The following is a 71,482-nucleotide window of genomic DNA, read 5'->3' on the forward strand; positions in this document are numbered from 1 at the left end:
GGACGCCGAGTTCCTCGCAAGCACCCTCCCTCCAGGAAGGTGTGCCCGGTCCCAAGCCCGCGCTGGACCCACTTTGGCCGGGCTGCTTCCGGAGCGGTCCGTCCGCGCCTCCCCGCCCCCGCAAGCGCATCCAGACAGACTTGGCAAACTCCAAGCGCCCCTCTTCGTGCCAAGTTCAATGACTGTTGCCTAGTATTTAACACCACTCCTCATACTTCCATTCACTTATTTTATTGAGTTAACTGACATATACCAGGGAGCAAGATCTCAAACACTTCCCACTTTGGATTTTATGGGTCTTCTGAGACAAGAAGAGGAAGGAGATGGACACTCTCTATTGTAGAGAGAGGAAGGTAGGGGCAGATAGCATCTCTAAAATCTCTTAGCATCCAGCCCATCACTTGCAACACCTGACCACACTAGGATAACTCACTGAGGATGAAGAAGCACATCTCCAAAAATTCTTTTTGTGCGGTTGTTTCTGGTTACAAATGTTTGGGTCAATGTCTGAGAACATTCACCTGCAACAGTGAAGTTCTAGGATTCCCCCCCACCCCGTCTTGTTCAAGCTTTTGTCTTGTGTATAGTTAGATGCACTAGAGGAAGTTTGCTTGTAGCTTTGGGTTTTACAAAAGCAGACACCCCCACCCCCCATTTCCTCTCTCCTTGACATAAATGAAGCCTGAACTCTGTACTTTCTTAAGGTGCACTTAAGGAACTACTAGGGCTCCTGTATTCTCGATCAATAAACCTTTTCTTACTCCAAACTCTGGTGTTTTGAGTTTTGGCCTTATGAAGCATCAGATACATGGGGGATTTTGGACTGTTAACACACCTGCACACATTCCTTCCCAGGGTTGGACTGTATGCTTTAGGTAATCTGGACACTGGAGTCATGCAGCTGACCCACAGGTCCCTCTGCAATGCCTGCCTGCCACTGTGCATGCACAGAGCACTCAGGACATGAAGCCACATGTCCTTAAGGAGGTGTCCGCTGTCTTTGAATAAAATCCTAAGAACAAAGGCCACTTTGTTCTCCTAGTCTTTTTTTTTCTAAAGTGAGAAGTGGGGAGGCAGAGAGACAGACTCCCGCATGCACCTGACTGGGATCCACCCTGCAAACCCACTAGGGGGTGATGCCTGGCTCATCTGGGGTGTTGTTCTGTTGCAACCGGAGCCATTCTAGCACCTGAGTTGGAGGCTGTGGAGCCATCCTCAGCGCCCAGGGCCAACTTTGCTCCAATGAAGCCTTGGTTGCGTGCACAAGGGGAAGAAAGGAGTGGGGGAAGGGTGGAGAAGCAAATGGGCGCTTCTCCTGGGTGCCCTGGCCAGGAATCAAACCCGGGATTTCCATAGGCACGGTTGACACTCTACCACTGAGCTAACCAGCCAGGGCTCTCCTAGTCTTTGTTCAATTTCCTTAGCTCCTCCAAATTGCAGCTTGTCAAAAGTACTAAGAGCAGGTATTCCTGACCCTGGCTGGGTGGTTCAGTGGATAGAATGCCAACCCAGTATGACAGTGTAGTGAATCGATGTGTGACAAGCAACAGACCCCAAGGGGTGACTGCAGTCAGGGCAGCTCAGGCCTTCAGCCCGCTTGGGAAGCACTGGACAGGGCTCTCTTGGACCCAGAAACATCAGCCAGTCCAAACTGGTAACACGCCTCCCTACCTGTTAGAACAGCAGACAGAAGAAATGCTGTGGGCCGCTCTCTCATTTCTACCTGGGATTTGAGCTACATCATTCAGGGGAGCCATTTTCTGAGCCCTGAGTGATGTGACCTCCCAATTAGATAGGTAGGCACGTTGGTGTGCTGCATCAGCAAGGGTCCCCAAAGTTTTGGGCGGGGACCCCAGAAGCAGTTGTATCCTTGTTTTTCTTATTTCAGATCTGGCGTTACAGGTTGACAGGACAGCAAGTAGATCAGTGTTCCATTAGGCAAATGTGTGAAGTGGACAGAGAACCACCTGCCCACTGACAAGCCCTTGGGCAAGAGTGCAGGAGGGTGGGGCAAATGTAACCCAGCTTTGTTTGGGAATGCCCTCCCTTCTCCTGGCAGATTAATAAACAGGCAAACTACTTAGAAACAAAGAGCCCTGGTATTTATTTCTTGTTCTGTGTATGACCTTACGGTTTTATTGCATTAACTGCTCCTCATTGTGCAGTGGAGTCTACACAGGCACAGTAATCCGGATAAAACCTTGTGGCTCTTCCACTGGGTTTGTGGCAGTGGCATCTCAATGTGACAATGACATTACAAATAATTCATACTGCCCACCTGGTGGCTTTGATTCAGCCACCACTGCCCCACAGCCTCTGTGCTCTCTCATCATGGAGCCTGGGGAACAGTCAGTCTTCCATGGCACCAAGACCATGGTTTTTCACTGCTCAGGGCTTCACTCCGTCGAGAATTCCAGGCTACAAACCTTCACAGCTATGCTGCTTCCACTGGATTGGACAGCGAGTGAATTTGAGTTTCTATCAATTCATCAATTCATCTGTTAATCAGGGATGACCAGTCACAAGACTACATGGGGCTGTTGACTGAATTGTCTCCCCACCACCCAAAATCCATACTTACGTCCTAACCCCAGCACATCAGAATGTGACCTTTCTTGGAATTAATCATTGTAGATGTTACTAAAGTAGTTAAGGCAGGAATATACCAGAGTAGGCAGGGGGGTACCCTGATCCAATGTGACTAGTGTCCTTTTAAAAAGGGGAAATGTGGAGACACATATAGGTAAGAACACCACGTGGAGATGATGGCAGAGATGGGGTGATGCTTCAACAAGGTTTATCCACTGCCAGGCACCACCAGAAGCTGAGGGACAGGCATGGGACAGACCTTCCCTTTACCGCATGCTACCCTACCAACCCAACTGTGGACTCCCAGCCTCCAGAACTGAGGCAAGATATTTGTGTTTTAAGCCACCTGCGTCTGGTACTGTTAGGGCAGCCCTGGCAAATGACTCCAACAGCAGGCTAAACTAATGTGTGCAGAGCTCCACCTCACAGGAAGCCGTCCCCACTGCCCCTCCGAGACAACAGAATCCCACTGGGGCTGAGCTCTGCATTCCTGGAGGCGATGGAATGGGCAGGGGAACGTAAGTGCCTTTTAAATGACAACTGCTTCCACCCCACAACCATTTACCAGGACCTCAAGAGTACAAAGAAATGACATTTGGGCAGGGTGTGCAACATACAATTAAAAATATGAATATTGCCCTTGGTGAGGGAAACTTGTAGGACAGTTTCCCTTTGCAGAAGCACCCTTAAGGCTGCCTACCCTGAAAGAGTTGCCTGGCAACAGTGGGTGCACCCAGGGCAAGCTGGCTATGTGGAGGCTGCATGCCTGGCCCTGCTGCCCATATGCACTCAGGCCTCACTGACTGCCTCTAGCCCTTGCCCCACCCCAGGCTTTGGTGCTCTCAGATGGGACATACAGGTGCCCTGGGACCTCAGGTGTGGGGGTTTAGACCCGAGAGTATGGCAATGTAGTGAATCTGTGGATGGTAAATGATAGACCCCAAGGGGTAACCGTGATCAGGGTAGCCAAGGCTCTCGGCCTGGTTGGGAAGCACTGGACAGGGCTCTCTTGGACACAGAAACACCGGTGAGTCCAAGCTGGTTATGCATCTCCCTCCCTGCTTTTTCGCAAAGCAGAGACAGAAGACATGCTCAGTGGGCCACTATCTCATTTCTACCTGAGCAGAGGGTGAGAGGATGAGGTCTTTTCTGGGGCAGGTGCGTCCTGGAAAGGGTGTACGCCCCTCAGTAAGAGTTAAGCGCCTGCTTGGAGCGGCGCTTCATGTGCAGGCGCTGGTGTCGCAGGAGGTCCGAGTTGTGCAGGAAGCTTTTGACGCAGTACCGGCACCTGAAGGGCCGCGCTGGGTCCTTACCATGCACGCTGCTGCGGTGCCTCGCCAGGTGATCGGGACGCTGGAACAGCTTTCCGCAGTCACAGCACTGGACGCTCACCCGGGCCCGGCCCTCGGCTAGCAGTGTGTCGGGACCCCCACCCGTGGCCCCTGCCGCCTCCTGATCACTTCCCATCACCGCCTGGCGCCCAGAGGGGGACAGATGGACACGCCTATGGCAGAGCAGGTGCGAGTTGAGGCGGAAGCTCTTCCCACAGGCACCACACCGAAAAGGTTTCTGGGCCTCGTGGGCCTCCTGGTGCCCATCCAGGTCCTCGCTGTCGCTGAACAGCTCCCCACACACCGAGCACTCATGCAGCTTCTCCTGCTCCCTGCGGCTGCGCAGGTGCCGAATGAAGTTGACCCTCCAGCGGAAGACCTTCCCGCAGTTGGGGCACACATAAGACTTCCCAGAGGAGGTATGCACCTCGCCCCTGGCTGGGGAGCCATTCTGCTGCGGGGTCGGGGCACGGTGCAGCTTCCCTGTGGGGCTGCGTGGCTCCTCCCTGCAGTAGGGGCCCAGCTGGGAGTCCTCGTCCCCAGAGCTGGACAGGATGATCTCGATAGTCACCTCCTCGTCCAGGCTGTTCTTAGAGGGCGGTGAGACGCCTCCAGCTGCAGGAAAGCAACATGGAGGTCACTGTGAGTTGATGCTGGAACAGGTTATGACATTGGGGGTCATGGTGAGAAAGTGTTATGTATTTTATGTAAGAAGGACATGAATTTGGGTGGAGTGTTAAGGGCAGAACTGCAGCCCCTAAACATTCTTATTATGCTTAAGCCATAATCCCCAATACCTCAGAATGTGACTGTATTTGGAGTGAAGCTATTTCAAGAGGTAATTAAAATGAGATCATTAGGGTAGGCCGTAATCCAACTGGCATCCTACAAGAAGAGATTCAGACAAAGACATGCAGAGATACAACCATATGGAGGCACAGAGGTAAGACACCATCTACAGGCCAAGAAGAGAGGCTTCAGGGAAAACCCCCACTTCTGAAACCTGGATCTCAGACCTCCAGCCTCTAGAATACTGAGAAAATCCATTTCTACTGTGTGAGCCTCCCAGTCTGTGGTACTTTGCTAGGATAGCCCTTGGGAGACTAATATGTCATATATGGAATGACACCCCCCCAAATCAACTAAAGTGACCAAAAGTAAATGCAGAGTTTCTAAAAAGGGTACATAAACAATGATTGTGTTCCGGTGGGCTGTTCACAGAATGATGTGAGGAACTCCTATTAAGGTGAGGTATGATTTAGAGATGTTCCCAAAACACCAGAGAGCTCTCAGCTCACCAGTGTGTGGGGCTATAGGGAGGAGAGTCCCCTGAATGGGTTGTTTGAATAACAGGGAAATGGGGAGAAGTGTGGTCTGAGTGCATGGTATTAGATCAAGTAATCCTCAACGATAACCCCTCAAGGCAGCTCTGATTCCTATCTCTTGTTTTACGGGGAAAAATCTAAAGGAGACAGAGAAAGTTTCCTACGATATCAGGGGGATGGAGCTCAATCAGGGGACTGAGCACACTAATGGCCATGTTGTACATGAACCAGGTGAGGCCTCATGCCAAGCTGTCAGCTAACTGCTCAGAGAGAGCGCCCTGTGGGCTGGGAATGGATGATGGATGGTTATCTGTGAGCTGGAGGGACTGTGGAGAGAAGCAGTGAAAACAGAAAGCTAGATGTGTGTGTATGGGGGAGACAAAAGCATTATTAAAAAAAATATGCTTATTATGTTAGGATAGAGAGGCTTTCTTGCAAGACATAAAGCCAAAAAAAGAATGAAAAATAGGAAGAATTATGTGCCAATAAGAGGCAATGGATTCAGATCCATAATTCTGATTTCATACAGAAGCCAAGCTGTGGCTCAGCGAAGTGTTCAGCCCAGGCCTCGGCCCCGACGGTCTGCATTTAGATCTCAGACACTGACACTCCTGTCTGGGAGTGTGGACCCTGGGCAGCGACTTCAGCTCGGGTGCCCCAGCTGCAGAATGGAGACATCAGAGTATCTGTTACAGGTTGAATGTGCCACCCCCAAAACATGTCTGTTGCAGTCCTATCCCCCACTGAGGCAGTTATTAGGAAGTGGGGCTTTTGGGAGGTGATTAGGGACTGCATGTTGGTAAGAATGCCCCAATAAGAAAAACAAGTGTGAGGTGTGAGAACACAAGCTCCCTTACCTCCCTCATGATACCCCCCCCCAAAACATCACGCACTAGGACAAGGCCCTGTGAGCACATGGTGAGAAGGCAGCATCTACAAGCCAGGAAGAGAGCCTTCACCATTCACAGACTGCTGGGGCTTTATCTTGGACTTGTGAGAAATAAACTTGGTGTTTCAGCCACCCCACTGATGGCTTTTGCTGTGTTAACTGTGCTCACTGAGAAAGTGTCTATCTCAGAAGGAGTGGTATAGATCAGTGGTCCCCAACCTTTTTTGGGCCACAGACCGGTTTAATGTCAGAAAATATTTTCACGGACCGGCCTTTAGGGTGGGACGGATAAATGTATCACGTGACCGAGAAAAGCGTCAAGAGTGAGTCTTAGACGGATATAACAGAGGGAATCTGGTCATTTTTAAAAAATAAAACATCGGCTCAGTGGTAGAACGTCGGCCTGGCGTGCAGAAGTCCTGGGTTTGATTCCCGGCCAGGGCACACAGGAGAAGCGCCCATCTGTGTGCGCTTCTCCTTCCTCTCTGTCTCTCTCTTCCCCTCCCGCAGCTGAGGCTCCATTGGAGCAAAGATGGCCCGGGCACTGGGGATGGCTCCTTGGCTTCTGCCCCAGGCGCTAAAGTGGCTCTGGTCGAAACAGAGCGATGCCCCGGAGGGGCAGAGCATCGCCCCTGGTGGGCGTGCCGGGTGGATCCCGGTCGGGCGCAAGCGGGAGTCTGTCTGACTGTCGGTCCCCGTTTCCAGCTTCAGAAAAATACAAAAATAAAATAAAATAAAATAAAAAAATAAAAATAAAACATTGTTCAGACTTAAATATAAATAAAACAAAAATAATGTAAGTTATTTATTCTTTCTCTGCGGACTGGCACCAAATGGCTCATGGACCGGTACCGGTCCACGGCCTGGGGGTTGGGGACCACTGGTATAGATAACAGTGCATGAAATCACTTGAAGACCTTACCCTGATGCTTAGGTTGGAAACAAGACTTACCCAGTGTGAAGGGGGAAAAGGCAAAAAATAAATAAAAAATAAAAATAAACAAGAAACAAGGACTAAACAGTAACTACCTGATTCACAGAGAAAACAAAACAAACAGGACTAGTCGACTCAGTATGGCACCGAGTGCAGCTGGGCCCCAGTGCAATAAGCACCCACCACATACAGCATGAGGCTGCTGTGAGCAGGCAGAGGCCAGAGGAGGCAGGGACTGCACATGCTGCAGCAACCCCACTGAGACAGCTACTTGCAGCTTGTGGAAGGGTTTCCTCAGCGTACATGGCTGCCCTTAGCAGGCACCTCAGAAAACTAGGGGTGAGGGAGCTCAAAGTTTGTGGGGTGGGGCCATCCTCCTGGATCTGCTTTAAATGTAAAATTACTTTTGTCTACACATGAAGTGGTGAACAGAAATGACAGTAAGCCCTGCACAGACACATCTTGCTCCAAAAGGCATCTTGGGTAAAACAAACTGCATGAGTTCAGTCCCCACAGCTGTGCAAAGTCCCCATGACACAGTACATTCCTGAACCAGAGACCTAATATAATAGTATCTGTCAACTGGAATTTTAAAAAGGAAGATAAGATGAAAAAAAAAAAAAGAAGAACCAGAGACTCAGGTTTGGTGTTTGGAAGAACACCTGAACCCCAAGGACATTAAAGATGGCCACATTTTTGTCTGCCTCTGGCAGGTAATGACCTTTACCAACATGTCTCGGAGTACACGTGTGGGTGGAACACATGCTGTCCAGACTCCCTTATCCTCTGGCATTCCACAATCCTGCTCTTTAGGTCTAAGACCTTGCCCAAGACTCTGGCCTTCTGTGCTCCAGGAAGAAACACTTTCCTATATGGCCAGCAGTGCCATGGCACACCTGCTTCAACCTGCACGGGGAGGCTGGGGGAGGGGGGAGGATCTTGGCTGGGGCTCAGCTGGGAGAGACCCTAGAAAAATCAACTGACAATTCACAGGAACAATGCATTTGGCTGGGACCTCAGAGATTCAATCCCAGCAAATGTGCATGCACATAACACACTTTCACATACAACACCCCGCCATACACAATACATCTACGCACAAACTACATATCCCCTGACACACAGTACACACACACCACATAACTGCACTCATGTGCAGGTGCACATGTACACACACCACACACACACGTGCTCAAATATAGACCACACACAGGCGCTCACCCCACACCCTACCAGGCCCTCTCTACCTGGGCGGGTGCTCTGAGCAAGCGCTGTCTGCTGGCAGGCCTGGAACTCTGGCACCTGCAGCTCATCTCGTTTTCCTCTTTCTTTGACCTGGAACGGCTGGAGACTTGGAAAGTCTTTCCAGGGAAGAAAATGGAAAGGTGGGTTTGTCACGTAGCTGCAGCACTACCTGGGGAGGCACCTTAACAGATGCTAGGCTGTGATCCAAGGGGAGCCTGGGCTCCCTTTTCGGGCAGCCATGCCATCAATGTCTGTACAGCGAATGAATTTGTAGGCAAAACAGCCAACACCACAAACAGGGGTTCTGAAGCTAGATGGAGTCAGCATGGGTCTTGGTTCTGCTCTATCTGACTGTGAATGAGTGACTGCCAATCCTATGGTCATTTCCACTCTGCACTGCAGTTCCCACAGGCCCAGGGTCCTGAGCAGACACTGCATAAACACAGCCTGCTCAGAGCCTGCCAGACAGAGGACAGGAGCTGGCCGCCCAAGAGGCCCTGCATGCTCATTCTAGGTGAGGATGTGGAGCCACACCTGACTGCACTGTACCAGCTCCAGGCCCTGAAGGGGAAGGGGTGTGGGGCAGAGTTTTTTTTGCCCTAAAAGGAGCAGTGTCTTGACACATTACAGCACAGTGGTTAAAAAGTCAAGTTCTGCCTGACCTGTGGTGGCGCAGTGGATAAAGCGTCGACCTGGAATGCTGAGGTCGCTGGTTCGAAACCCTGGGCTTGCCTGGTCAAGGCACATATGGGAGTTGATGCTTCCTGCTCCTCCCCCCTTCTCTGCCCCTTCTCTCTCTCTCTCTCTTTCTCCCCCCTTCTCTAAAATGAATAAATAAAATCTTTAAAAAAAAAAAAAGTCAAGTTCTGGTGACAAAGCCCAGGGTAGGGGGACTAGAAAATGCTGCTCCTCAGCTGCGCTGTTGTCACTCAAGTCCCAGGACTCATACCGCAGTTTCCTCATACCCGCAGCATGTGGTAGAAGGCCTACCTGGAGGTCCTGTGCCTAGCACTCCTCTCTACCTGACCTGTGGAGAGTGTGACTCACTTGCGGAAGGGCCACTGGCTTGTCAGCACAGATCGGGTGCTTCTTGCAGCAGAGGAAAAGATATTCCCACTGTGTCCTAGTCCCTGGTGAGGAAGGAGTGTGATCCCCACACCCAGAAAAATAAAAACCTACGTTCTTTCTGTAAGGAGTTGCGTGGAGGAGGAGGCAAGACATATTCTACGAAGACAGAAGCAGGGCTTCCAGAGGGCTGCCGTGAGATGGCCCGCCTACCACCCCACTCTGCCCACCCAGTGGTAGAATCATGACTCACCCAAGTAGGAGGCCTGGGTAGCATCCTTCCCCTGGAGGTCCTGCAGCTCTGGAACACGTGGCTCATTCTCTTCTCCCTGGGAGAGGTCCAGCTGGGCTGCTGGGTCATCTGTTCATAGAAAAGGAGAGGACACACATTCCTCAGTGACCTGGAGGGAGGCAGGACAGGCCTGGCAGTGACAGGGTTATGCAAGTCAGCACAGAAGCAGAAAGCTGGAGCAGGCAGGAAGGGCAGGTGAGGGTAAACTGGTGGGGGAGCTGTGGGCTTGGGGCAGCACTGTCAGGCTTGTGGGTTAGAGAGCCACAGTTTGAGGCCATAGGATCAGCATGAGAGAAGAAAAGTGGATATTCAGAAATTTGTTATATTTTGTATGCAAAAGAGACAGTAAGCTTGGTTTACATGTAATAGTGTCAAGAGAGGGTCCCTCTGTGCAGGTGACCTACTGTCAAGGTTGAGGGGTGGTAAGATCATATGTGATCCCCCCCCCCCCAAGTCCCTGGTCTCAGGAGAGGGTGGAAGTCAGTCTTACTTTGAGGCAGCGAGACTCCACAGTCCTCTCCAATGATGAACTCTCCATAGAAGCCAGTCTGGGCAGGGTCTAGAAGGGACCAGTCCTCTTCTGAGAAGCAGAAGATCATGTCTTCAAATGGAGAAAACCGTTTCTGAAACCACAGGACAACAGGGATGCCTCAGTCCAGGGACAAGCTAGGGGAGGGATGCTGCAAACAAGGGAGCAGCTGGACACAACTCCATAATGTGTATGCAGAAGGGGCAGGGCTGAGGGCCGCTCCCCAGCTCTCACCTGGCATCCACCTCGATCCTATTTGGTTTGGCCGAATCCAAATTGCAACTTACCAGTGGCCAAGGGGGTGCAGAAACAGGCCACCTGCTGAGTATGGCAGGGTGTACGCATAGCCCCAGGTAAGCAACGGGAACCATGGACATTGCCAGGGCGCTCAGCCGGCCGTGCAATGCTCCATTTCTAGAGCTTATTTTGCACATGTGCTGTGTTAAGTCTGTTCAAGCCCCTTCATGGCAGCATTGATGATCATAGATAATATCCTATTATCTATACATCCTGAGCACAGGTAATAAAGACAGAAGACAAACTCTGCTTACCAGCAGAGCACTGATGAATCCCAGGACATCCTCCCAGGCACGAGTATGGTACAATTACAAGGAGCAGGGCTCTATGCACAGCGTGGAAGCCTCCATGGTGGCCACATGGAGAGCACCTGTGCTGAGACGAGCTAGACTGCTAAGGTGCAGTGCATCCACAGTCTGGGTCGTCAGCAACTCTGCAGTGAGGCTGGGGCTTACGCTTTCACAGACCACGGGAACGTATCAAATTAACTCTAATTGTAAAAATGGTGGCATATCCACATAATGCCAAGTGATCACAAAAATAAGTCCTTTACAAAATGAAAATATAGCTCTTTGCCCACTGAAGCATGAAATTATTATTAGGTTCTAAAACTTCCTATATATATATTTATGTTTTTTGCTGTTGTTGTTATTTTGTTTTAGGTAAGAGGAGGGGAGACAGTGAGGCAGACAAACCAACTGAGCTGTCCTCAGTTTCCCAGTGGATGCTGGAACAAATCAAGTCACTGGCTGTGAGAGGGGAAGAGAGAGAGAAGAGGGAGAGGGAGGAGGAGAGAAGCAGATGGTTGCTTCTCCTGTGTGCCCTGACCAGGGATCGAACCAGGGCATCCATATGCAGGGCCAATGCTCTATCCACTGAGCCACTGGCCAGGGCTACAAACTTCCTATAAACACTAATGTGATAACAAATTCATGGTAACAAGAAATGTCATTGAAAAATAATTTACTCTGTTTTTAATAATGTGGAACCTTGATTATTTGAAAGAATATTTGGAAAAAGAAAGGCATGAATGATGGAGAACTTCTGGTCTAGCTAACATGCTGTTCATACTCTAATCACCAGGATCAGCGTCAGGCAGTACGTACCTGCCTGTGTGTCACTATCACATATAGTTGGAGGAACTATCTACATGTACAGTCACTTGGATATTGGCTTAACAAGGCACAGATTTTCTGCAATCACAAAGCATGTAAAATAAAATTCCATTTTGGGTTATAAGAAATAATTCTTTTATAGTCAATTGGAAAGGACTTCAAAATAAAATTTAGGGTGGGGGAGGGAGTATAATCCATATATTAAATAATAAATGTTTTAAAAATTTAGAAGTTCATAATATAATATACACATGTCCTTGTATCTACCCATACTAAACCACAGATTTTCAAATGGTGTGCTACAAGAACTTTTAAAACATGCAATACCTGACTAGTCAGGGGCACTGACCTCTTTTCCCTTAGACTATCAAATAAAAAAAATCATAACAGCCTGACCTGTGGTGGTACAGTGGGATAAAGCGTCGACCTGGAACATTGAGGTTGCTGGTTCGAAGCCCTGGACTTGCCTGGTCAGGGCACATATGGGAGTTGATGCTTCCTGCTCCTCCCCTTTCTCTCTCTCTCTCTCTCTCTCTCCCCCCCCTCTCTAAAAATCAATAAATAGAATATTAAAAAAAAAAAACTCTCAAATTCCCCTCACCCAACCTCCCACTAGGGCAGGGGTCGGGAACCTATGGCTCAAGAGCCAGATGTGGCTCTTTAAAAAAAAAAAAAAATCATAACAGCCAACATAACAACAGCCATCAGGTATTAATGAATCAAAAGTATACCTATTTTTTCTGGTCAGTCCGTAAAAAACTGTATTTTTTTATGTAATTACTAATTAATTTATGTGTGCCTTGAGGTGAATCACTCGGATGGTTGCTCTGGGGCCAGGCTCAGGTGTGGGGGGGACAGGGCTGGGAAAGGACAGTTTTCAGTGAATACCCTGTGATGCCTTGGACTCCTCCTCACCCCATCTATCTGTATTGCATACTAACCCAGGGAGACCAGAGGTGGAGCAGATTCATCAAGTCAACATCTGCCTTAATCTGTCACATTTGCCCCGTCTCTCATATGTGACAGGTGGGCATGTTTACTCATTCTCTGGGTCACTGGGGACTTGCAGACATTATGATATGTAACCCTGTTACCCCAAGTGTCCACATGAATCTTCTAGGCAAAAAATCACACATCAGCATGATTTCCTATAGCATTGTGGTTCTCAACCAAGGGGTGCAGGTTCTGCACCCAGGATATGTGGCAATGCCAGGAGACATTTGTTACCACTAGGGTGGGCACTACTGACATCAATAGACTGGAGGCCAGGGACACCACTCAACAACCCACAGTGCCCAGGACAGCCCATGTGACACAGAACAGACAGCCAAAATGTAAAGTCATGGTCTAGTTACTGCTTTACATTAGAAAAATTGGACATGGGTTCAATATCATTTAGTGTCTTCTGAACTATGAAATAGTAATTACCTTTCCAAGAAAAGAAATTATTTATTTATTTTTATTTATTTATTTTTTGTATTTTTCTGAAGCTGGAAATGGGGAGAGACAGTCAGACAGACTCCCGCATGCGCCCGACCGGGATCCACCCGGCACGTCCACCAGGGGGCGATGCTCTGCCCCTCTGGGGCGTCGCTCTGCCGCGACCAGAGTCACTCTAGCGCCTGGGGCAGAGGCCAAGGAGCCATCCCCAGCGCCTGGGCCATCTTTGCTCCCATGGAGCCTTGGCTGCGGGAGGGGAAGAGAGAGACAGAGAGGAAGGAGAGGGGGAGGGGTGGAGAGGCAGATGGGCGCCTCTCCTGTGTGCCCTGGCCAGGAGTCGAACCTGGGATCTCTGCACGCCAGGCAAGAAAAGAAATTATGAAGACTTCCACAGGTGAGTGTGACAAGACTTGAAATTGCCAGGTCAAAGCTTTCTAATGGGCCCTAGGTATCTTGCTAAACATAAATTGTGTCTTTAAATGTTAATCATCAGGTACACAAGTGAAATTCAACATCCTTACATGTATATGACCAACAGTTAAACCGTCACAAATACTTTTTTTTTGTTTGTTTAAGCCCATCTGGAAAATATGAGATCAAATGTAATGCTGCCCTGGGGCCTGGGGGAAAACTTCTGGACAATTTTGGGAAAAAAGAAGTACACCCTGTGACTCAGAAATTCCACTTCCGGGACATTGTTCTGAGGAAATCACCAGGGACATGTGCACAGGTGTGTGCAGAAGACAGTTTGGGAGAAGCACATCGGGCTCCTTCTTCACACCTTTTTCTGCTGTCTGAAGACTGATCCTAAGCACGGATCATTTAGGTTTCATTAACCCTTTGAGTAGTACAAATGTTCATGTATGTCCTCACTCAAAGAGTTACAAACAACTCACTCAAAGGGTTAAAAACTGAGACAAAATTGAGAGGTCCTCGCCTTTAAGTTACAAAAAACTATAAACAGGGTTCCAGTCCTTGCTTCAGGTTTTCTTTGAAAGGCTGTGAGGAGTGGGTCACAGTCTGCCAGTGGTTGGTCTCTGAGCATCTCCAGTCCCAAGTCCCCCTTTCAGACCTTCCCGGAGGGAGGCTGCCATATTTTATATGGCTTTTATATTCAGTGCATGTCTTTTAAACTCAAATTTCATTTGAATATAGTGAAATGATGACACAGAAGTGTTTTGGGTGTTTTAAATGTTGAACTTGCCTTACACTCCCATTCTGTTTAAGATTTATTCATATGCCTATACATAGGTCTAGTTCATTGGCTTAAACTGATGTACAGAATTTTAGTGTAGTGACTTCACTCCTTCTTTTGTCAAATAATATTTAGCTCTGTCCCAGTATAGATGCTCCTCGACCCAGACGGGGTTACATCCTGATAAACCCATCATAAATTGAAAGATCCTAAGTTGAAAATGCATGGCCCTGGCTGGTGGCTCAGTGGCTATATCATCAGTATGGACATTCAGGTTTGATTCCTGGTCAGGGCACTCAGGAGAAGTGACCATCTCCTTCTCCCCACACCCTCCCCCTTCTCTCTTTTTCTTCCCCTCCTGCAGCCAGTGGCTCAGTTGGTTGGAGATTTGGCCCTGGGTGCTGAGGACAGCTAGGTTGGTCCAAGAGCATCAGCCTCAGGCATTAGAAATAGCTTGGTACTCGAGCGTTGGCCCAAGATGGGGTTGTCAGTGGATACCTGTTGGGGTACATGTGGGATTCTATCTTCCCTCCACTCACTTAGGAAAAAAGAAAAAAGAAAAGGAGCCTGACCAGGTGGTGGTACAGTGGGATAGAGTGTCAGACTGGGACACAGAGGACCCACGTTCAAAACCCTAAGGTCACCGGCTTGGGCACGGGCTTATCCGGCTTGAGTACAAGGTTGCTGGCTTAAGTGTAGGATCTTACATATGACCCCATGGTTGCTAGCTTGACCCCAAAGGTCGCTGGCTTGAAAACCAAGGTCGTGGGCTTGAACAAGGGGTTACTTGCTCTTCTGTAGCCCCCCCATCAGGGCACATATGAGAAAACAATTAATGAATACTGAAGGTGCTGCAATGAAGAATTGATGCTTCTCATCTCTCTCCCTTCCTGTCTGTCCCTCTCTCTGTCTCTGTCAAAAAAATAAAAAGAAAAAAAGAAAGAAAAGGAAATGCACACAGCACCACACTGTAAAGCATGGGTCGCTGACTCTTGTAATTGTGTAGTTGACAAGCTGTGCTTACTGCCCTTCCCAGAACGACAAGAGAATTCTTCTGCATATAGCCAGTCCAGGAAAACATCCAAATTTAAATTCCAAAGTAGTTTCTTCTTTTATTTTATTTTTTTATTGATTTTGAGAGAGAGAGAGAGACAGGAAGGGAAAGATGAAAAGCATCAATTTGTAGTTGTGTCACTTTAGTTGTTCATTGATTGCTTTCTCATACGTACCTTGACTGGGGTGCCCAATCTGAGCCAGTGACCCCCTGCTTAAGCCAGTGACCTTGGGATCATGTTGATAATTCCGTGCTGGTGACTTCAGGGTTTCTGACCAGGGACATCAGCATTCCAGGTCAATGCTCTATGGTTACACCACCACCTGGTTAGGCTCTCCTCCAGCTTTTAAAAAATAGAGTGGTACCTTGAGATACGAACAGACCAATATATGAATTTTTTTTTCTTTTTTTAAAGATACGAGCTGCAACTCGGTCCATATTTTTGTTCGAGATCCGAGCAAAATTCCGAGATCAAGTTGTGATTCGGGAAGCTGCTGCTAGTTGGCGCATTGGGCGCACGGGTCCAGTATCAGCAGTTTGATATATGAGTTGACTGACTTACAAGCTCGGTTACAGAACGAATTAAATTCGTATCTTAAGGTACCACTGTACATAATTTTTAGACTGACCAGGCAGTGGTGCAGTACATAGAGCATTGGCCTGGGATGCTGAGGACTCAGGTTCAAAACTGAGGTCACCAGCTTGAGTGCAGGGTCATAGACATCACCCCATGGCTTGAGCCCAAAGGTCACTGGCTTGAAGTCCAAGGTTTCTGGCTTGAGTCCAAGGTCTCTGGCTTGAGCAAGGGGTCACTGGCTCAGCTGGAGTGCCCTGGTTAAGATGCATATGAGAAACCAATCAATGAGCAATTAAGGTGCCACAACTACAAGTTGATGCTTCCCCTCGATCTCCCTTCCTGTCTATCTGTCCCTGTCTGTCCTTTTCTCTCATAGGAAAAAAAAAAGACGTTCAATCTTCAAAACATTATTATTATTATTATTTTATCAAGTGAGAGGCAGGAAGGCGGAGAGACAGACTCCTGCATGAGCCCCAACAGGCATCCATCTGACAACCCCCATATGGGGCTGATGTTCTGCCCATGTGGGGCCGCTGCTCCGCTTCTCAGCAACTGAGTTATTTTAGTGCCTAAGGCAAGGCCATCCTTAGCACCCAGGGCCAACTTGCTCATTTGAGCCATGGCTGTGGGAGGAGAAAAAAAGGTGGGGGGTGAAGAAGCAGATGGGTACTTTTCCCGTGTGCCCTGCCGGGGAATCAAACCCAAGACTTCCACACGCCTGGCTGATGCTCTACTGCTGGGCAAACTGGCCAGGGCCCAAAACACATTATTAAAACAGTGAAAAGGCAAGCCATAGAATGAAAGAAAATATTCCCAATACACACATCTGACAAAGAACTTCTATCCAGAATACATATATTTTTAAAAGCTCTTAAAACACAGTAAGACAAGTGAGCCAATAAATAGGGAAATATTTGAACATTTCATAAATGATGCATAAAAGATCCACAACAGATGAAAAGATAGTCAACTTCACTAGTCAATAGGGGATATAAATTAAACCACAATCAGATATCTCTTTTATGGTTAAAATAAGTGGGGTTTTTTAAACCAAAGGATGGTGAAGACACGAGACAACTGGACCCCCATTACTGTGGCAGAAGTGTAAGTGGTAGTGCACTACAGGAAACAGCCATTTCTCGTATCATTAATCACTGACCCTGTGAAAATCTCAACCCCAGGCAATTATCTCAAATGAAAACATTCATCCACAAAAAGACTTGCATATGAATGTTCATAGAAGCTTCACTCATAAGAGACAAAAATGAAAGTTACCGAAATATTTTATCAATAGTTGGTTGGTCAATGGATAAACTAGCTGTGACACAGTTGTACAATGGAATACCATTCAGCAATGAAAAGCAACAAACGACTGAAACACACATGTGAATGGTGCTTAAATCACTGGGCAGAGGAACATGACATACTGCAGGACTCCACTGATAGGAACTCCCAGAACAAGGACAGTGAATCTACTGATCAATTACAAACACACTAAAAACAAGCAAAAAAGCCTCCATAGAGAAAGAAACAGTCTCAGGAAAGCCCTGGCTGGATAGCTTCGTTGGTGCATTGTCCCAAAATGTGGAGGTTGCCAGTTCGATCCCCAGTCAGGGCACATTCTGGAACAGATGGATATTCCTGTCTGTCTAAATCAATAAAATCAACATTAAAAAGAAAAGAAATAGTCTCAGCCAAGAAGACAGGAGAGAAAAGAACAGAATGAAACCCCAGGGGCACAGACCCTGCACTGTGCACCTCTATGCTACATTTTGGAAACTCATAATATTTTAAACATTTTCATGATTATGTTTGTTATGGTGATCTGTGACCAGTGATCTTTGATGTTGCTACTGTTAACTGTTCGGGGTACCACCTGATGTTGCTACTGTTACTGTTTGGGGAACCAGCCGATGTTGCTACTGTAACTGTTTGGGGTGCCATGCCCATGCCTGTATCAGAAGGCGAATGTAACCAATAAGGGTTGTGAGCTCTGACTGCCCCATCTCTCTCCCTCTCCTCAGGCCTCCCTGTTCCCTGAGACACAACAATAGTGAGATGAATCCTACTGGTAACTGTACAGCAGAGTCTCACATCTCTCACTTTAAATCTAAATCTAGAAATAATTTAGGGTTATGGGGAAGAAAGTGAAGGTAATACATCCCACAACCATATCAAAACTACAATGAAACTACAGAACCATAGTAAGTCAGAACCGCATGAAATCTAGCTGAATGGAAGTCCTACAACCAAGGATTTAAAGAAGCCACATGAGACTGGTAGGAGGGTGGTGAAATGAGATGGCTGGTTGCAAGCCCACCTGTGACATGTAAAAATCAGAAGGGATATCTTGGCTGCAAAGGTTCCCTCTGAGAAACAAGGGGTCACAGCCCCACACCAGGCACCTAACTCAGGGTTCCAAAGCCAGGAAGAGAAGTCCCCATAACTTCTGGCAGGGGACAACCAACAGAGGCTGAGGAAAAACAGAGGGCTGCTAGAGTCCCAGGCATTCCTCTTAAAGGGCTCTTGCATGGACTTACTCAGAACCACTCCCTGAGCTCTAGTGCTGAGGCAGCAGCTTGAAAGGCACCAAAGACATATAGGGAAGAATTGAATTATCTTGTATAAGGACAAGCTGGAGGGGCAGCTTTCTCCCAGACAGAAATGCTGACAGAGACCATTGTTTCTTTTCTTTTTTTTTTTTTTTTTTTTTTTTTGTATTTTTCTGAAGCTGGAAACGGGGAGAGGCAGTCAGACAGACTCCCGCATGCGCCCTACCGGGATCCACCTGGCACGCCCACCAGGGGGCGATGCTCTGCCCCTCCGGGGCGTGGCTCTGCCGCGACCAGAGCCACTCTAGCGCCTGGGGCAGAGGCCAAGGAACCATCCCCAGCACCCGGGCCATCTTTGCTCCCATGGAGCCTTGGCTGCGGGAGGGGAAGAGAGAGACAGAGAGGAAGGAGGGGGGGGGTGGAGAAGCAAATGGGCGCTTCTCCTACGTACCCTGGCTGGGAATCGAACCCGGGTCCCCCGCACGCCAGGCCAACGCTCTACCACTGAGCCAACCGGCAAGGGCCACCATTGTTTCTTTTATGAGCCCTCCCCCAACAGAGGACACTGCAGGTGAGCAACATATCTGAGTCTCTATTAATCTGGTTAACACTGTCAGCTCTGCCCTGGTGATTCCCTGAGACCCTGCTCCACCTAAACTGATTCCAGTGGCTTTTCCATTTGAATGGCCTGTTTGGCTCATATTTCAAATTTCCCTAAAATTTCTCAAACCAGCAGCATCTGGCCTTGGCATGCACTGCACCTCTAAGCAGCTCCAGGCTTAGAACTAGCAGCAGCCAGCCTTGGTTCACAGCTAGGCTTTTCCTAGGTACCTCCAAGCCCAGCACAGGTAGCAGCATTCTGCAGATTGCTTTGTAGCTCATGCCAGGTGGCCCCAGGGCAGAACACAGGTGGTAGCTGACCTTGACCTGCACCTCCTGGAAGACCCCCCGAGCCAGCACACCCAGTGAACAGCTTCAGACCACTTCAAAACACCACCAACCAAACACCTCCACAAGTGGCACACTCAAGGGGTAGGATCAGTGGGCACCAGAGCCCTGCTGAAGTAAGTCTTGCTCTGTAGGTCAGCCCAAGCACAGCTGATTCTCCATGTGATGGTCGGAGGCTGGTGGTCATAGCCAGTCTTTGCAGCCAATTAGCCTGGGGGTAAATCTCTCCAACTGATGTGCCAACCACAATCAAGGCTCAACTACCAAAAGAGGGTGCACACAGCCCCTATAGGGGTGAGATACACCTCATGTGCCCTGCTCAGGTCAATAGGGAGGTTGTGCTACTCGACCCTACAGAATACCTAGGCCACTTTACCAAGCCAAGAAGATGCAGGAGCTCTACCTAATGCATAGACACAAACACAGGGAGGCTGCCAAAATGAGAAAAGAAACATGTTCCAAATGCAAGAACAGAACAAAACTCCAGAAAAAGAACTGAACAAAATGGAGACAAGCAATCTACTAGATAGAGAGTTCAAAACACTGGATATGATGATGCTCAACGAACTCATTAAGAACTTCAACAGCATGAAAAAGAACAAGTCAGAAGGGAAGGACACACTAACTGAAATGAAGACTCCATTACAGGGAATCAACAGTAGAGTAGATGAAGTTGAGAATCAAATCAGTGATTTGAAAGATAAGTAAAAAACAAGACAAAACAAAAAAGACAGCCCTGGCCGGTTGGTTCAGTGGTAGAGTGTCGGCCTGGCGTGCAGAAGTCCCGGGTTCGATTCCCGGCCAGGGCACACAGGAGAGGCGCCCATCTGCTTCTCCACCCCTCCCCCTCTCCTTCCTCTCTGTCTCTCTCTTCCCCTCCCGCAGCCAAGGCTCCACTGGAGCAAAGATGACCCAGGCACTGGGGATGGCTCCATGGCCTCTGCCCCAGGTGCTAGAGTGGCTCTGGTTGCAACAGAGCGACGCCCCAGATGGGCAGAGCATCGCCCCCTGGTGAGCGTGTCAGGTGGATCCCGGTCGGGCGCATGTGGGAGTCTGTCTGACTGTCTCTCCCCGTTTCCAAAACAAAAAATACAAAAAAACAAAACAAAAAAGACACCCAATCAGAACAGCAAAAAGAAAAAAAGAATCCAAAAAAAATTAGAATAGTTTAAGGAGGCTCTGGGGCAACTTCAAGTGTATCATCATGAAGGTGCTGGAAGGAGAAAAGAGTGAAAACAGAATTAAAAACCTATCTTGACCCGACTAGGCGGTGGTGCAGTTGATAGAGCGTCGGACTGAGATGCAGAAGGACCCAGGTTCGAGATCCCGAGGTCGCCAGCTTGAGCGCAGGCTCATCTGGCTTGAGCAAAAAAAAAAAAAAAAAAAAAAAAAAAAAGCTCACCAGCTTGGACCCAAGGTCGCTGCCTCGAGCAAGGGGTTACTCTATCTGCTGAAGGCCCGCGGTCAAGGCACATATGAGAAAGCAATCAATGAACAACTAAGATGTTGCAACGAAATACTAATGATTGATGCTTCTCATTTCTCTCTGTTCCTGTCTGTCCCTATCTATCCCTCTCTTTGACTCTTTGTCCCTGTAAAAAACAAAAACAAAAAAAAAAACCCTATCTGAAAAATGAATCATGAAAAACTTTCCTAACCAATGAAGAAAACAGAACTACAAGTTCAGGAGGCACAGAGAGTCCCAAAAAAGATGAACCCAAAGAAGCTCACACCAAGCACTCCAAAATTAAAATGCACAAGGTTAAGGACAAAGAGAGAATCTTAAAAGCAGGAAGAGAAAAGCAGTTAGTTACCTACAAGGGAGCTCCTATAAGACTGTCAACTGATTTCTCAACAAAAATGTTGCAACCGTAATAAGAAGTAAAATCTGGCCCTGGCCGGTTGGCTCTGTGGTAGAGCATCAGCCAGGCGTGTGGAAGTCCCGGGTTCAATTTCTGGTCAGGGCACACAGGAGAAGTGCCCATTGGCTTCTCTACCCTTCCCCCTCTCCTTTCTCTCTTTCTCTCTTCCCCTTCCGCAGCCAAGGCTCCACTGGAGCAAAGTTGACACAGGCACTGAGGATGGCTTCATGGCCTCTCTTCAGGCACTAGAATGGCTTGAGTTGCAGTGGAGCAAGGCCCCAGATAGGCAGAGCATCACCCCCTGGTGGGCGGGCCGGGTGGATCCTGGTCGGGCGCATGCGGGAGTCTGTCTGCCTCCCCCCAGCTTCTCACTTCGGAAAAATACAGAAAAAAAAAAAAAAAAGAAAGAAAGAAAAAAAGAAAGTAAAATTCGTGTAATAAGAACTCTGGAAAGAAAGAGCAGGTGTGCTGAAAAAAGTATCTGAAGGGAAAATGGTCCAAGACTTTCCTGATTCAGAACGAGACACAAAGCCAGATTCAAACAGCAAAGAAAACCCCAAATCAGCAACCCAAAGAAATTCATGCCAAGAGGCATCACAATAAATTTCAGAAAACAAAGGAAACGTGAAGAAAAAAACCCTTAAAACTCACCAGAGGAAAAAATGCTATATTCCCTAGAGTAAAAAAGGAAATTCAGACGACAGCCCATCTCTGGTCAGAAGCCATGGAGGACGAAGGAAGGGTCCATATTCCCCAGTGCTGAGAGGAGGCCAGAGCCACCAGTACCACCTGTGGTGAAAAGTCCTCAAGAATGAAGAGGGATCAAGACATCCTCAGATGATGCCCACAGCACACTTACCATAAAAGAATGGCAAAAGGACATATGAACAGAAAAGAAACAAGGAACCACAGGCTGGAAGGGTCAAAACAGGCCCTGAGGCTGGCTTTGAGCTGAAGGTATTTGAGGCCCGGCAGGCTCAGGAGACACCTCTTCCTTGAAGAATTTAAATTGGGGCCTTGCCCGTAATAAGAATAATCACCGGCAATAACTATTTTTGAGCTCTTCATGGGCAGGCAAACTTCTAATTACTGAACACCTGCCTTTCTGCTCACCCTGCGGTGACGCATCTCCCCCCACAGCCCCAGGCATCAGACTTCTACCACATCCCAGAATGCCACACCTACCTCATGTCACCTTTCTGTCTGGAACCACCCACACATGTGAGGTTTGTGTGTGGATATCGTACATATTAACTTTGGCTATTTCCTGTTGTTAATCTTTCTCATGTAGATTTAATTAGTAGCTGAAAAAACTTAGAAGGGCAAAGAAAATTTCTACCTCCCCCTCAGAACAAAAGAAGGAAATGCAGAACACAGGAAAGGAAAAGATGGTGAGCCGACACATGGTAAGTGTAACAGGCCTTCCTATTCCTTCTAAGTTTTCTAAATAAGGCTTGATAGTTAAAGAAAAACTTGCAACTCTGGGATGTGCTTTTAAATGTGTTAAAGGAACTATTTAAATTAATTTGTTAGAAAAGGGGAAGGGCAATGTGAAGTTAAGGGTGTGAGAAGTTATACACATACAATATAATACCAGAGTGTTGGTCAAATAAGTTTATAAATATAATATATATGTTTGCTCACTTATAGTTTGCATTGTGTGTGGGAGACAGGCTGTAAGCTGGCAAAGTCATTATAGCCTAAGGCTTAGTTTTAAAACAGCTTTTGCCCACACCATTGACCGCTACATGATGTGGGGTGGTGCACTCTCATAAGGAATCCCATTATGCCTCAGAAAAGTGACTTTATATTAGAGATTTCCCTATTTGTATATTGGATTAAAGGTTTTGATTTCTACACTATAAAGTGGGGCAGACCGGGAGCTTGCTCTCTTGGTTCCTGAGATAAGCATTAGAGAGGAGAGCAGAGAGAGGCCACGTGGAGGAGAGGAGAGGCAGCCAAGATGGCGGAGTGCTGAAGGAAAAGCCAGTTTGTACAGTTTGTGCAGAGAGAAGGAGATGGGAAACAGAGGTGAATAAGGCTGGTGAGCTAGAAACCTTTGATTCTAGGAAACTCGGATAAGTCAGTGGCTTTGGGAGCCCTGAATGGAAAGGGAAGTGTCTTCTCTCTGTGTGTATTTCTTGCCTGCCGGATGCAAGCTAGGATTAAAGCTAATGGCCCACCAGTTTTTGGCTCCATTGTTTCATTACCGACTGTCCGAATCTAATGAGAACCTGCATGTGAATGGCCACAATGGAGGCACCTGGCCATATACAGAGTAATCTCTAAAAATGCTAAACTGACACAAATTCTTTGGTTGACAAACTTGCGTCAGGGCTTCTGAACCTACTCCAGGGCCCATCTGCACACTTCCTTGTAAAAGTCCACCCTTCACCCTCATCATCCTGGATATCTGAGCAGGTTCCTCACCCTGCACTGCCTCCAGATGACATCTGATAACCCTGGTCTGTCCTCAGCAAGAATCCTGTTAGTTCAGTTTAGCCAGAACCCCTGCTCTGACGCAACGATTTATAATACATACATATTTGATGTTCCCCCCTTTTTTTTTTTTTTTTCGGAGACACAGAGAGAGTCAGAGAGAGGGATAGATAGGGACAGACAGACAGGAACAGAGAGATGAGAAGCATCAATCATTAGTTTTTCATTGCGTGTTGCCACACCTTAGTTGTTCATTGGTTGCTTTCTCATATGTGCCTTGACCATGGGGCTAGAGCAGACTGAGTAACCCCTTGCTCGAGCCAGTGACCTTGGGTCCAAGCTGGTGGGCTTTTGCTCAAACCAGATGAGCCCGCACTCAAGCTGGCGATCTCGGGGTCTTGAACCTGGGTCCTCTGCATCCCAGTCTGACGCTCTATCCACTGCGCCACCGCCTGGTCAGGCTGTTCCCCCCTCTTTTGGCAGAGCTCCTAAAGCCTTTGAAACTTCCTAAGTGATGAGAGTGACAAAGACGAAGGTGTCTTTATATATATGTTAAGGAGGTGACTTTGAACCCTACCTAAGGATGGGAGTGTTTGCCAGGGTAACCAACCAGTGACTAGAGGTTTGAAATGATCAGTCCCACACCCTCCCTCAACCTCCAGAGAGGGAGGAGAGGCTGGAGGTTGAATTGATAGCTAACATCAATGATTTAATCAATCACAATGTAATAATGCCTCCATAAACACTCAGAAGAACAGGGTTCAGAGAGCTTCCCAGTTGGTGGACATGTGGAGCTGCAGGGAGCATGGTGGGTTCAGAGAACATGGAAGCCCCTTTCCCTATGCACATACCTTGCCCTGGGCATCTCTTCCATCTGGCTGGTGACCTAGTGAGTAGAATGTTCCTCTGGGTTCTGTGAGCCACTTTAGCAAATTAATCAAACCCAAAGAAGGGGTTGCAGGAACCTCTGATTTTATAGCCAGTGCGTCAGAAGCATAGGTGACGAGCCTGAGCTTGTGACTGGTGAGTGAAGTGGGTGAGGTCACAGTGCAGTCTTATAGGACTATACTCTTAGATGTGGGATCTATGCTGTCTTTGAGAATTTTTGTGGACATAGGGGAAACCCCTTCCCAGCAGAAATTGGATCTCAGAATACCCAAAAGTCCCCTTTATCCCTGATGTTTCCTCTTAGTAATTTCCCATCCACTGACCCCTAACCCCAACCCTGCTCCTTGGCTACAAATTCTCTCTTCCCCCTGCTATGTTTGGAGTTGAGCCCAATCTCTTTCCCCTACTATATAAAAACCCACTGTGGGGGTCCTACACGTACCACAATGTCCTGAATAATCAGTATCATCTTTAAATATGTATCATTGAATATTTTTTAACAATATGAAGAAATACATTCAGCAATACACTAGGTAAAGAAAAATGGAATTCTAAAAGTGTTCAAGTAACCCACAGGAAGGCAAGACCAAGAAAACAGAAGGAACAGAACAGGGTGGGGGTGGGGGGGAAGACAGGCTTAAGCCCTAACATGTCAATAATGATGTTAAAATACAAATGGTATAAATATATCAGTTAAAATACAACAACGGGCAACGGATTAAAAAGTATGACTCAGCCTTGACTGGGTGACCCAGTTGCTTGGAGTATCCTCCTGATACTATGAGCTGAGATTTTGGGTTTGATCTCTGGGCAAGGTACATAAAAGAATCAACCAATACAGGCATAGATAAGTGAAAAAACAACTCAGTGTTTCTCTCTCTCAAATAAATAAATAATTTTTTTTTTTAAAAAAAAAGCATGACTCAACTACAGGAAGACTTCGAAGATACTGAAGGTTCGGGTTCAGACTGCTGTGTTTAAGCAAACATTGCAAGGAAGCGAGTCACACAAACTTCCTGGTTTCCTAGTGCATGCAAAAGCTATGTTTACACTATACTGCAGTCTAGTAAGTATGTAACAGCACTGTCTAAAAAACAATGTACATAATTCCATTTTTAAAAACTCTGTTGCTATAAAATGCAAACCATCATTTAAACCCTCAGTGAGTAATAATGTTTTTGCTGGTGGAAAGATGTTAATGAGAACACTATTTGCAAAACACAGTAAAGTGACTTCTGCCTGTGTCTGCTACATATTTAAACAAAACTCACTTCAAATACAATGATGTAGGCCGGCTAGGAGCAAACATATGGAGGGTACTATGCAATCATTAATCAAAAAGAAAAGAAATAGCTGTATTGGTGCCAGAAAAGGTAGATTTTGACACAAAGAAAATTATGAGAGGGACATTAATAATAATAAATGCCCCCCCAAGAAGGCATTCTTAAATATGCAAGTCAATATGTGAACAACAATTCTATGCAAATGCACTGAACAGGAGCTGCATAGACAGAAACTATAGATCTGAGACGAGAGAAACAGATGAGTCACTATAGCTGGAGACATCAACATAACTCTCTCAAACATGGGAAGAACAACCAGTAGAGAAGAACTCAATGGCTTCACCAACCGATAAGCTCTAATCAATATTTACGGAGCACCCAACAAGAACGAATTGTATGTCCCTTTCAAATACCAACAGAACACATAAGACAGACCACACACTGGGCTACCGAGGTTCCAGAAAGAGAGGAGAAACCCCCTAACAAATCTGAAAGAATTGGCATAATACAGTGTTTCTCTGATCAAAATGGAATCAAACTAGAAATAAATGATAGAAAGCTAACAGGAAAATCTGTAAGCCTTGGAAATTAAAGTACACACATCTAAATAATCCTTGGGCCAAAGAAGAAGATTCATGGGAAATATAAAATATATTAAAATGAATGAAAATAAAGATGCATTGTATTATGATTTGTGGGATAAGTAAAGCAGTGCTAAGAGGAACATTTATAAGGCTACAATGCCTGCATTAGGAATGCTTTCATAAGAGAGAAAGTCCCATCTGACCAGGCAGTGGTGCAGTGGACAGAGCATCGAACTGGGATGCAGAGAACCCAGGTTCAAAACCCCTGAGGTCACCAGCTTGAGCACAGGCTCATCCCTGGCTTTAGCGTGTTGTCACTGGCTTGAGTGCGGGGTTACTGGCTTGAGCGTGGGATCATAGACATGACCCCAAGGTCGCTGGCTTGAGCAAGGGGACGCTTGCTCTGCTGTAGCCCCCCCATACCCACCCTACCCCGCACATATGAGAAAGCAATCAACAAACTAAGATGCCCCTACGAAGAATTGATGCTTATCTCTCTCCCTTCCTGTCTGTCTTTATCTGTCCCTCTCTCTGTCTCTGCTCCCCCCCCTAAAAAAAGAGGGAAAGTCCCAAATCAGTAACTTAAACTTCCACCTCAGGGACCTAGAAAGGGAATAGTAAAATAAACCCAAAGCACGCAGAATAAAGATAATAAAGACGAGATGAAAATCAATAAAATAGAAACACAAAAACAGTAAAGAGAAAGCAAGAATGAAATAATGAGCAAGTTATCTTTGGGAATAGAAATAAAATGGAAACCTCTAGGAAGTTTAACAAAGAAAAGAGAGGATATATTTTCAATATTATATCAGAGATAAAGTAGTGATATCACAGACCCTGAGGGTAACTGGATGATGAAGGAATACCACAGATAACTCTATACATATAAAATGGACAACTTAGGATAAAAATAGCGGATGCTTGAAAAGCACAAACCACTACAGCTCATCCACTATGAAGCAGATAGTAAGAATAGCCCCATAACCATTAAGAATGTTGAACCTGTAGTTAAAATACCACTTTTAGTACACCCCCTCTAGGTCTCCTGAGTCATATGGTTTCACTACAGAAGTATACCAAATGTTTAAAGAATTAACGCCAATTCTGCACAATCTCTTTTAGAATATAGAGAAGGGAACAGTCTCAAATTTGTCTTATGAAGCTACTATTAGTCTGAGACCAACGCTAGACAAAGAGTAAAGAAAACTACAGACTGACATCTCTCCTGAACAGATACGAATAACAAAATAATAGCAAACAAAACTCAGCAATATATAAAGAGATTTTACATCATAACAAGAAGAGGTTTACTCCAGCAGATGCAAGGATGAGTCAATCTTTTTTTTTTTAAGGGAGAAGAGAGGAGATAGTGAGACAGACTCCAGCATGCACGCTGACTGGGATCTACCAGGCAACCTCTGCTTAGGGGCAATGCTCAAACCAACTGAGCTATCCTCAGCCCCTCAAACCAACTGAGTCATTGGCTGTGGGAGGGGAAGAAAGAGAGAATGGGGAGAGGGAGAGGAATAGGGAGAGAGAGGAGCAGATAGATGGTCACTTCTCCTGTGTGCCCTGAGTGGGAATCAAACCGAGGATGTCCATATGCCGGGCAAATGCTCTATCTACTGAGCAAACCGGCCAGGGCCCTAGTTCAAGCTTAAAAAAGAAAAGAAAAATCAATCAACATAATCCACCATATTAACAGCCTAATATAACGTACCCTGGGCTTTGCCTGGTCAAGGCACATATGGGAGTTGATGCTTCTTGCTCCTCCCCTTTTCTCTCTCTCTCTCTCTTTCTCTCCTTTCTAAAATGAATAAAAGATTAAAAAAGAAAAGAAAATTCACGTTTGTTACCAACTGAAGCAGAAAAAGCTGTGACAGAACTCAACACGTCTATACACAATAAAAGCTCTCAGAAAAAAAAAATTGAGGAACTTCCTCAACTTGATAAAAAGAATACAGAAACTTTCAGCTAACAGCATATTTAATGGTGAAAGATGAACGCTTTCCGGTAAGATTGGGCATAAGGCAAGGATAGCTCCGTTCACCACTGCTTTTCAATAACGTAACAGAGGCGCTAGCCAATGGAGTAAGGCTAAATAAATAAATAAATAAAGACATACAAGCTAGAAAGAAACAAAACTGCCCTTACTTGTAGATGACATAATTGTCTACATAGAAAATCCAGGACTCTATTTAAAAACAAACAAATGTGCACGCACACATGAAACCCTCATTCAATTGATATATGAATCCAGCAAGGTCACAGAATACAAAATAAACATACAAAACTGTTGTTGTTATACTAGAAATGAGTATATTGTCATCAAAATAAAAAACAATACTATTTGCAATTGCTAAAAAAATGAAGTACTTAGGTGTAGATCTAAACAAACATTGACAGGACTTGTATGCTGAGAATCACAAGATGGTGATGAAAGAAATCATGTCAGGGAATGGAGAGGCACATCCCTTCCCAGACCATAGCTCAAGTGGTAAAAATGTCAGTGTTCCCCAAACTGACATGCAGGTTTAACAAAATTACTATCAAAATTTCAGTGGAGCCTGACCAGGCGGTGGCGCAGTGGATAGAGCGTCAGACTAGGATGCGGAGGACCCAGGTTCAAGACCTCGAGGTCGCCAGCTTGAGCATGGGCTCATCTGGTTTGGGCAAAGCTCACCAGCTTGAACCCAAGATCGCTGGCTTAAGCAAGGGGTCACTCGGTCTGCTGAAGGCCCATGGTCAAGGCACATAAGAGAAAGCAATCAATGAACAACTAAGGTGTCACAACGAAAAATGATGATTGATACCTCTCATCTTTCTCCATTCCTGTCTGTCTGTCCCTATCTACCCCTCTCTCTGTATCTCTAAAAAAAAAAAAAAAAAAGAAAAAGTTATATATAAAAAAAATTTCAGTGGAACTTGATTACACAGACAAGATTATTCTAAAATGTACATTGAAAGGCCAAGAGACTAAAATAGATAAATACAATAATTTAGAAAAAGAATAAAACAGGAGGAACTGATCTACCAAATTTTAAGACTGACATATAGAAATGTGTACTATTGGTGGAAAGACAAATACATCAATGGAAAAAAGACAAAACAAAACAGAAAACCCAAGAAAGACACCCACAGATATACTCAACTGATTTCTGACAACAGAGCAAAAGCAATTTAGTGGAAACTAAGCTTTTCAGCCAATAGTGCCAAAGCAACTGGACATCCATTAGGGGGGGGAAAAAAAAGAGGAAGAAGAATTGTGATCTAATTCCACTTTATACAAAAATGATAGATTATGGATTTAAAAGCAGAAGGATCAGATTGTGAACTAAAATGTATTCCTAGACCTCAGTGTACACTGTATAACTCAAAGAAAAAACATAAGAGAAAAATCTTTGGGATATAAAACTAGGCAAAGACTCTTTAGACTTAATACCAAAAGCATAATGCTTAGAAGGAAAAAAATCAACCAATTGGACTTAATCCACATTAAAAACTTTTGCTCTGCTCAAGACCCTGTGCAAGGGATGGGATGAGAGGAAATAGTTGTAGAACATACATCCAACACAGGACAGTATGTAGGCTGTATAAAGAGCTCTCTAAAATCAACAGTGAAAAAGGCAAAATGGCTCACTTAGAAACGTGGGAAGAGTTATGAAGAGACGTCTCAGAGAGAGGATACAGAACTGGCAGAGAAGCACATGAAGATGTCCAACTAAAGAATGCAAATTTAAACCCTAAGGAGATATCACTGTGCATCTTTCAGAATGGCTATAACATATAAAAACAGGGAAAGCCAGCCAGCGTCTGCTTATCTGAATGTGTTTCTGCAGAAACTTAGAGAAAGCTGGCAATAGCAAAGCCATGTTACGAGCCTTTAGGACATTAAAGTCATGAAGGTCCCTGAAAATGGCTATAAGAAAAAAAGATTAATGAAATAAAACAAATTAAAAAAACAGACAACATCAAATGCCGGCAAGGATGTGAAGAATGTAAAGTGGTATGGTCACTATGGAAAAAGATATCAGACAACCCAACAATTCATGTGTCTCGAGAGAAAATGAAGACTGACGTTCACACAAAAACCTGTACACAATGTTTAAAGCGGCATTAATGCAAAATGCCCCAAACTGAAAACAGTCCAGACCTCCTTCAGCAAGAGAATGGTTCAACAGACTGGAACATCCATACTGTGGGGTCTTCCTCAGCAGTGAAAACTGAACGGACTCCTCACACATGCAAAACACTGGGTGAAGCTCCACAGAATTATACTGACTGAAAACAGTCTATCCCCAGATGGGACACGCTGTATGAACTCGCCTAGTTAATGTTCTTGAAACACCACCACTATGAGATGAAGAACATACCAGTGATTACTAGAGACCATGAGGGTGGGGAGAGATGTAAGAGCATCAGGAAGAATCCTTCTGAAAGCAAGCATGCTGTGTCCTATGTGTATGAACATCAGCATGCTGGCTGTGACACTGTACCTACAGGACATGGCCATTCTGTGTAAAGAGTATAATGGATCTGTTATTTCTTACAACTGCAGGTGAATCTACAGTTACCTAAACAATTAAAAAACAAACAAACCACTTCACACACACCATGTTCATAGCAGCATTATTTACTGGAGCCAGAAGGTGGAAGCAACCCAAGTGCCCATCAGAGAGTCAATGAGTACATACAACGGGTTGTACACACACCACAGAGTAGCATTAAAGCAAGGAGGAAAATCCTGCCACCTGCCACCTGCCACGTCATGGATGTACATTGTGGACATTATGCTGAGGGACATAAGCCAGACACGAAAGGAAAAATGCTGTCTGGTTCCACTCACGTGCACTCTCAAGAGTGGGTGGGATAGAGGGCGACAAGGCCGGATTATGGGGAGTGGGGAATTATTACTGAATGGGGGAGAAGCTTCAGTTTGGAAGATGAACAAATCTGGAGATTGGCTGCACAACAATGGGAATATACTTAAGATTACTGAACACTACCAGATGGTAGTGCAGTGGTTAGAGCATCAACCTGGGATGCTGAAGACCCAGGTTCAAAACCCTGAGGTTGCTGGCTTGAGTGCTGGCTCACCACCTTGAGTGTGGGATCATAGACATGACCCCATAGTTATTGGCTTGAAGCCCAAGGTCACTGGCTCGGCTGGAGCACCCCCCCCCCCGGGTCAAGGCATGTATGAGAAGCAACTAATGAACAACCAGAGTGCCACAAATACGAGTTGATACTTCTCATATTTCTCATTTCTCCTCTTCCTGTCTGTGTCTCTCTCACTAAAAATAAAAGTAAATAAATAAGATTACTGAACATTTAAACAAACTAAAAAATGTACATTAAATATAACTGGGGTGTAAATTCTGTTATATGTATTTTACAATTAAAAGTAAAAATTAAAGAATAAAAGTAAAGAAAAAACCCTACACAATAAGACCTTCGAGGTGGTGCCTTTGAGTGCACTGGGCAGAAACGATCTTCACTGGCGTGATAAACAGCACGGACTTATCAAAATTTCTATCTTCTGCTCACTGTGGCATCTACAGGGACTGAGATTCAGAGATGAACACCCAACCTCAACAGTTGCTAAGCTAAGAGCATTCCCCTTGTTAAGTCATAATGGTCAAAGGCATCAGTTTTTGATAAGAAACAGTTTTACCTCCATGGGGTAGTTCTGCTCAACAGCTACAACAGTGCACAACAGATGCTGGAATGCATGCTGTGTGCAGCTCCAAAGGAACAGACCCCATCCCATGGATCCGACAGATTCTTTCCAACCCTGAGCCGGCCCCCCTTCCCTGGTTAAATTCCTGGGAAATACACTGTGAAGAGAAAAAACTGTTGTCTATTGTCCTTCAGGTTGTCTTCATCAGCCGAAAACCAGTCCCAATGGGACCCATGACCTTTATGGAACCTCATCCTTGTAATAACTAAGTTTCATGCCAGACAGTGCAAAGTGCTGGGAAGAAAAACGAAGGGGATATGGTTAGAAACCACAGCCCCAGGCAGAAACTGGCATGGAAAGAGGTGAGGAACGAGGACAACTCCCACCTGGGGAGGACACCAGAGAAAGTAAGCCTCATGTGGAAATTCCCGAACACCCTCTGCGATGGCACTGTTTCTCACTGGAGAGGGCACAAGATGCCAAGAGGAAGACAGATGGGGACTCCAGGGTCTGCACAGGCTCCCGAAGGTGACACACACCCAGCCCAGCGAGCAGCCTGGACTGTGGGGCAGGACTCATGTCCATCCTATTACTTCTTCTGGGCTAGGGTCAAATAGTCTGTGTGGCAGACAGCCAGCTGGCTAGGGTCCTGGAAAAGCCGCCCTGTGAGTGACAGAGGCAAAGCAGGGTTTTCATGGCTCTTGCAGAAGTCACTCACCAAGGGCAGCTGGAGGGCGGTCACCTGCGGTGCATCCCTCAAGCTCTCTTCCTCAAGGAGGGTCCCATCTTGTGGAACTGAAAGAGAGGAGAAAAGGGCATCTCATAACCTGGATATCTTTTACCTGCATTGGGAGATTACTAGGTAACACACATAAAATGCTTTAGGCAAACCACAAGATTTTTGTTAGTTTGCTTTCAGACTCAACAATGGGGACTTAAACAGGGAATGCCTGGCTGGGTCTGTCCTGCTGCCAAGTTGCGATGCAACTGCCCACAGGTGCAGGGACCTCAACTTCATGATCTGAAATATGGGAAAATAAAGGTTAGAGTTCCGAGTCAAGGTATCAGTAAGAGCTGCCAGCAATGAAGACAGCTGTGGGGTTCAGGGTCATATAAAGGAACCCACCTGTTAGCTTGTAACTGTGAATTCCATAGAAAGACTGTGTCACTGTTAGGCGCCACAGGACACACAAGGACACACACCAGCCACAGCACCCGCACCACCAACCCAGAAAGTGCAGAGTTAAGCACTGGGACCACCTCATTCAACCTGAGCTCAGGGCCTGGGCACAGGGGTTGCTATTCCAACAGGACTTCTTTCCCTGACTGGCAACTACACCTTGCTCAGGCTTCCGGAAACACTGAGCCACATACCTGGCCCAAGATGCAGCATGTGAAAACAAGCTGCGTTTCAAAAGGTGCTCATTTCCTAGAATAAGACTTGGGAAGCTGCACCATCGTCTCTTGGTCTCCTGAAGGCTGACTCCAGACCACACGTTAAGCTGGTGTCAAAGCTAACAGAAGGCAGTGTCCCTCACCTTTCAGACCCAGGATGCAGTAGGGACAGATGTACTATTTAGAACGAGGGTCTAGCACAGGAGACAGCTTAGCCAGCAGTGACTTTGGGGGTAACCCAAGCGAGGCATCCTCCTCACCCTACTGGGGAAGCTCAAGCGGGGTGGGTGTGAATGCGAGAGGTGACTTCATTCTGCACTCTCTTTTTTTTTTTTTAATTTTATTTTAATTTTATTTATTCATTTTAGAAAGGAGAGAGAGAGAGAGAGAAGGGGGGAGGAGCAGGAAGCATCAACTCCCATATGTGCCTTGACCAGGCAAGCCCAGGGTTTCGAACTGGCGACCTCAGCATTTCCAGGTCAACGCTTTATCCACTGCGCCACCACAGGTCAGGCTCATTCTGCACTCTCATCTGCCACCTCTGGGGAATGAACGACAGCCCCCCCTGCCTATCCAGGGGGACTGGAGTATATGGACACTTCTATAAGTCACTGTGGAAAGCTTTCAGTCTCTAAACAGGATCTAGCTTTTGGGGAAGACTTTCAGATTTAGGAACTATACGGCCTTCACTGGAGACTCATTCCAATGATAAATCACATGAGCATTTAGGGTCCTCATAGTAACTAACTCATCATGTCTACTTTGTTCATTTATTACTGTGCATGGAAAATGGAGAAGCTGAGCCTTTCAAGCTGAAGCCCATCAGTGGTAATTGGCTTAGCTCCAAATTTCCCCAAGAAGTCCTGAGGACATTATTGCCACCCACAACCTGCATACCCCAGGTGCCTGCACATGTAGTGTTTATTTGGGCTAATGGTGCTTTCCTTATACACGTCATTACAGGCTGAACTGTGTCCCCCACCAAATTCACATTGAAGTCTCAATCCCCCAGTCATCAAAATGTGGCTATATTTGGAGATGGGGGGTCTTTCAAGAGGTAATTAAGTTAACATAAGATCTTTAGGATAGGCCTTAACCCAATATGACTGATTTTTTTATGAGAAGAGATTAAGATGCAGACACACACAGAACAACCACATGAGGACAAAGGAAGACAATGGCCATTCACATGCCAAAGAGAGAGGTCTCAGAAGGAACCAGCCCTGTGACACCTAGATCTCAGACTTCCAGCCTCCAGTAGTGGAAGAAAAGAAATGTCTGCTGTCTGTGAGACTTTGACATTTCTAGAAAACAAACAACAACTTTTAACCAAGGAAAGGCTGAAGAGTTCAATTTATATGGAAGTCAATATAGTTCCACCCATAAAGAAATTTTAAAAAAATTATTTTTTTTTTGTATTTTTCTGAAGTTGGAAACGAGGAGGCAGTCAGACTCCCACATGCGCCCAACTGGGATCCACCCCGCATGCCCACCAGGGGGCAATGCTCTGCCCATCCGGGGCATTACTCTGTTGCAACCAGAGCCATTCTAGCGCCTGAGGCAGAGGCCATGGAGCCATCCTCAGCGCCCAGGCCAACTTTGCTCCAATGGAGCCCTGGCTGCAGGAGGGGAAGAGAGAGACAGAGAAGAAGGAGAGGGAGAGGGGTGGAGAAACAGATGGGCGCTTCTCCTGTGTGCCCTGACCGGGAATCGAACCCAGGACTCCTGCACGCCAGGCCGACGCTCTACCACTGAGCCAACCGGCCAAGGCCAAAAAATTTTTTTTCAATTGAAAAACTTATTACAATGCCAAGAACAACAGCTGTGAATATCAAGAACACTCTCCTGGCCTCTTCTTCCCTCTGCTATCTACAGATCAATGTGGCAAGCTGCCTGAAGAGTCCCTCATACCATAGAGGTCACTCATTCAACCTGAGAGCAATGCAACTGCCCATAAGGATTACTTCAACTAAAAAAAATCATGGCTCGCTCAGGTCCTCTACTCAGTATTTTAGGGATATAATTCTTTAGTTCTCAAGAAACCCAATAAGGGCAATGATTATCTCCTTTGGAAAGACCAAGACACTGAGGTTTGCAGAGATTAGAGGCATGGCCCCAAGTTATAGTAAGACTGAAAGTCAAGGGTGCCTGGTGTTAAAACCACCTGCTCGTGGCCACCAGCACATTTTGTACAGACATTCAGACACATCTAGGTGACATTCAAGCCCTAATCCCTGGACACCAACCTGGTCCCCGGAGAGTATTTCTGTATTTCACTGCAGCAACATGAACAAGCCTGAGATCGTGGGTGGTTGGCCGGAAAAGAAAGGTTTGGAGAGACAAGTGAACACGGTCATGTCTGGCTCCTGACACAGGTTACACTGGGACAGCAACAGTGCCCAGCTACCCCCAAAGTCACAGAACCCAACACTGTGCCCACACAGAGCAGCCTCAAAGACACTCCTGTCCAGCTGAGGTCCCTCTGGGTAAACAGGGCACCATGAAACGAACAATAGTCTCAAGAGATTCTGATTCAATCAGTCCAGGGAGAAACCAAGGCCTTGAAAGTAGTTAATGGATGGTCAGGGGACAAAAGAGAAGTACTGAGGTCTAGAGCCTCCACCAAACCATGCGGTGGGGTATAAAGGCCCCTCCCCAACACTTCCAGGCTCCCTACCTGGGTCCCCGATGAGCTGGCCTGGCAGCCTGCTGGGAAGCCCGAGGTCTGGGGACTGGGCCACTGGCTGGGGTTCCTGGCTTTTTGCAAGGTGGCTCTGGGGATCTGCTGGCAGCAGCTCCTGTTCCTGGTCTGGAGGGCCATCCCCATCGTCAATCACCACAGGGTCCTCACAGTGTTTGAGCTGAAATCCCAGAGAGAGCTTTTCAGGACTTGTGCAGAGGTCCCTAGCTAGCAAAGGCCAGTAGCAATGTGAGTTCCCTCCCTTGGCCTACTGATCATCACCTCCATAGCCGACTACTACAGGCTTAGCCTAGGCCCCTGGCCGGCAAACTGCGGCTCGCAAGCCACATGAGGCTCTTTGGCCCCTTGAGTATGGCTCTTCCACTAAATACCACGTGCGGTACTACCTCGATAAGGAATGTACCTACCTATATAGTTTAAGTTTAAAAAATTTGGCTCTCAAAAGAAATTCCAATCGTTGTACTGTTGATATTTGGCTCTGTTGACTAATGCGTTTGCTGACCACTGGCTTAGGCCATGGAGAAGGCTGTAAAAGGGGAAGACTTATCCCCAAATTAGAGCCTTTAGGAAATGCAACCTGCTTTACTGAGAAACCAACAGTCGTGCGGAACCCACGACTGAATTCCTCATCTGCCAGTTCGTGGCTCATTGCTGCCCAGCCCACTCTTACCCCTCTCTTCCCAACCTCCAGCCAGTCCCGAGCAGCTGCTCCGCTTACCCACTGCCAGGGTCTTCCCGGCTCCCGTTCCAGTGCCTCCACAGCAGCCACAGCCTGCTCTCCGCTCTCGGGCTCCTGGGCACGCACCCAGCCCTGGATCTCGTGGGGCAGGATGGCTAGAAACTGCTCCAGCACCAGCAGCTCCAGGATCTGCTCCTTGCTATGCCGTTCAGGCCGCAGCCAGCCCCGGCACAAGTCCCAGAGGCGCTGCAGGGCCTCACGGGGGCCCGCTGCCTCCTGGTAACGGAATCGGCGGAAGAGGCGTCGGGAGGACTCAGGGCTGGGAAGCTCGCCCTGAGGGCCAGGGCTCTCTCCTGGTGGGCTCCTCATTTTCCTGGGCGCCTCACTTTCCTTCGGAGCCAAGACTCGGGGGCACAGGGCTGTGGGCATGATGGGATTTGATGGGGGTCAGCAGCAGAAGACGACCCTATTTCCAAACAGAAATCACTGGCTTCAATGCTCTGGTCTCCTGCAGGTGATTTTGGGGGTGGTGATGGGGAAAGTGACAAGGCCCAGAGACCAGCCCTTGGAAGAAGCCCTGGGGCATGTGAGAAGTGTCAGTGTGGCCGGTCCTTACACAGAGGAAGAAAGGGAACTACCACCCCCCACAGCATCAGTACATGACCCTCCTAACTGGTCAACCAGATAAACAAGACAAGGAGTCAGGGTTCAGAAAAGTGGTGGCCTTTCAATGACAAAGACATTCCAAGCATTCCATGACACTGACAGGGCTACATACAAGAGATAGGAGAAATGAAGACTCTGGTACCTTCGGTGGCCAGATGCTCTGGGAGAGGACCCAAGAGGGCCAAGCCAAGCAGACTGCTATTTTGGGGCTTCCGAACCAGTCACCGTCCTTGCCCTTGAGACCTTTACAAGATGGTTGGAAAGACAAAGACAGATGTACAGGGAAGAGCCATGAAGGTGTTTCCAGAAAGGGAAATCCATTCTGTTGGTGGCCAGGGCTGACTGTTGGTACTGGACCTGCTAGACCGACAGTCAGAACTGGCCCTGCCCTGTGGAGTCTGCACTCGGGGACAGAGGGGAAACACATGGCTGGGAAGAGACTGAAACAAGAAATGGGACAGTCAAAAGTGACAATCTCACACTGTGAGATTCCTGGAGAATAGCAATGCCATGTATTTAAAAACACCTGCATTTTCAAATTTTTTAGCAAGTCACCTCCCTGACTTGCTAAAAAAAAAAACTTGCGCCTGACCTGTGGTGGCGCAGTGGGATAAAGCGTCGATCTGGAAATGCTGAGGTCGCCGGTTTGAAACCCTGGCTTGCCTGGTCAAGGCACATATGGGAGTTGATGCTTCCAGCTCCTCCCCCCTTCTCTCTCTCTGTCTCTCTTCTCTATCTCTCTCCCTCTCCTCTCTAAAATAAATAAATTTTTTAAAAAATTAAAAAAAAAAAACTTGCTCCCTGACTAGTGAGCTTTAGCATATACTTAAAGATGCCTTGACCTTCAACCTTGCTTCTACCAGCTTTCTCTACCCTTGTCATCTTCAAACCACGATGAAGGCACTTTCACATACAAAAGAGCCCCTCTCAGGCAGGACAGAGGCAGAGGCAAGGGGTGCTGAAGACACAGCTTCCCATGTGCACAGTAGGGATCAGGGCTTCTCCACCTCACCACTGAATACACACAGGGCAACATGAGTAACAGCCACTACTCACAGACTGAGACCCAGACAAAGTCCCTCCCCCTCCCTCAGGCCTCTGAGACCACTGGGCACAGTCACTGGATCTCCACACGCGGACTGTATGAGATGCTCCAGCTTAACCCTCTCCTCCAACAGCTCAGCTGCCCCAAGGGCCCCATGCAGAATGTAGGCCTCCTTCCTATTTCATAGGAAGACCAGAGATCCACAAAGCCACGGAAGAGCAAGTCAGAAAAACTCAGGTGTCTGGACCACTTGGCTTTTCAACGGAAAACAGACTTGAAGAGTCTGGCTGGGCACCGTGCAGACTGCCCCTACGACGGCTGCCTTCCTTCAGTGCCAGCTCCTGCAATCCTTGAATCTAGGTTCGGCCCCACCGTCCCAAAGTCCCTGAGCTCAGCCACCACACTGCCAGGGCCTCGGGGTTCCTCGGGGTCTGCCCCAACTTACTGGACCCAGGCCCCACCCTCAGCCCTCAGTGTCCGTAGAGAACCAGCCCTAACCAGACAGCAGCGTTCCTCTTTGTCACCAGGCACCTGGAGGTAGGAGGCTCAGGAGAGATGCTTGATGAATGAACGACCCTGGCTCCGGGAGTACCCCGCGGGGCGGGGCGGGGCTGGGCTGGGCTTACAGCAGCCCGGGGGGAGGGGGGCGGCGCGGGATCTGCTGAAAGAAAAGGGGGGGCACAGCAGGCCAGGGAAAGGGCGATTTTTCCCTCGCACCGGGCCGCTCGCTCCTCGCCCCACCCCCGCGCGCGCGCACAAACACGTACCCCCACCCCCCGCGCGGCCAGCCGGGCTCGCACCTCGCAGCCCGGAGCTCCTTCCCAGCGTCCAGCTGCTCAAACCGCTCTCGCTGCGGGTTCGTTTCCGCAGCCGCTTCTCATCATTCCCGGCCAGACCCCGGCGTCCTTCCCGAGGCGGGCTCTCCACAGGACCCGACTCCGTCCCTGTCCAGCCAAGCCCCGTGTTCTGCTCATCCAGAAAGCCACGGCTCCGCGTGGGAGGGGAACAGCAGGAACCAATGCGGGCGCCTGGAAAACAATATGAGCGCTGCCTTCTCCCCCGCCCGCAGATCCGCTGCGCATCGGCTGCGGGATGGGGACGCGCGCGGCCGGGGGGGCGCGGGGCAGCGAGTGTTGGGAGCGGGAGGCCGGGGCTCGGAGCCCGGGGAGGCAGGCGAGGGCGCCGCTTGGGCCCCAGGAGCCCGGCCGCACTAACCGCCGCAGCGCGTTCCCGTTGGCGGGCCGCTCAAGCTTGGCCGCCCCGGAGCCCGCCGGACGCGGAGGAGAGGAAAGGCCGGACCCTCCGGCTCCCTCCCCTGGGACACTTCCTGCTCCGCTCTAGGACAGCGGAGGTCTCGGCATCTCAGTGGTTCGTTCCCCGCCCCCCGGCCGAGGTGCGCGAAGGGGTGACACCCGACACCCCCGGCCGGGGCCGCGCGAGCCCCGCCCTCTCTGCGCGCGTCCCGGCCTCAGCGCGGGCCGGGGTCCAGGCCCCGCCGTCGACCAAGGAGGGAGCATGGGGATGGCGCCCGCAGGCGGTGGCCGAGGGGGACACAGGCGGCCCGGGGGCGCGCGGCGCTCTTCTCCGCTGTCTTGCCCACTCCCGCGTCCCCCGGGCTTGTGGATGCCCGGAAGAACCAATACGAGGCCGCGGCGAAAGGCTGGAACGGGGAAGGGAGCCGCTCCACTTAGGAATCCCTGGTGACCGTCCCCGGCAGGCGCCACCCCATGATGGCCCAAATCCATTCTCTGAACAGGCTGCGGCCGCTGAAGGGGCGAGAAGGGCGAGAGAAATGCACACGACCTCTCTGGGACCCCCGAGGTGTCAGCTTGCACTTTCTTGGGGGTAAAGCAGATTGGTGGAATTTCAGTTTAAGGAAGGTGGCCCGCGGCATGGACTTTCTGAGCATGAGGAATCTCACCCCGAGCAGCTGGTCGGAGAACTAAGTGCTCTCGGTTCACTCGGAGCCAGAGGCACAGGGAGAGGTCAGAGGCCTTTGGAAGGAAGTGGCAGTGAGGAGCAAGCAGGAATTGGAGCCGCCGAATCCCCCAAACACTATCTTATGCTGAGCATAGCCCCTGAGTCAGGAGGGGTCTTCCTGGGTCCCTACTCTTTCAGATATCGGAGCATGGAGAAAGAGTGCCTCGGGTCTCCTGCACAGGTCTGATTCCCTCTGTCAGCCTGGTATTGAAGTTGAACTCTCCCACGGAATAAAAGACAGGGAAAAGTCTCTGTGCACCAGGTCACCTGATTGCAGACACCTCTGCTTTCAGTCAGAACAATCCAGCCGCCACCTCTCCCCCTCAAACATGGCTTGGCTAAGAAGGTTGGGAGGAGGTAGTGGGCCAAGACCCTATACCCTTGCCCTGAGTGTGTCCTCATGCCACAGCCTGGTGACTCTTGTTTCTTCTTTTAAATGATCAATTATCACTCCTGACTAATATAAGTTACTGGTGATTGAGGGACCTCAAGAGTTAAAATTTTAACTTAAGTAATTAATGGTGGCTTTGGTTATGCTCAGTGGGCATAATGGTTAATGCAAGTGAAAGCTTTGTTTCAGGAACTGGGATACCTTTGTCAGGCCTTTGTGACTTAAGTGATCCATCTTTGTGCCCCAGGGGATTGCAAGCAAAGCCTTTGTACTCCAAGGACAAAACACTTGCTGACTATGATCCAATTAACTTTTATCTGATTTAACTCCCTTGAAATTCCAAATCCCTTTCTCTACCCTTTTCTTCTCCTTATAATGAGAATTAGGATCCTGTCTTTAAACCTGGAACCTCACAAAAAAACTGCTTTCCCTTTAGGTCCATGAGTTGTGCTGGGCTCAATCAACTCATGGGTCAATGCCAGTATTACCGTTGTGTAATGAAGAAGTGAGTGGGGATGGGATGTCTGAGTGCATTGCTCTAGTTGGGGAAATAAGTCCATAGACACTGCAGTCTCGGAAATAAGACTTTTGTTTTCTCAAGATCTGCAAAAAGTAGGAATCAGGGAAGCCCCCAGTGGCTTCACCACTGGTTACTTCTCCACAGATCTCTCCACAATTTGATGAGTTATTTTCCAGAACAAGAGGCCCTCTCTAGAAATAGTTTTGGTTTGGGTATCAGCCTGGAGCCTGGAAAATCCTCAGAAGTAAACACAGAACCCATAGTTGAAAAGCTACTCAAATCCAGAATTTGAAATCCATCCTAAATGGCCAATGGTAAGGTGCAATGTGTGTTTGAGAAGAGACCCAAATATACATTTAAAAGATGGGTTAGAGGAGTGCAGGCTTACTTAGAACAAAGATAAGCCTGACCTTGAGGGAAGAAAATGTCAAATTTCTTTCCCTTTATTTGTATCTTTTGGAACACAGGACAAAGTTATGGTTTATAGAAGGAACCTCATGTACACACATAAGTACTAGTACTAGATATGATAGTGTTGGGCAGATAAAATGTATTATGCTCACTTTGTTAAAGATAACACGAGGAGGCCTTCGCCCAGGTGATATTAATGTGTGTTGGGGTGGGCTAAAGGCAGGCGGAATCCTTGTAGCCTGGGGTTTGGTTTTGGGATTAAGCCTTTCCTACCCTTTTTGATGTGGGGCGCTACAATCCAATCATGCCTCAGAAAGTGACTTTGTATTAGAGACTTCCCTATTTTGTATATTGGATTAAGGATTTTGAATCTACACTATAAAATAGGGGTAGAATGGGATTTTGGGCTCTTGGTTCCTGAGATTATCATTAGAAGAGAGAGCAGAGGAGAGCAGAGAAAGGCCACGTGGAGGAGTCCAGGAGAAGCAGCCAAGATGGCGGAGTGCTGAGTGAGATGCCAGTTTGTGTAGAGTTTGTATTTGGGATAAGGAAGGAGATGGGGAACTGAGGAGAATAAGGCTGGTGAGCTAGAAACCTTTGATTCTAGGAAACTCGGATAAGTCAGTGGCTTTGTGAGCACTGAGTGTGACTGGGTTTTGGAGCCCAGTGTGTATTTTTACTTGCCCACTGGGTGCAAGGTAGGATTAAAGGCTATGGCCCACCAGTTTTTGGCTCCATGGTTTCTTTACCGACTGTCCGAATCTGATGCGAACCTGCAAGGGCTGGGCTGCTCTGATGGTGGCCCTGGCCTTGCCTCTTGGCTTTACAGATAGTAAGTGCATTTCTTTCTTTGGTTTTCAATTGTAAACCGTGTGAAAGATAGTAACCATGTTAGACCATAAGTTTTCTTTCTTTCTTTTTTTTCTTCTTGGAGAGAAAGAGAGAGAGATGGGAAGCATCAACTCATAGTTGTGGCACTTCAGTTGATCATTGATTGTTTTCTCATATGTGCCTTGACCAGGAGGCTCCAGCTGAACCAGTGATCTTGGGCTCAAGCCAGTGACCTTTGGGCTCAAACCAGTGACCAGGGGTCATGTCTATAATACCACACTCAAGCCACCAGTAAGGCTGTACTCAAGCTGGCAACCTCGGAGTTTCAAACCTGGGTCCTCAGCATCCCAGGCCAGCGCTCTATCCACTGTGCCACCGCCTGAGCATGCTGACCATAGTTCTTTTTTTTTTTAATTTACTTTTTTAGATTTTATTTATTCATTTTTATTAGACAGAGGGGAGAGAGAGAGAAAGGGAGAGATAGAGAGAGAACAGGGGGAGGAGCAGGAAGCATCAACTCCCATATGTGCCTTGACCAGGCAAGCTCAGGGTTTTGAACCGGCGACCTCAGCATTCCAGGTCGACGCTTTATCCACTGCACCACCACAGGTCAGGCCTTTCTTTCTTTTTTTTATTTATTTACTTTTTTAGATCATAAGTTCTTTAAATTTATTTATTTTTTTTACAGAGACAGAGAGTCAGAGAGAGGGATAGACAGGGACAGAGAGAGATGAGAAGCATCAACTATTAGTTTTTCATTGCGCATTACAACACCTTAGTTGTTCATTGGTTGCTCTCTCATACGTGCCTTGACCGCGGGCCTTCAGCAGACCGAGCAACCCCTTGCTAGAGCCAGTGACCTTGGGTTCAAGCTGGTGGGCTTTTCCTCAAACCAGATGAGCCCGCATTCAAGCTGGCGACCTCGGGGTCTTGAACCCGGGTCCTCTGCATCCCAGTCCGACGCTCTATCCACTGTGCCACCGCCTGGTCAGGCTAGATCATAAGTTCTTAAAGTACATTCTGTGGAGTGTTTGTGTTGTGATGAGAATGGTGATGGCCAACAGCCTCTGCAGACATTCCCAAAAGGAAAGAAGTAGGCAAGAGCCTTCCAACCACATTTCGGCATTTCTACCAGTATCTGTCAACATGCAGTTGCTTCGCTACCACCCAAGTTTCTTTAAGGCCAAGCAAGGCTCCTATGTCCTAGAATTGCTGGGAGTTGGGCCAAAGCTTCCTTTTTCATAGGTTCTTCAGCTGAGTGTCTTAAACACAAAAGTTGGAGGAACACTGCTTTAGGTGATTTTAATACATAATGAAAGTTTTCAGTCATTACCTGTAGATGCCATTGTATTCTTTTTGTGTGTGTTGAGATATAAATGACATATAACATTTTATTAGTTATAGGTACACAACATAATCATTTACTATATAGACAGTTGTCCTTTGGTATCTACCGGTGATTGATTCTAAGGCCCCTAGGGACACTAAAATTTGAGGATGCTCTAGTCCCTCAAATAACTTCTATAGAGTTCTATCATCCTAATACAATATAAATGCTATATAAATTGTTATCCTGTGTTGTTTACGAAATAATGACAAGAAAAAAGTCTCAGATGCAACTATGTAGGTCTAACTACATAGTCAGCAACAATGTAGCTTTTATATTGAATTTATTGGGGTGACATTGATTAATAAAGTTATATAGGTTTCAGGTATATAATTCTATAATACACATCTGTATATAATATTGTGTGTTCATGTTGGGCAGATAAAATATATTATGCTCACTTTGTTAAAGATGGTGCTGCCCACGTGGAGGCCATTGCCCAGATGATATTAATGTGTGTTGGGGGCAGGCTGTGGGCAGGCAGGATTTTTGTAGCCTGGGGCTTGGTTTTAGGATTAAGCCTTTCCCACCCTTTTTGATGTGGGGTGGTACAATCCCATCATGACTCAGATATGTGACTTTGTATTAGAGACTTCCCTATTTTGTATATTGGATTAAAGGCTTTGATTTCTGCACTATAAAATGGGGGCAGAACGGGAGCTTGCGCTCTTGGTTCCTGAGATTAACATTAGAGGAGAGAGGAGAGAGTGAGAAAGGCCACGTGGAGGAGGCCAGGAGAGGCAGCCAAGATGGTGGAGTGTTGAGTGAGAAGCCAGTTAGTGCAGAGTTTGTGCAGAGAGAAGGAAGGAGATGGGGAACAGAGGTGAATAAGTCTGGTGAGCTAGAAATCTTTGATTCTAGAAAACTCGGATAAGTCAGTAGCTTTGTGAGCACTGAATGTGAGTGGGTTTTGGAGCCCAGTGTGTGTTTTTACTTGCCTGCCGGGTGCAAGCTAGAATTAAAGATGACAGCCCATCAGTTTTTGGCTCCATTGTTTCTTTACCAACTGTCCGAATCCAATGCGAACCTGCATGGGCCAGGCTGTGATGGTAGCCCTGGCTACTGGCTTTACAGTTCACCACTCCAAGTCACGTCTCCTCCAGTCACCCTTTATACTTCCTTTACCCTCTTTACCTTTCCCCACCCCCTTTCCTTCTTGTAATCACCATATGATTGTCAATGTCTATGAGTTTTGTGTGTGTGTGTGTGTGTGTGAGAGAGAGAGAGAGACAGAGACAGAGACAGAGACAGGGACAGACAGGAAGGGAGAGAGATGAAAAGCATCAACTTGTAGTTGCGGCACTTTAGTTGTTCAATGATTGTTTTCTCATATGTGTCTTGACTGGGCAGGGGCTCCAGCTAAGCCAGTGACCCTTTACTCAAGCCAGAGACTTTGGGCTCAAGCCACAGACCTTGAGCTTTAAGCCAGTGAGCTTTGGGCTCAAGCCAACGACCATGGCATCATGTCTATTATTACATGCTCAAGCCAGCAACCCTGTACTCAAGAGGGTGAGCCCACACTCAAGTCAGTGACCTCAGGGTTTTGAACCTGGTTCCTCAGCATCTCAGGTGTATGCTTTATCTACTGCACCACCACCTGGTCAGGCTATGAGTTTTTTTATTTTTTATTTTTCTTTACTTAATCCCTTCACCTTTTTCATCCAGACAATGTAACTTTTTTTTTTTTTTTTTATAATTGCCCCACCCGGGTTCGATTCCCGGCCAGGGCACACAGGAGAAGCGCCCATTTGCTTCTCCACCCCTCTGCCGCGCTTTCCTCTCTGTCTCTCTCTTCCCCTCCCGCAGCCAAGGCTCCATTGGAGCAAAGATGGCCCGGGCGCTGGGGATGGCTCTGTGGCCTCTGCCTCAGGCGCTAGAGTGGCTCTGGTCGCAACATGGCGACGCCCAGGATGGGCAGAGCATCGCCCCCTGGTGGGCAGAGCGTCGCCCCTGGTGGGCGTGCCGGGTGGATCCCGGTCGGGCGCATGCGGGAGTCTGTCTGACTGTCTCTCCTGTTTCCAGCTTCAGAAAGAAAAAAAAAAAAAAAAAAAAAAGAAAAAAAAAATAATTGCCCCCTGTTGGTTGAATCTTGGGATACAGAACCCTAAGATGCAGAGGGCAACCTGTATATATTGAGAAATAAGCTTAGTTCAGCACAGTAAGTTTGATAATGGGAAACTCAAGAGTTAAAATTTTAGCTTGAGTAATGGTGGCTTTAGTTATAATCAATACACTTAATGGTTAATCCAAATAAAAGCTCTGTTCCAGGAACTGGGATACCTGGAGGAGCTTACATGACATAACTAGATCTGTAATCTGCAAGCCACCCACTTTTGTGCCCCGGGGGCCCTATGAGCAAAGCCTTTGTGCTCCAAGGATGGAATGCAGATGATCCGGTTAGCTTTGACTATGATCTGAATAACTTTTCTTGAAATTCTAATACCCTTCCTACCCTTTTTTTCCCCTTCTAAAAAGGTTGGAATAGGGGGTTGAGACAGTTTAGGGTACATAACCCCATCTCCTTAGATTGCAGGCCATCTGAATAAAGCTCTCATAAAGGTTCAATCCCTGTCTCTTGATTTGGCTAAAGTGGTGACAGGCAGCACGAAGGCCAATATTTCTGGTTTCAAGTTTAGTGAATATTCATCATCGCACAATTACATTATTTTCTTGTGATGAGAGCTTTTGAGTCTACTCCCTCAGCAACTTTCAGATGTATGATACAGCAGTGACAACTACAGTCACCACCTGGATGTGATATCTCAGGACTTACTTATTTCTTAACTGAAAGTTTGTATCTTTTGACTGCCTCTGCCCACTTCACACACCTCCACCAACCATTCTGTTTTAAGTGAACCCAAAGAAAAGTTCCCCTGCAAGGAGGGACTCTAAAACCTGAAGCATCACTCTGCCCAATCCAGCTGTGGCCTTCAGGTATCCCCCCCTCCCCCTCCTCTTCCCGCCCCAGTGAGAGGGCAATGATGCACCTTGCACACAGTGGTGGGTGGGGTGTTTTCAATTATGAGTTCCCTGCACAATGTCTGCTCTCCTTGCATATTAGCAGTTGTGTACTCTTCTAAAATTAATTGCTTTGCTGACTCAAAGGTGAAAAATATTTTTTAAATTAGAGAAATACTGCGAACATAGCCGCCCTCAGGTTCCTAAACTAGATCCTGGGGGCACCGCCCTCTCCAGCATCACTAGCCTGGAGCCAAAGAATGTTTGATGTGCAATCCTGGTCTCAGGTACAGTATTTCTGAGGAGGCCAGTGGGTCCGGCCTGCTAGGAACCGCACCCAGAGGTCCCAGAAGGAGGTGGTGGTGGAGGGGGCACGGCATGCGGTGAGGAGCTCCAGACCAAACAGATCCCAGCCATCCTGAGCCTTCACAGCCACAACAGGATCGGAGGGACGTACACATTCAGTGAGGGAGCCACAGCTCTGGACTCTTAAAGTACAACTTGCAAGGTCACGCACTTCTACCTGGAGGAGTCACAAATCTGTCCCTTGCACCCCAGAGTTTAGCAGTGAACTTCCCACCCGTCTTACTTTGTAGTCACCACCAGAAGGGGCCGAGATGCTTCGGGCATCTTGAGATTCAGAAATCTTCCCGGAGTCCAGCTCTCAGCTATAAAACGATTAAGCTCCTCCATCTGTGCTGCAGGGAGCGGCAGCCACTCCAAGTGGACGCACGCTCAGCCCAACCGCGCCGAAGTCCCCACACCAGGCCAGGACTCGCCCAACCCTGCAAGACCCGGGGTAGCGCACGCCCGCGCCTGTGCCGGGCTTGTATTTCTCTTGTCTTTTTTATTTTTATTTATTTAAAAGTACTGGGTGGTCTTCAGAGGAGTATGGCCAAGGCGTCTTTCACGCGCCCTCTTGCGGACACATGTTGGCTCTTCCGCATACCCTCGTAGAAGGGAGTCACCCGGGACCTTGCTCTGTGAGCCTTTGCTTTACAGCCCCAAAGGAACGGAAAGGGCCTTTTCTCCTCTCCCCACCCCCTTCTTCTCTTCTGTCTTCCCTATTTGTACTGAATTAGGGGTTGAAAGCCCTGAGGAGGAGGTCCCAAAGAAGGCCAGGAGGGTCAGCCTTAGTGTTCTGATTTTGGTCGGTCTTGTGATTTTTGTTTTTAGAGTTGGGTTGTGACAACGTTCTTAGAAGGAAATAAACTACAAAACTTTAGTATATTCATTGTTGTTTTTCTTATGGTACAGGTGCAATGAGAATATTGTCTCACACTATTAATCTCCTCTGTAGGTATATCTCTTATCTGTTTCAGATATTTTGGTGCATACTTTTGTGCACCCTAAAAAAGTTATTACCAACAAGGTGGCTAACTGGATTCAAATTTTAAAAAACAGAGCCTAGCAGCCCATTCTACACAGGAGCCTCTTATGCAGATTACACTGTAGGGAGAAGCATGCCCTGAACGATATCAATCAACCTCTGCACTCACCTGCCTGCCTGCACTGTGTTTCTGCTAGCTAAGGCACCCTTATAAAAGAGTTCCTGGAATCCTATTTTAAACAATAAGACTGAGACTTTCTCATCCTCAAGTATATCTGTGCCATTAGCATCTTCACCAACCAACCAGAGTGGCTCAATTCTGACCAATCAGGACAATGTTTTTGGACCAAACTTCATGATTTGGAGTTCTCATTTGCTTGAGCATGGACCAGTCCGAGGACCAGGGAGGGCCTTCTTTCTATATGAGTCAGCTTCTTTCTGACTCAGATAGTGCACTTTGCCTTTCCACCTGAGGAGGTAGACTGCTGCTTCCTGAAGGAACTACAGAGGGGCCTGGCCCCAGGGCCACCTCATAGCTGTGATTACTTCAAAATGAGCCTTTCCACAGCCTTGTTGTATTACAGTTGAGCTGTTAGCACTGAATAACATTTCCTTCTTTTTTTTTTTTAAATAATTTTATTTTATTTTTTGTGGCAGAGTCAGAGAGAGTCAGAGAGAGGGACAGATAGGGACAGACAGGAAGGGAGAGAGATGAGAAACATCAATTCTTCGTTGAGGTTCCTTAGTTATTCCTTGATTTCTCATATGTGCCTTGACCGGGGGACTAGTGCAGAGTGATCCCTTGCTCAAGCCAGGGACCTTGGGCTCAAGCTGGTGAGCCTTGCTCAGACCAGGTGAGCCTGTGGTCAAGCTGGCGACCTCGAGGTCTTGAACCTGGGTCCTCCGCATCCCAGTCCGACGCTCTATCCATTGCGCCACCACCTGGTGGGGCCCTTCTTTTTTTTTTTAATTGAATTTATTAAGGTGACATGAATTTAGGTGACCAATTATACAACCCATCTCCATACACCATACTGGGTATTCACCCCCAGCAAGTTAAGTCTTTGTCCATCACCATTTATGCCCCCATACTCTCCTTTACCTCCTTCATCCCAATCACCACACTGTTGTTTGTGTCTATGAGGTTTTTTTTTTATATATAAGATTTTATTTATTGATTTAGAGAGAGGAGAGAGAGAGAGAGGAAGGTAGGGGTTGGGGAGGAGCAGGAAACATCAACTCATAGTAGTTACTTCTTTTTGTGCCTTGACCAGACAAGCCTGGGGCTTCGAGCTGGTTACATCAATGTTCCAGGTCAAGGGCTTATCCTCTGTGCTACCACAGGTCAGACCATGACTTGTTGTTGTTTTTGGTCCGTTGTTGCTCTATTCCTCCACTTTCCTTGCCCAGTCCCCCATGTCCCCCTTATAGCTGTCAGATGAAATGATATAGAGAACCCTAAAGATTTCACCAAAAAACTACTGGAACTGATAAATGAATTCAGTTAAGTAGCAGAATACAAAATAAATATCTAGAAATCAGTTGTATTTTTATTTATTTATTTATTTATTTATTTATTTTTTCAAAGCTGGAAACGGGGAGAGACAGACAGACTCCCGCATGCGCCCGACCGGGATCCACCCGGCACGCCCACCAGGGGCGACGCTCTGCCCACCAGGGGGCAATGCTCTGCCCCTCCAGGGCGTCGCTCTGCCGCGACCAGAGCCACTCTAGCGCCTGGGGCAGAGGCCAAGGAGCCATCCCCAGCGCCCGGGCCATCTTTGCTCCAATGGAGCCTCGGCTACGGGAGGGGAAGAGAGAGACAGAGAGGAAGGAGGGAGTGGGGGTGGAGAAGCAAATGGGCACTTCTTCTATGTGCCCTGGCCGGGAATTGAACCCGGTTCCCCCGCACGCCAGGCCGACGCTCTACCGCTGAGCCAACCGGCCAGGGCCTCAGTTGCATTTTTATATACCAATAGTGATCTATCAGAAAGGGAAACCAAAAAAACAATATCACTTACAATTGCTTCGAAAAGAATAAAATGCCTGGGAATTAATTTAACCAAGGATGTAAAAGACCTGTACTCATGGATAGGAAGAATTAACATCATTAAATGTCCATATTACCCAAGCAGTCTATAGATTCAACACAATTCCTATCAGAAACTCATGTATTTCATAGAACTAGAAGAAATATTCCAAAAATTTATCAGAAACCACAACAATCTTCTTCTTCTTTTTTTTTTTTTTTTGCTTTTATGAGAGAGAGAGAGAGACAGACAGACAGACAGAAAGGAAGGGAGAGAAATGAGAAGCATCAACTTGTAGTGCGGCACTTCAGTTGTTCATTGATTGCTTTCTCATACATGCCTTGATCAGGGGCTACAGCTGAGCCAGTGACCCCTTGCCCAACCCAGCGAACTTGGGCTCAAGACGCAACTTTGGGCTTCAAGCCAGCAACCATGGGGTCATGTCTATGATCCCATGTTCAAGCTAGCATTCCCATGCTCAAGCTTATGAGACCACACTCAAGCCAGATGAACCTGAGCTCAGGCTGGCAACCTTGGGGTTTAGAACCTGGGTCCTCCAGCTGCTTCCCAGGTTGACGCTCTATCCACTGCACCACTACCTGGTCAGGCCACAGCAATCTTGAAAAAGAAGAACTAAGTCAGAATAATTATGCTACCTGATATCCCACTATACTACAAGTCCTGGCATAAAAAACATAGATCAATGGAATAGAATAAAGAGCCCAGAAATAAACCTACACCCATATGATCAATTAATATTTGACAAAGGAGGCAAGAACATACAATAGGGTAAAGACAGTCTTTTCAATAAATGGTGTTGATAAAATTGGATACATGCAAAAAAAAATAAAACTAGACCACCTTCTTACACCATACACAAGAATAAACTCAAAATAGATTAAAGACTTAAATATTAGAAATGAAACTACAAAACTAGAAGAAATCAGACAGTAAAATTTTGAACATTTCTCATAGCAGTATTTTTCTGATATATCTCCTTGGGCAAGGGAAATGAGAAAAGAAACAAATGGGACTACATCAAACTAAAATATTTTTGCACAGCAAAGGAAACCATCAACAAAATGAAAAAAACAAACCACTGAATGGGAAAACATATTCACCAATACAACTGATAAAATATTTCCAAAATTTATAAAAAACTTAAAAACTCAAAAAACAAAACAAAACAAACAAAAAAACCCTTAAAAACTCAACACCCCCCCTCAAAAATACAACAACCCAATCCAGTTCAAAAATGGATATGAAAAGATGCTCAACAACACTAATCATCAGAGGAATGCAAATTAATTCCACAACGAGATATTATCTCACACCTCTCAGAGCAGCTGTGATCAATAAATTAACAAACAACAAATGTTAGTGAGGGTCTGGAAAAAAGGGAATCCTCATGCACTATTGATGGGAATGCAGATTGTTGCAGTCACTATGGAAAATAGTATAAAGTTTCTTCAGAAAATTGAAAATGGAACCGCCTTTTGACCCTGCAATCTTACTTCTGGGAATAATTCCTAAGGAGCTTGAAACACTGATTCAAAAAAAAAAAAAAATGCACTCCTATGTTCATGGCAGTGTTATTATTTATAATAGCTAAGATCTGGAAACAGCCTGACCTGTGGTGGTGCAGTGGATAAAGCATCGTACCTGGAATGCTGAGGTTGCCAGTTTAAAATCTCAGAGTTCCCTGATAAGGCATATATGACAAGCAACTATGAGTTAATGCTTCCTGCTCATCCGCTATCACTTCTCTCTCTCTGTCTTCTCTCTAAAATAAATAAATAAATATTTTTTAAGGTAAGAGGAGGAGAGATAGTGAGACAGACTCCCACATGCACTCTGACAGGGATTGGCTGGAAACCCCATCTTGGGCTAATGCTCCAGTATCGAGCTATTTTTAGCACCTGAGGCTGCTGCACTCTGACCAACTAAGCTATCCTCAGCACCTGGGGCCATACACAAACCAATCAAGCCACTGGCTGCGGGGTTGGGGGTGGGGGAGAGTGAGAGATGAGGGAGTAAAAGGGGGGAGAAGCAGAGGGTTGTTTCTCCTGTGTGTCCTGACCAGGAATAGAACCCAGGACATTCATATGCTGGGGTTTTCATCTTGTCACTCACTCCCTTGCTCTCTTCTCTCATTGTGTCCCAATACTAGCTCTGAGGAAGCCAGTGTCTATATCATGAGCTCTCTACTAGTGAAAGCCTTGTGGCCAGGAACAGCCTGCTTTCAGCTGCCCAGTGCCAACTTGGAAGTGGATGCTGTGGACTTCCTGCAGCTCCTGAGAGACTGGGAGCCAGAACCACCACCTAGTCACCAACATCACTGACCCACAGACACCCATATGTTATACGTGTGGCAGCAGAGAGCTAATATGTCTTACTGGCTAATTTATTTTTAAGAGCCCTTTACACATTTTGAATAGTAGTAATTTAATATATAAAATGAGAATCTGTCCACCAATATATTATAGCCTTTATCATTTGTGTTTTTAACTTTATTTATGGCATTCTTTGTCAAATACAAGAATCTAGGAAACGTGCCTGACTTGCAGTGATGCAGTGGATAGAGAGTTGCTGGAATGCTGAAGTTTCTGGTTCAAAACCCTGGGCTTGCTGGGTCAAGGAACATACGACAAGCACTCAATGAACAACTAAAGTAAAGCAACTATGAGTGCTCCCCCCACCCTTCTCTGTAAAATCAATAAATAAAATCTTAAAAAAAAATCTAGGAAATGTGAAACTGGTATTTGCAAAAGTGATTAGGGGAATAAACATTTAAGTTGAAGTAGGGAGAGAATATTGTGAAATGAAAGAAGATTGTTTAATGTGTTGGAAGGGTTGTGACTAAGCCCTAAGATAAATCCACATTCAGGCCCCGGATTCATGCAGACACCGTGGAGATATTGGCTTCATGAAGAAGGGCATTTTAGGGGAATGATGAGAGCAAAGGATATGGGGCTGCAGACCAACAGCTAGCTGTGGTTTCAGTAGGGTCTAATCTTATGTACCGTACATACATATTTACATTCACTGACGTGTGGTTTCTTTACCTGTCAAATAATAATTCTTACCATATGGGGTTATTGTATGAATAAAACATTTAATGGATATGCTGTATAATGCTATATATATAATATACATATATTTTATATATATTGTACTGTTATACTTCCAGATTATAAAATAGAATATCATGCATAGTATATGTGCAGTTGTATGGGCTCTATAATATAATTTTCAATATGGTCCACCATATACACAGAATCATCATTGCTTATACATCACAAGCTGTATAGTGCAAGCTGTGATTATTATGTAAAGTTCAGTTTCCTTACCCATAGATTGGGGATGTTGACATTATTAACAATTATCAACAATGTACACCAAACAGGATGGCTGTGAGGGTTAGTAATAATAAATACAACCTTGGTCTTTGTTGCTGGTTTCTGACACAGAACTTCTAAAACCCTTGCAATTTACTGCTGTGATATGGATGAGAGAAGCATCTTTTGTTTTTCACAATAAGCTCCTTTCAAACATACTTGAGTTTATGCTAATGAGATGACAAGTTGGGGCCCTTGGATAGCTTCAGGTTAGGAGCTGGTTGCCAGGAGAACCAACCATGTGATTAGAGGGTGGGAACTTTCAGCTCTATCCCCCAGTCTTTGGAGAGAGGTGAGGGGCTGAAGGTTGAGTTTACCAATGGCCAATGCTTTAATTTTATTAAAATTTTTTTTTTTAATTTATTGATTTAAAAAAAGAGAGAGAGAAAGGCAGTGAGAAGGAGAAATGGGAAGCACCAATTCACAGTTGCTTCTCATATGTTCCTTGACTGGGCAAACCAGGGGTCTCAAACCAGCAACCTCAGCATTCCAGATCAACGCCTTATCCACTGCACCACCACAGGTCAGACACCAATGGCCAGTAATTTAATCAGTCATGCCTACATAATGGAATCTCCATAAAAGCCCTAAGTGCCAGGATTCGGGAACTTCAGACTCGTGAGCATGTGGCAGTCCTAAGAGGCAGCAGGACTAGAGAGAGCACAGATGCTCTGGCCCCCTCCCCAGGCCAGTCCGACACCTGGTGCTCTGTGCCTCTTCGTTGGCTGTTACCGAATTGTGTCCTTTATCATAAACTAGGAAAATGCTTTCCTAAGTTCTTTGAGTCATTCTGGAAAATTATCAAACCTAAGTAGGGGTAGGTATGGAAACCTTTCAATTTATAGCAGGGCAATCAGAAGTACCAGTGACAGCCTGGACTTGTGATTGGTATATTAGCAGGGCAGTCTTGTGGGGCTGAGCCTCAAACCTATCAGATTCAACAATAAGTCCAGGCTGATAGTGTCGGAATTGAGTTATAGGACACCAAGTTATTGTCCAGAAAAATCAAGAAAATTAGTTGTTGAGTGAAAAACAAATCCACACCTTCAATGTCAGAAGTGTAAAATAATTCATTGTGTTCAGTAGGGTGATGTCAACAAAGTGCTTTGCATTGTCCTGACTCAGATTTTAAAATAACGATTACTGTGACATTGCTCAGGAAAAGGAATCGAGTGCTGCCTGACCTGTGGTGGCGCAGTGGATGAAGCGTTTACCTGGAAACGCTGAGGTTGCCGGTTCGAAACCCTGGGCTTGCCTGGTCAAGGCACGTGTGGGAGTTGATGCTTCCGGCTCCTCCCTCCTTCTCTCTCTGTCTCTCCCTCTATGTCTCTCTCCCTCTCTCTCTCCTCTCTAAAAATGAATAAATTAAAATAAATAAATAAAAATTAAAAAAAAAAAAAAAGGAATCGAGTGCTTTTTAATCAATGTGTATAATCCAACAGACACTGTATTTTTTTCAGAGCTTAGTGCTGACCCCTGGGAGAAGCAGGCAAGGAGGCACCTGTGTGTAAGGTGGATCGCCAGTCTGCTCTAATCCTGGACAGTGAGACAGTCTTGAACTGCTGATTTACCTGCTTCTTCCCCCTTCTCCTCAATTCCTCCGGGTTATTCCAGAAGTAAGTGTCTAAGGGTCAGTTTATTAGAGGTATGCCACTAGGATAGAGACAAAAAGTGGGGAGTGCTGGAGGGGGCAGATTGGAGGGCCATAGTTTTGCCAAGGAGCCTGAGAGGCATGAACTAAACAGGTCACATGTCTCAGGAGCTTGTCTGCTGTAACTGAGTGTCATGCCCAGGTACAAGTCACACCTCACTGTTGAGAACCGAATAAATAAACAGGGTATTTTTGTAATCTGGATAGAGGTGCTGGGCCCAACCCACACCTTAACCTGCCTAGTTGACAAAGAGCTACACCTGATTCTCGTTTGTCTCACCCATGTTCTCTGGAGGAGGCTGGAAGCTAGTTTTTATTAGTGTAAAAGTAGATTTGGATGGTATGGTGGGGGTTGTCTTTGAGTTGCCTTGGAAACTTAATTGAATTACTGATGGACCACATTTTTTTCTATGAATAAAAGTGGATGTGCTTCTGTGAGCAGGAGGTTATGGCTAAGGAACAGTAGAGACTGTTTGTTGTGGCGTCCTCCCGAACCCATCTATATATATATCTAGATATATATATCTAGATATATATCTAGATATATATATATAGATATCTATATATATATATGTATCTTTTTTTTTTTTTTTTTTTTACAGAGACAGAGAGAGTCAGAGAGAGGGATAGACAGGGACAGACAGACAGGAACAGAGAGATGAGAAGCATCAATCATTAATTTTTTGTTGCGCATTGCGACACCTTAGTTGTTCATTGATTGCTTTCTCATATGCGCCTTGACCGTGGGCCTTCAGCAGACCGAGGAACCCCTCACTTGAGCCAGGGACCTTGGGTCCAACCTGGTGAGCTTTTTGCTCAAACCAGATGAGCCCGCACTCAAGCTGGCGACCTCGGGGTCTTGAACCTGGGTCCTCGGCATCCCAGTCCGATGCTCTATTCACTGCATCACCGCCTGGTCAGGCTATATATGTATCTTTAAGTCCCTATTTATCATTTATTTCAATTCCATACCTTTTCCCGTTTGAAGACCTGTAATAGACTTGTCATGGCTGGACCCCGACACCTCACAGTTCTGTAGGCCTCAGGCCTGTGAGCAGGGTGCTGAGGTGGCAGGTTTCATTTGGACGCCTCTTAGTCCATGATTTTTTTTTTTTTTTGTATTTTTCTGAAGCTGGAAACGGGCGGGGGGGAGAGAGTCAGACAGACTCCTGCATGCGCCTGATGGGATCCACCCGACATGCCCACCAGGGGGCAACGCTCTGCCCACCAGGGGGCGATGCTCTGCCCCTCCGGGGCATTGCTCTGTTGCGACCAGAGCCACTCTAGCGCCTGGGGCAGAGGCCAAGGAGCCATCCCCAGTGCCCGGGCCATCTTTGCTCCAATGGAGCCTCGGCTACGGGAGGGGAAGAGAGAGACAGAGAGGAAGGAGAGGGGGAGGGGTGGAGAAGCAAATGGGTGCCTCTCCTGTGTGCCCTGGCCGGGAATCGAACCCGGGACTTCTGCACGCCAGGCCGATGCTCTACCACTGAGCCAACCGGCCAGGGCTTAGTTCATGATTTAAAAAAATGTATTTATTCACTTTAGAGAGGAGTGAGAGAAAGAGAGAGAAGCAAGGGTAGGGGCAGAAAACATCAACTCCTCTATGTGCCTTGACCAGGCAAGCACAGGGTTTCAAACCTGTGCTCTCAGCATTCCAGGTCAAATGCTTTATAAACTGCACCACCACAGGTCAAGCATGCCTCTCCTCTTGACTTGCAGATAGTTCTAATTGCATGGAATGTTCCTCTGGACTCTGTTTTTGTGGATAAAGCTGTCTCACTCTCCCTCTTCATATGTGGGCACTTACCCCAGCAGAGGGCCTCATGGTCAGGGCACATCTAACACTAAGTACCTTCCAAAGGACCCACTTCCTCAGACCACAATTGGGGATTAAAGCTTCAATATACTAATTTGGGGAGGGCATGGGGCACACATTTGGTCCATAACAGGTGTGGACCACAGCTCATCTCAGTCTTGACAGACCTCCTAGTAGTCCCCCTGGAACACGAGACTGTGGTAAGCCCGTGAGGAGCTGTGCTGAGACTACCCCCTGGGGATGCTGTCATGCACTTCTTAACACTTCTGAGGTTCTAATGAGGCTTGGGGACTTCGGGCCCTCCATGCTGGGAGTAGGGCTGCAGAATATGAAACCGAAGCTGCTTAGCTATAGTCTGGGATGGGCTTCTCCACAGGGGCATCCCTAACGCAACCTTCTTGTTGGGGTGCTGTGTTTTTGGTTTGTGAGAGAGGGCCACAGAGATCTGACATTTTGTATTACTTTTCCTTTTGCTATGTAAGTAGTGATGTGTTTAAGCCTAACTGTGGCTCCCTGTGTCTTTACCAACTGAATCCTTGTCTTGTCTTGTGTGTGCTTCACTAGGTCCAAAAAGAGGACCACTAGTGTGTGCTGGGCAGTGTGGGTGGGCGTTCCCGGTTGTCACAAGGACTGAGGAACATGATGAGCATATATAGGCGGGGGCCAGGGTGTGTCTCAAAGAAGATTATATGAGGTGCTGTCATAAATCATAAATTCCTAATTGGGCAGGTCATGGTGTGTTGGAGAGAGGCAGAGGGAGACAGCCAGACACCTGGCTGTGCAAACTCTCTATCCTGTGGGTCCCATGACTGACACCCCTCCCTCAGGTAGCCTATGTTGGTTTCCTGATGATGGGGTGAGGACAAACAATGCTCAGCTCCCTGGTTGGCCCCAACTGCGTGATTTACACACCCCTGACTACCATTACATTAAGAAAAAGAAGGCAGGGGCAGTTTTTACTCGTGTCAAATAGAGTTTTCATGTAAAAAAATAGTTCAATATCTAATAGTTCTCTCTGGAGTGCTGAGCTGTCAGAATGTACTGGAAACCACTGTTTTTCCCCCACCCACAGAAACAATTGAATTTATCTTTTGTAATTCTATAGTTCAGTTCTCGTGAAAACCAAACTGTCTTTTCAAGTGACTCATACAACTTCTCTTTTCAGTCCTGATATCACTAATACATTTTCTAGACTTTTCTAGAAAGTCCTAACAGATTATTTTCTCTTTAGTTTTATTGAAAAGCTATATAGTTGGAATATACTAGTCTGTCAGTTTCAGGTGTACACACAGGATTTTTTCAATAGGTAAGAGGTAACTAACACACAGTAGGATGTGAGGGAAGCACACGGAGCTGGTGAGCCAGGGACTCCAGATGAGCAACTGAGCTCTCAAAACAGGGGCAGGGAGTGCCCACGAAACCCTGCAGCTTTTCAGGGGATCTGCAAGGTCAAGCAATTTGTTTTCACACTCACAAAAGGACAATGGGACTCTCAACTGGGCAACAGGTTCTGTGATGTCACAACAGACCGGCTGCTGGAGCACGTGTGAGTCCAGCTGTTTTGCACTAATGCAGATGTTGAGATGTACAAAGTATAAAACAAGGTTACCCCTTCATTAGTCTTGTTTGTTTATTTTAGAAAACAGTCATTTTTATAAAAAATGTGTTACCTAAGTTCATATATTTATTGTTACTTTAAAATAAATTAATAATCATTTAACATTTTCCCCAGTTAATATTTCTGATACAGTAAATATATATCGATGTGATTCTTGCCCCAAAGTCCTGGGTTCTTATTTTTGAGACCCGATCTTCTGGGAGCTGGAGATGTAGCCTTAAGAGTATTTTAAAGACTATTCATTTTAGAGAGAGAGAGAAGGGGGAGGAGCAGGAAGCATCAACTCCTATATGTGCTTTGATTGGGCAAGCCCAGGGTTTCGAACTGGCAACCTCAGTGTTCCAGGTTGACACTTTATCCGCTGTGCCACCACAGGTCAGGCACCTTGCAGATATTTTAGGTCTCAAGTAAACTGACCTCCCGACTCTCAGGGAGCCTTCTAGAAGGGAGGGATGACCTCTAATGTCTCTGGCTTCCCAGAGAGTGGAAGGTGGCTTCTCTTGCGTGCAGGTCTCAGGAGCCTGTCTTGTGAGTGGGTTTTGGCAAGGGCGAAGGGAGATCAGTGGTCCACAGGGTGGGGATCCCGGTTCCAAAAAGAGGGGACCCCTGCCTTGCTCTTTTTCCCAGGGCCTGGCTGCTTTTTTGCTCAGGTGTGAAAAATGGAGCACAGGGTCAGATTAAAATACTGCCTATTATAACTTTACTAACCATTGTCACCCCAATACATTTAGTTAAAAGATTCTACTAAGGATGGGTGTCAGCCAGGGCATAGTGCTCCAGCATTCCTGACCTTCCAGGACTGAACATGACATAGCAGATGGAGACCACTGGTGTGCCCTGGTCCCTGGGGCCTTGGGCCCACCTTCCCAACAAAGGGAAGCTGGCTGCCGCATCCACAGCCCCAGCATGGAGCAGCATTGCTGGGCTACCCAGTTGGGACAGGTGCCACAACCCTTCCCTTCTGAAAACAAAGAGGTGGGCCCCAGACTAGTAAAAGTCAGATTTTAGGACTAACTGCTTTTGCAACCCAAATGAGTTTTTTTTCCTCCCAAAAGTTCAAACTAATAACTGTATACAAGTCTCCCCAACCCCACCCATTTATCCCGCACCTCCTCCAAATGTCCATCCAGAAAGATGTTGTCTTCCCCCAGCCCGTGTTCGTCCCTCCTCAGTCTCCTGGAATGCCAGTGCTGGTGACTCTCCACAGCTGTGGCTAGTGCCCTCCTTTCTCCGGTGCTGTCTGCACTCCCCTCTGCTCCTTGCTTTTCTTTCCTATTCTTCCCCTCACCTGCCGGCCAGGTTCACCTGTGGGCCAGGTTCATCTGCGGGGCAGGGTGCAGGGCTGATGGCCACTATCACCTATAACCAGCAGGGAGCAGCAGGAGTGAAGCAAAGAGGTCAGCTTGGGGAGCTGAGACCAGGCGAGGGTGGTAAGGCAGTCAGTTTGCTTACAGGTCTGGGGGAGAGAAAGAGGTGGGGCAGAGGGGCGAGACCCTCAACCTTCATCTCAAGATGCAGCTGCAGGCAAGTTCTGGAAAGGGGAAGTGTTCTCATATGGGCAGTAAGAGTTGTGACAGCAGTTCCAGCCCACTTCCATTTTTTTCTTTCATATTTCTTTTAGTTTGAGAATCCCAGTTCTTGAAAGAAAAACGAACAAACAAACAAACAAAAAACCCAGAAGAAATGATAAGCAGGAGTGTAAAATTGTGGTGTATTTTATTATTATTATTATTATTATTTTTAAAATTTTTATTTATTGATTTCAGAGTTTGAGAGAGAAAGAGAGAGAGAAACAGGAAGGGAGAGATAGAGAAAGCAAGAGAGAAACATTGATCTGTTGTTCCACCCATTCATGCACTTGTTGGTTGATTCTTGTCTGTGCCCTGACTGTGGATTGAACTGTAGACTTTGCGTATCAGGACAGCACTGTAACCAGCTAAGGTCCCAGGCCAAGGCACTGGTATATTTTAGATGTTTATACTGAATAAATCTCCATTTACAGAAAATTCAAAGACCACTGTAATAAACTTATTTCTACACACACACACACACACACACACACACACACACACACACACACGGGCAGTGAGTGATCTAACCCCAATCCAAAACTTTGAAGTTTTGCATTTATTTATTTATTTATTTATTTATTTGCACAAAGATCTCACTCAGTGACTCAAGATGAGCCTTGATGTATTATACCATTAAAAGATTGAGCAACAGCTCTTAAAGAGAAACATTTCTGACACTTGTTAGAATGAGGTGAGGAACATGTTACACAGGACAATTGTAACAACATGTGCTGCTGTGAGAGAGCCTGACCCACTCACTCCATTCCACACACTGTGCAGACAGCTGGGGACTCACACCAGGAGGAGAGAGGCAGTTCCTAACGCAGACCCTAGGAAAAGCTGCCAGAAGCTCCGTCCTCTGAGGGGCTGCTGCAAAGTGCCTGGCTCAGTGCCCCCAGCTTGCCAGGCCAGGACCAGAGCTAGGAGTTTAACCTCTGCAACTTGGGGTTGAAGGGAAAAGACATATTTGCTTCTGGTTCTTTCAGGGGAGATACACTGTTCCTTGGTTGAGAGTGGAGGATGAAGGGGACTCCATTTTCTTGGTCTCACTCACCCAGAGCAGAGCTTTCCTTCCACTGAGCAGGATGGGGCCAGGTAGGACTAGGAAGGAAGGAGCTGGTCTTGGCTCAGGGGCCACAGGCTCGAACTGCTCTGATGGAGATTGAGTAGATTTCCCTAAGTGCACTTTCATTCTCTATCTACCTTTAGCGTAATTTCCAGAAACTTTAAATGGTTGTTAGTTTTACAACTTTCTCCAGTTGAAGTTGTTTTCTTGGGTGGGTCCCTGGACTCCTCATACTGCTATTTTAGAAATGGGACTCTTCTTATATAGGAGCTTTTTATAAGGAACGACTCAGTGACTTTGCTGGTACCGCAGCGGCCAGGCTCATAACCCAAGGCCAGCACCCTGTCAGAGAGGGACTGGGAGCAAACAGCTGCCCAGAAACAAAGGGCCCCCACCTAGGGAGGGTGGGAATGTATACAGCCTGGACTACAATGGGGGTTTTAAAAAATCATGTGCATAAATTATTTTGATAAAAGTTAAATTGAAAATGTGAAGACAAATTAGGTGCTCCCTGACATTATTTCAGAATATCTCCTTTCATTACATGAGCAAATTAAGTTTGTACTCCGCAAAGTTATTTTTACAGGCTCAGTATTTTTAAGGTCCTAATCTGTTTAAAGTTTCTCTTGACTACTTGCTGAAATGAATGTTGGCTGGACAAACAATTCCTAGCCACACTGTGTGCTTTAAGGTTTCAGTGAGATGATGCTGAGGGTTTTGTTTTGTTTTAATATTTTATTTATTGTTTTCAGAGAAAGGAGAGAGAGACAGAGAAAGGGGTGGGGAGGAGTGGGAAGCATCAACTGGTAGTAGTTGCTTCTCATATGTGCCTTGACTGGTCAAGCCTGGAGTTTTGAGCCAGTGACCTCAGCATTCCAGGTCGATGCTTTATCCACTGTGCCACCACAGGTCAGGCGTTGCTGAGGTTTTGATCAAAAGTCTGTGGATAGCTTGATGGCTATTCTTCTACCATATCTTTTTATTTTTGCCCATACAGTTTTTTCTTCATCTTTGAAAGATGGGCCTAAGGCTAGCAGCCCCTGAGTCAGTTATTTATAAACCACTTTGTGCCTTTTCGGTGGCTCGATTTAGTTACTCCTTTATTTTAGGAAAGTTTTTTTTGCCATTTTTTTCCTTGGAGCATTTGCTTCTGTCTTCAGGGACACAAATGACACATGTGTGGACCTCCTTTGTCTTCTGTGGCCTTTGACTTTAGAATTCTCTCAAACATTTGTCCTTCTCTCTTGCTTGGCTCAGTTGCTCAAGCCTAATAATCCCTACTAGCCTGAAGCATCGAGCAGATCTGGGTTCTAGTGAAGCTGGCTTGCTACCCTTTACCTGATTTTCTCTCAGGTTTTTCTCCTTTGCAGCTGATGAGCCGGTTAGCCGCTCAGTGCAGCTCCTTTTCTCCACATTGCCCTTGCTGTCCAGCCCTTCCTGTCTCTTCTTCAGTCTCTTACTTTGATAGACACCATGTTCTGTGAATTATCTGATTTCACAGAGAACCAGTAGCTTTTAATTGTATTCTTTGTCTATGGCTGCCATACAATGACTACAAATGTATTGGCTTAAAAAAAACAAAATAATTATATTATAGGTCTGCTGGTCTGAAGTCAAATTGTAAGGGGTTAAATTGCAATAATTTTTTTTATTTATTTATTTATTTTTTTTGTACTTTTCTGAAGCTGGAAATGGGGAGAGACAGTCAGACAGACTCCCGCATGCGCCCGACCGGGATCCACCTGGCACGCCCACCAGGGGCGGTGCTCTGCCCCCCAGGGGGCGATGCTCTGCCCCTCCGGGGCGTCGCTCTGCCGCGACCAGAGCCACTCTAGCGCCTGGGGCAGAGGCCAAGGAGCCATCCCCAGCGCCCGGGCCATCTTTGCTCCAATGGAGCCTTGGCTGTGGGAGGGGAAGAGAGAGACAGAGAGGAAGGAGGGGGGGTGGAGAAGCAAATGGGCGCTTCTCCTGTGTGCCCTGGCCGGGAATCGAACCCGGGTCCCCCCGCACACCAGGCCGACGCTCTACCGCTGAGCCAACCGGCCAGGGCCACAATAATTTTTTGTAAGGGCAAGCCACAGAATTTCCTGGAAGGGGTTAAGGCACTGTAGATAACTAGAAGCTTAGTTCACAAACCTTAACCTTTACTTTATTGCCTAAGAAATACAGGGAGTTTCGTATTTTTGTCCTTTGGGAAAACACTCTTGCAGAATGTTCCCAGGGGTGCCAAACCCTGGCCATCCCAGAGCAATGTCAAGGATGCCAGACAGACCTGTGTCAGAGTCAGAAGGACATTCCAGGGAGGCATTCCTACAAACCGGACTCCTGCCTCCTGCACACTCCTGTGTGACTAACTGCATAGACCAGGGGTCCCCAAACTACGGCCCGCGGGCCTCATGTGGCCCCCGGAGGCCATTTATCTGGCCCCCGCCGCACTTCTGGAAGGGGCTTACCTCTTTCATTGGTGGTCAGTGAGAGGAGCATAGTTCCCATTGAAATACTGGTCAGTGTGTTGATTTAAATTTACTTGTTCTTTATTTTAAATATTGTATTTGTTCCCATTTTGTTTTTTTACTTTAAAATAAGATATGTGCAGTGTGCATAGGGATTTGTTCATAGTTTTTTTTATAGTCCGGCCCTCCAATGGTCTGAGGGACAGTGAACTGGCCCCCTGTGTAAAAAGTTTGGGGACCCCTGGCATAGACTTTGCCTCTTACGCCATTACTAACAGCCCCTGAACCCCATAAAAACAGTCAGCTCCAGGAGAGTGGGGAGGCAGTTCTTTTGGATAGGAGTTCCCTGCCTTCTCAGGCTGCTGACAATCTGAATAAAAGACATTTTTCTATACCACTCGGACCCTGATTCTATGACTCAGTGGCAATAAGCAACTCAAACCCTGGCTCATTCCAGTAACAAAATACAGGTCTCACTGGGCTAAACTCGTGGTGTCGGCAAGTTCTGTTCTTTTCTGGAGTTTTCTGGGAAGAATTGACTTTTTGTTTCTTTCTTTGTTTCTTTCTTTGTTTCTTCTTTCTTTCTTTCCTTCCTTCCTTCCTTCCTTCCTTCCTTCCTTCCTTTCCTTTCCTTTCTTTATTTCTTTCTTCTTTAAAATTTTTTTAATTTAATGATTGACTTGAGAGAGAGAGAAAGGGAGAGAGAAACATCAATTTGTTGTTTAACTTATGTGTGCATTCATTAGTAGATTCTTGTATGTGTCCTGACCGGGAATCAAACCAGCCACCTTTTTACATTTGGGAAACCAGTGAAAATAGGAGAATTATTTTGGGAACCTCTAAGGCAGAAATAAAAACCATTATTAGTATTTTGTGCATTATCTTTTAATTATAGTAATTTTAATCATAATACTCTAAAATGAAAGTCCCCTAAAATAACCAGATGAACAGTAAAAATAGCATATTTTTAATAAAATATAACTGCAATTTCTAGAGAGAACTGAGTTATTGATCCAGCAGTTACCATTATGGGGATCCTATTTTCAGGGTGATAATGGTCAGAGTTTGGAACTAATGCTCTTAAACATTGACTTATTATATAAAATATGAATTTCTGGTTGATGTCTGCAGCAATCAAAAAGTCTTGGAAAAGTAGAAACATTTCTACATCTTCTTCTTGAAGCAACTTTCCCAAAGGACAAGTTTCTTTTTGAATGCATTCATCTTATTTCTTAATGCTGAAATGTTTGTGTTAAACCCCTGACAAGAAATACTAAGTTCACTGAAGAGGCTAAAGGTATCTGCTATATATGCAAACTTTGCCGTCCATTCTTTTTTTTTTTTTTTAATTTTTTTTAATTTTTTAAATTCATTTTAGAGAGGAGAGGGAGACAGAGAGAGAGGAGAGACAGAGAGAGAGAAGGGAGGAGGAGCTGGAAGCAGCAACTCCCATATGTGCCTTGACCAGGTAAGCCCAGGGTTTCGAACCAGCGACCTCAGCATTTCCAGGTCGATGCTTTATCCACTGTGCCACCACAGGTCAGGCTGCCGTCCATTCTTCATCCAACAAAAGCCCTAGTAATGCAGAGTTTTACTCTTGCAGAAACTGTTTCACTTTTTCTCTCAGCTCAAAAAGCCATGAAAGAACCCTTCCTCTGGAGAGCCACCTCACTTCCGTATAGAGAAGATGTTGGTGGTGTGACTCCATGCTTTCACATAGTGTTGTGAACAGTCTGGATCTCCACTGTTAATATCATTAATGATCTTCACTGTGTCACTCATCACTGTGTTCAATGCAGGGGAAAGTGTCTTTGCAACTAAATGCTGCCAGTGAATCATACAGTGTGTAGACAACATTTCTGGATGTGTAATGTCCTTTATTTTTGCAACTACCTCTGAGTGATGTCCAATCATGCTCACAGAATTTTCCATACATACTCTGACACACTTTCCCCAGTTGAAGCCCTCTGCTTGAGAGTACTCATTAGAGAATTAAATATCTCTGAACTAGTAGTTCAACCAGGTAGATCAAGACAACATACTAGTTCAGTGGTCGGCAAACCGCAGCTTGCGAGCCACATGCAGCTCTTTGGCCCCTTGACTGTGGCTCTTCCACAAAATACCACATGCAGGTGTTACCTCAATAAGGAATGTACCTACCTATATAGTTTAAGTTTAAAAAATTTGGCTCTCAACAGAAATTTCAATGGTTGTACTGTTGATATTTGGCTCTGTTGACTAATGAGTTTGCCCACCACTGGACTAGTTCTTCCCTAAAGTCTTTATCGTCAATATACTTCATGAAACAAAGTAGAATAGCATGGTTACTCATGTCAGTTGAGTCATAAAGCTGAATGGTGAAATATTTCAATTTCTGAATCCCCTCTACAATTTGCTCTTCAATATTATTGGCCATATCAACAATTCTCTGAATGGTACGGTCCTAAAGCAGTATAGCCTCAAGTTTGGTGTGGCATGAAGACCCAAAATTTCCCAAATGACATCCAACATGCAAGGTCTTAATTCTTTACTAATAGTAATTTTTTTTTCATTTTTTTTAAAAAATGATTTTATTTTTTATTGATTTTTATAGAGAAAGTAGTGGGGAGTGAGAAGTATCAATTCATAGTTCACAGTTGCTTCACTTTAGTTGTTCATAGCTTGCTTGTTGCTTGTCATATGTGCCTTGACCAGGCAAGCTAGGGGGTTTGAACTGGCAACCTCAGCATTCCAGGTTGATGCTCTATCCACTGCATCACCACAAGTGAGGCATTTTTATCATTTCTGATATTCGAAGGGCAGCTAAATAAGATGCTCAAAGCAGCAATTTATTATTAGTTATTATTGTTTTCATTTGAATTTTCTAACTTTTCATTTGGTTGTGTAACCTTTCTAAAAAATTCCAGTGGCTTCTCAGTAAAATCACTATGTTTTGAATGCAAATGGTGAGTAAGTTTGAAAGCTTTCATTGTATCATTTCAAAGAATTTCAGAACATACTTGAAACAAGGGCTATGGCACTAATTCACTAACCAAATGCTACAGTGAAACAAAATTTTAAATACTCCTGTTATCCTGCCTAACAAAGTTTCCTTTGACAACTTGTCAGTCAGTCACCTCCCCATCAATTATCTGAACATTTTGTTACTTAGTCAGTAATCACTCATTGTTTAATTTCCACAGGTAATAGAAGTTTTCACCTTATGGAGGGAAATACCCCTAAACCCATTGTATGTAGACTAGGGCTTCTCTTCCTCTCACTGCTGAAATGATCAGGGTCTCAGTCCATCTGTTTGCAGATGCTAAATAATTTTTTTTTTTTTGTATTTTTCTGAAGCTGGAAATGGGGAGAGACAGTCAGACAGAATCCCGCATGCGCCCGACCGGGATCCACCCGGCACACCCACCAGGGGCAATGCTCTGCCCACCAGTGGGCGATGCTCTGCCCCTCCGGGGCGTCGCTCTGCTGCGACCAGAGCCACTCTAGCGCCTGGGACAGAGGCCAAGGAGCCATCCCCAGCGCCCGGGTCATCATTGCTCCAATGGAGCCTTGGCTGCGGGAGGGGAAGAGAGAGACAGAGAGGAAGGAGGGGGGGGGGTGGAGAAGCAAATGGGCGCTTCTCCTATGTGCCCTGGCCGGGAATTGAACCTGGGTCCTCCGCACGCCAGGGCTAAATAAATTTTTTTATAAAATTCATCAAGCCTTGTGCATCCCTGCTTTGATGATCTAACAAAGAGTTGTAAACAAAATTTAACTTTTTTAATGTATTTTTTATTTTTATTTTTTAGCAAGAGAGACAGAAACAGAAAGAGACAGAGAGAGGGACAGATAGGGACAGACAGGCAGGAAGGGAGAGAGATGAGAAACTTCAATTCTCTGGTGAAGCACCTTAGTTGTTCATTGATTGCTTTCTCATGTGTTCCTTGACCTGGGGCGGGAAGAGCTTCATTTGAGCCAGTGAACCTTTGCTCAAGCCAGCGACTTTGAGCTCAAGCCAGCAACCTTTGGGCTCAAGCCAGCAATCATGAGGTCATGTCTTTGATCTCATGCTCAAGCCAGCGACCCCGCACTCAAGCTGCTGAGCCTGTGCTCAAGCCAGATGAGCCTTCGTTCAAGCTGGCAACCTTGGGGTTTTGAACCTGAGTCCTCAGCATCCCAGGCCAATGCTCTATCACTGCACCACTGCCTGCTTAGGCTAAGTTTTTAAAATATTAAGACAACTCAATTTACTTAAGCAATTAAAAATCTGGTGATAAGAAGCCCAAGGAAGCCCTGGCCAGTTGGCTCAGTGGTAGAGCCTCAGCCTGGCGTGCAGGAGTCCCAGGTTCGATTCCCAGCCAGGGCACACAGGAGAGCACCCATCTGCTTCTCCACCCCTCCCCCTCTCCTTCCTGGCTCTCTCTTCCCCTCCTGCAGCCAAGGCTCCATTGGAGTAAAATTGGCCGGGCGCTGAGGATGGCTCCATGGTCTCTGCCTCAGGCACTAAAATGGCCCTGATTGCAACAGAGCAACGCCCTAGATGGGCAGAGCATCGCCCCCTGGTGGGCATGCCAGAAGGATCCTGGTTGGGCGCATGCGGGAGTCTATCTGACTGCCTCCCCGTTTCCAACTTCAGAAAAATACAAAAAAAAAAAAAAAAAAAAAGAAGCCCAAGCAATTATTTAAAATATTAAAGTTTTGCTTTCCCTTTATAATCTCTTATTAAGAGCATACCAGGCCCTGGCCAGTTGGCTCAGTAGTAGAGCGTCGGCCTGGCGTGCAGGGGGACCTGGGTTCGATTCCTGGCCAGGGCACATAGGAGAAGTGCCCATTTGCTTCTCCACCCCCCCTTCCTCTTTGTCTCTCTCTTCCCCTCCCGCAGCCAGGGCTCCATTGGAGCAAAGATGGCCCGGGCGCTGGGGATGGCTCCTTGGCCTCTGCCCCAGGCGCTAGAGTGGCTCTGGTGGCAGCGGAGCGACGCCCCGGAGGGGCAGAGCATCTCTCCCCGTTTCCAGCTTCAGAAAAATACAAAAAAAAAAAAAAAAAAAAAAAAGAGCATACCATTAGTACAGAAAAATTTCATTCTTTTAACAGACAAGTAACATTCAGTTTTAGCTTTACATAAGTACATCACTGATATTAAAGCTTAGTTAAGTTTTAAAGCATTAACAAATCATTCAACTTTAGCCAGCTTAAAAATCTGAAATAACTAGGGCAAAATTATTTTTATTTTCCTTAATGAAAATGTTAGCACAGGCAGCTAGATACTAGTAAACAAAGTGAGCAATGGGATCAGACATTATTAAGCATAATAAACTAGAGAGCATACGTCTGCTTCACTAGGAAGTTGGACAAGGTTTCCTTTTTCTCTACACCCTTTAGCACTTGTTGTTTGTTGATGTACTGTTGATAGCTATTCTGACTGGTGTGAGGTGCTACCTACCTCCTTGTGGTTTTAATTTGCATCTCTCTGATGATTAATGACATTGAGCATCTTTTCATATGTCTATCGGCCACTGTATGTCCTCCTTGGAAAAGTTTCTATTGAGGTCCTCTGTCCATTTTTTAATTGGATTGTTTGTTTGCTGAAAAATTTGCTATAAAACTCTTTTACTTTATTTATATCTATTTAATTCATCAATTATTAACAAGTATGTTTAGGTTACCCACAAAAAGTTTTATGAAGTTATACCAAGTTATTGCTTTTGTTGACAAGTTTGTAAGCCTAGGTAGAATAAAAATACTATTCTTAAAAATTGATAACTTTAGGCCCTGGCCGGTTGGCTCAGCGGTAGAGCGTCGGCCTGGCATGCAGGGGACCCGGATTCGATTCCCGGCCAGGGCACACAGGAGAAGCGCCCATTTGCTTCTCCACCCCCCCTCCCGCCCCTCCTTCCTCTCTGTCTCTCTCTTCCCCTCCCACAGCCAAGGCTCCATTGGAGCAAAGATGGCCCGGGCGCTGGGGATGGCTCCTTGGCCTCTGCCCCAGGCGCTAGAGTGGCTCTGGTTGCGGCAGAGCGACGCCTGGGAGGGGCAGAGCATCGTCCCCTGGTGGGCAGAGCATCGCCCCTGGTGGGCGTGCCGGGTGGATCCCGGTAGGGCGCATGTGGGAGTCTGTCCGACTGTCTCTCCCCGTTTCCAGCTTCAGAAAAAAAAAAAAATTGATAACTTTAAAGATGTGTCTGATTTAATTAAACAGACAAACCTAAATCAGTTTTAACATCAAATATTCTCCCAGATCACATGGTTCTGAAAAGCATTTGGGTTCATTTTTGTTATACTTTTAAATTTATATAAGCACATAATTTCTTTAAGCCAATTAAACAGCTTTTTAAAAATATATAAACCAATTTTATTAATCTTCTCCAGAGGTATGAAAATACATGCATGTTAAAGAAAAAAAAAAAAGAACCATGACATAAGTACAATAAGGCAAAATACTACTAATTTGTAACAGTTGAAATCAGCTAAGTTTTTGCCATTCAGATAGCCAAGGCTTTACGGGTTTTTATTTGTTTGTTTGTTTATAGGGAGAGAGAGAGACAGAGACAGAGTTCAAACAGACAGGAAGGGAGAGATTAGAAGCATCAACTCATAGTTGCAGCACGTTAGTTGTTCATTGATTGCTTTCTCTGATGTGCCTTGACGGGGGGCGGGGGTAGGGTGGGAGCAGCTGAACCAGTGAGCCCTTTCTCAAGCCAGTGACCTCTTGCTCAAGCCAGGGACCTTGGGCTTCAAGCCAGTGACCATGAGGTCATGTCTCTGATCCCATGCTCAAGCTGGTGACCCTGTGCTCAAACTGGTGAGCCTATGCTCAAACCTCAGAGTGCCTGGCACACACCAGGCACTCCACAAATGTTAGTCAAACAATTCAGTCAATGAGTCAGGAAATAGGGTTCGTGCCCATCCAAAAATAACAACAAGAACAAGAACAACAACAAAATCAGAATTTTGGAGAGATATCTGCATCTCTATGTTCATCGCCAAGCTAAGAACATGGAAGCAGACATGAAAAGAATAAAATCCTGCCATTTGCAACAACATGGATGGACCTAGAGGGCATTATGTAAGTGAAATAAGTCAGAAGCAAATACTGCATAACCTCACTTACACGTAAAATCTGAAGTAGTCAAGGTCAGGTACAGTTTCTGTTATGCAAGATGACTAAGTCTTGGTGGTCTACTGCACAGCATACTGCCTGTAGCTAATACTACTATATTGTGTGCTTACAATTTGCTAAAAGGGTAGACCTTGTGTTCAGTGTCCTCACCACACACACATTGTCCTCACCATCGTCATGTGGGAGGGAACTTTAAGAGACAATAAATGTGTTTCTGGCCTGGATCGTTGTGGTTTTATAGTGCATGCTTACCTCAATACGGTGGTTGGCAAACGACAAATGATGGAGAGAACCTGTGCTGCCTACAGCTGCCTGCACACAGTGTCTTAGAGAGCACGGGATCTGTGGACCACACTCTCTACCCCCTACTCAC

General features: G+C 46.4%; 1 protein-coding gene and 1 non-coding gene across 3 annotated transcripts; one reads left to right on the plus strand and one right to left on the minus strand.

Annotated features, from left to right (window-relative positions):
- Positions 1 to 2,080: 2,080 nt before the first annotated feature.
- On the minus strand, positions 2,081 to 39,536 carry ZNF496 (zinc finger protein 496). 2 transcript variants are annotated; one of them, XM_066266491.1, is made up of 9 exons: positions 39,400 to 39,536; positions 37,697 to 37,797; positions 36,928 to 37,307; positions 36,186 to 36,369; positions 32,832 to 32,908; positions 10,161 to 10,293; positions 9,632 to 9,739; positions 8,316 to 8,429; positions 2,081 to 4,535 (listed from the first exon to the last, which is right to left on the minus strand). In XM_066266491.1, the coding sequence occupies exons 3-9, from the start codon at positions 37,255 to 37,257 to the stop codon at positions 3,775 to 3,777; spliced, it is 1,707 nt and encodes a 568-aa protein (XP_066122588.1). In that variant the 5' UTR covers positions 37,258 to 37,307; positions 37,697 to 37,797; positions 39,400 to 39,536; the 3' UTR covers positions 2,081 to 3,774. The 2 variants fall into 2 exon arrangements, with proteins under 2 accessions (XP_066122588.1, XP_066122584.1); XM_066266487.1 differs by having other exon boundaries at positions 36,928 to 37,354.
- On the plus strand, positions 30,233 to 30,360 carry LOC136321271 (small nucleolar RNA SNORA33). The gene has a single exon (XR_010728541.1). It is a non-coding gene; the product is annotated as a small nucleolar RNA SNORA33 (small nucleolar RNA).
- Positions 39,537 to 71,482: the final 31,946 nt, after the last annotated feature.

The sequence above is a fragment of the Saccopteryx bilineata genome, chromosome 1, assembly GCF_036850765.1.
Source record: "Saccopteryx bilineata isolate mSacBil1 chromosome 1, mSacBil1_pri_phased_curated, whole genome shotgun sequence".
In the NCBI taxonomy this organism is placed as follows: Eukaryota; Metazoa; Chordata; class Mammalia; order Chiroptera; family Emballonuridae; genus Saccopteryx; species Saccopteryx bilineata.

What these genes read in the sequence shown, in the direction of transcription:
- ZNF496 (XM_066266487.1), bottom strand. Translation starts at nt 37,317, where the DNA reads ATGCCCACAGCCCTGTGCCCCCGAGTCTTGGCTCCGAAGGAAAGTGAG. An exon ending in CCAGCTCATCGGGGACCCAG is followed by an intron (nt 32,909 to 36,185) that starts GTAGGGAGCCTG and finishes CCTCTCTTTCAG; the next exon opens with TTCCACAAGATGGGACCCTC. An exon ending in CCGCCCTCCAGCTGCCCTTG is followed by an intron (nt 10,294 to 32,831) that starts GTGAGTGACTTC and finishes CTGTGGTTTCAG; the next exon opens with AAACGGTTTTCTCCATTTGA.